The 72,089-nt window shown below is 47.2% G+C and overlaps 5 protein-coding genes across 5 annotated transcripts in view; 2 read left to right on the top strand and 3 right to left on the bottom strand.

The window, feature by feature from the left end:
* The first annotated feature begins 9,155 nt into the window (after positions 1-9,155).
* On the top strand, positions 9,156-10,206 carry LOC120928451 (olfactory receptor 52E8-like). Its single transcript, XM_040339551.1, has one exon. The coding sequence runs from the start codon at positions 9,189-9,191 to the stop codon at positions 10,137-10,139; it is 951 nt and encodes a 316-aa protein (XP_040195485.1). The 5' UTR covers positions 9,156-9,188; the 3' UTR covers positions 10,140-10,206.
* Positions 10,207-29,738: 19,532 nt separating this feature from the next.
* On the bottom strand, positions 29,739-34,953 carry LOC120929019 (olfactory receptor 51E1-like). The gene is made up of 2 exons (XM_040340192.1): positions 34,014-34,953; positions 29,739-30,463 (listed from the first exon to the last, which is right to left on the bottom strand). The coding sequence occupies exons 1-2, from the start codon at positions 34,951-34,953 to the stop codon at positions 29,739-29,741; spliced, it is 1,665 nt and encodes a 554-aa protein (XP_040196126.1).
* A 20,519-nt stretch (positions 34,954-55,472) lies between these two features.
* LOC120928980 (olfactory receptor 52Z1-like) lies at positions 55,473-56,432 on the bottom strand. The gene has a single exon (XM_040340138.1). It carries the CDS (start codon positions 56,421-56,423, stop codon positions 55,473-55,475), a length of 951 nt encoding a protein of 316 aa, XP_040196072.1. The 5' UTR covers positions 56,424-56,432.
* Positions 56,433-63,828: 7,396 nt separating this feature from the next.
* LOC120928927 (NADH-ubiquinone oxidoreductase chain 4-like) lies at positions 63,829-65,421 on the top strand. Its single transcript, XM_040340025.1, has one exon. It carries the CDS (start codon positions 63,829-63,831, stop codon positions 65,419-65,421), a length of 1,593 nt encoding a protein of 530 aa, XP_040195959.1.
* A 6,315-nt stretch (positions 65,422-71,736) lies between these two features.
* Positions 71,737-72,089, bottom strand: part of LOC120928901 (olfactory receptor 52D1-like) — a 984-nt gene continuing 631 nt past the window's right edge. The window contains exon 1 of the mRNA XM_040339967.1: positions 71,737-72,089. This exon is cut by the window's right edge and continues 631 nt beyond it. Coding sequence (XP_040195901.1) covers positions 71,737-72,089 — 353 coding nt within the window.

Here is a 72,089-nt window from a genome sequence, read left to right as displayed (position 1 = left end):
TCTGTCCACCTGTCCTCCTGTCCTTCTGTCCTTCTGTCCCTCTGTCCCCCTGTCCACCTGCCCTTCTGTCCCCCTGTCCCTCTGTCCCCCTGTCCTTCTGTCCCTCTGTCCACCTGTCCTCCTGCCCTTCTGTCCTTCTGTCCCTCTGTCCCCCTGTCCACCTGCCCTTCTGTCCCCCTGTCCTTCTGTCCCTCTGTCCCCCTGTCCTCCTGTCCACCTGTCCTTCTGTCCTTCTGTCCTTCTGTCCCTCTGCCCCCTGTCCTTCTGTCCTTCTGTCCCTCTGCCCCCTGTCCTCTTGTCCTCCTGCCCCTCTGTTCTGTCCTTCAATCCAGTCCATATGTCCTGTCGCTCTGTTCTGTCATTCTGTCCTGTCCCTCTGTCCTGTCCCTCTGTCCTGTCCCTCTGTCCTGTTCCTCTGTCCTGTTCCTCTGTCCTGTCCCTCTGTCCTGTCCCTCTGTCCTGTCCCTCTGTCCTGTCCCTCTGTCCTGTCCCTCTGTCCTGTCCCTCTGTTCTGCCCCTTTGTTCTGCACCTCTGTCCTGTTCCTATGTCCTACTCCTCTGTCCTGTCCCTCTGTCCTGTTCCTCTGTCCTGTCCCTCTGTCCTGTTCCTCTGTCCTGTTCCTCTGTCCTGTTCCTCTGTCCTGTTCCTCTGTCCTGTCCCTCTGTCCTGTCCCTCTGTTCTGCCCCTTTGTTCTGCACCTCTGTCCTGTTCCTATGTCCTACTCCTCTGTCCTGTCCCTCTGTCCTGTTCCTCTGTCCTGTCCCTCTGTCCTGTTCCTCTGTCCTGTTCCTCTGTCCTGTTCCTCTGTCCTGTTCCTCTGTCCTGTCCCTCTGTCCTGTTCCTCTGTTCTGTCCCTCTGTCCTGTTCCTCTGTTCTGTCCCTCTGTCCTGTCCCTCTGTCCTGTCCCTCTGTCCTGTTCCTCTGTTCTGTCCCTCTGTCCTGTTCCTCTGTTCTGTCCCTCTGTCCTGTTCCTCTGTTCTGTCCCTCTGTCCTGTTCCTCTGTCCTGTCCCTCTGTCCTGTTCCTCTGTTCTGTCCCTCTGTCCTGTCCCTCTGTCCTGGCCCTCTGTCCTGTCCTCCTGTCCTGTCCCTCTGTCCACCTGTCCTGTCCCTCTGTTCTGTCCTCCTGTCCTGTCCCTCTGTTCTGTCCTCCTGTCCTTTCCATATGTCCGGCTCTCCTGTTCTTTCCATATGTACGGTCCTCCTGTCCTCTCCATATGTCCGGTCCTCCTGTCCTCTCCATATGTCCGGTCCTCATGTCCTCTCCATATGTACGGTCCTCCTGTCCTCTCCATATGTCCTGTCCTCCTGTCCTCTCCATATGTCCGGTCCTCCTGTCCTATCCATATGTCCGGTCCTCCTGTCCTCTCCATATGTCCGGTCCTCCTGTCCTCTCCATATGTCCGGTCCTCCTGTCCTCTCCATATGTCCTGTCCTCCTGTCCTCTCCATATGTCCGGTCCTCCTGTCCTCTCCATATGTCCGGTCCTTCTGTCCTCTCCATATGTCCGGTCCTCCTGTCCTCTCCATATGTCCGGTCCTCCTGTCCTCTCCATATGTCCTGTCCTCCTGTCCTCTCCATATGTCCGGTCCTCCTGTCCTCTCCATATGTCCGGTCCTCCTGTCCTCTCCATATGTCCGGTCCCCCTGCCATCTCCATATGTCCGGTCCTCCTGTCCTCTCCATATGTCCGGTCCTCCTGCCCTCTCCATATGTCCGGTCCTCCTGTCCTCTCCATATGTCCTCCTGTCCTCTCCATATGTCCGGTCCTCTTGTCCTCTCCATATGTCCGGTCCTCCTGTCCCCTCCATATGTCCGGTCCTCCTGTCCCCTCCATATGTCCGGTCCTCCTGTCCCCTCCATATGTCCGGTCCTCCTGTCCCCTCCATATGTCCGGTCCTCCTGTCCCCTCCATATGTCCGGTCCTCCTGTCCCCTCCATATGTCCGGTCCTCCTGTCCCCTCCATATGTCCTGTCCTCCTGTCCTCTCCATATGTCCGGTCCCCCTGCCCTCTCCATATGTCCGGTCCCCCTGCCCTCTCCATATGTCCTGTCCTCCTGTCCTCTCCATATGTCCGGTCCTCCTGTCCTCTCCATATGTCCGGTCCTCCTGTCCTCTCCATATGTCCGGTCCTCCTGTCCTCTCCATATGTCCTGTCCTCCTGTCCTCTCCATATGTCCGGTCCTCCTGTCCTCTCCATATGTCCGGTCCTCCTGTCCTCTCCATATGTCCGGTCCTCCTGTCCTCTCCATATGTCCGGTCCTCCTGTCCTCTCCATATGTCCTGTCCTCCTGTCCTCTCCATATGTCCGGTCCTCCTGTCCTCTCCATATGTCCGGTCCTCCTGTCCTCTCCATATGTCCGGTCCCCCTGCCCTCTCCATATGTCCGGTCCTCCTGTCCTCTCCATATGTCCGGTCCTCCTGCCCTCTCCATATGTCCGGTCCTCCTGTCCTCTCCATATGTCCTCCTGTCCTCTCCATATGTCCGGTCCTCTTGTCCTCTCCATATGTCCGGTCCTCCTGTCCCCTCCATATGTCCGGTCCTCCTGTCCCCTCCATATGTCCGGTCCTCCTGTCCCCTCCATATGTCCAGTCCTCCTGTCCCCTCCATATGTCCAGTCCTCCTGTCCTCTCCATATGTCCTCCTGTCCTCTCCATATGTCCGGTCCTCTTGTCCTTCTGTCCCCCTGTCCCCCTGTTCTGTCTCGTTGTCCTGTCCATATGCTGGCAATCTCCATTGTCTCCATCTTATGGCCTACAAAAAAAAAACTTGTTCCTGGCTTTTGGCCCTTTTAGGAGACACGGGTGACATTACCAAACCTCACCAGTGCCTCCTGGGTTAGCTGGCCACTGGCCAATCCTACAAGAATGCCCCATGCAATGGACTGGAGTAAATTCTTATGGGATTTTCAGCACCTAGATTTTCCAGCCATGAAGATGTCACCCGTACCTCCTAGGTCCACCAGAAACTGCCCGTACCTCCTGGGTGCTCCAGAAGCTGCCCATACCTCCTAGGTGCACCAGAAGCTGCCCATACCTCCTGGCTACTCCAGAAGCTGCCCATACCTCCTGGGTGCACCAGAAGCTGCCCATACCTCCTAGGTGCACCAGAAGCTGCCCGTACCTCCTGGATGCTCCAGAAGCTGCCCGTACCTCCTAGGTGCACCAGAAGCTGCCCATACCTCCTGGCTACTCCAGAAGCTGCCCATACCTCCTGGGTGCACCAGAAGCTGCCCATACCTCCTAGGTGCACCAGAAGCTGCCCATACCTCCTAGGTGCACCAGAAGCTGCCAGTACCCCCTGGGTGCTCCAGAAGCTGCCCGTACCTCCTGGGTGCTCCAGAAGCTGCCTGTACCTCCTGGGTGCTCCAGAAGCTGCCCGTACCTCCTGGGTGCTCCACGTCGCCATGTACTCTACTCCATTCAGGTCACCCCTCTGAATCACCAGAGGAAGTCAGAAAAAAATCCTCTATGGTTTTCTGGGTCCTTTACCCATACCTCCTGGGTGCACCAGAAGCTGCCCATATCTCCTGTGTGCACCAGAAGCTGCCTGTACCTCCTGGATACTCCAGAAGCTGCCAGTACCCCCTGGGTGCTCCAGAAGCTGCCCGTACCTCCTGGGTGCTCCAGAAGCTGCCCATACCTACTGGGTGCTCCAGAAGCTGCCTGTACCTCCTGGGTGCTCCAGAAGCTGCCCGTACCTCCTGGGTGCTCCCAGGGCCGTCTTTAATATGGTTTGGGCCCTGGGCAAACATTTTTTTTGGGCCCCCCTCCAGCTTATTTTGGGCCTGGCTGGTTCACATGTATGTTTTGGCGGTCCTCATTTGTGCAGGTACAGCAGCCCATTGATTTGAATGGGCTGCCATGCCTTTGATTCCTACAGAAAAAAGGTGCATTCAGCATTTTAAAAATACAGTTGCCTTGAAATCCATTCTGCTTTTGCACCATGCTACTTACCTGCAGTTCCTGGACCATGCTACTTACCTGCAGTTCTTGCACCATGCTACTTACCTGCAGTTCCTGGACCATGCTACTTACCTGCAGTTCTTGCACCATGCTACTTACCTGCAGTTATTGCACCATGCTACTTACCTGCAGTTCTTGCACCATGCTACTTACCTGCAGTTCTTGCACACACAAACGCACTGTGTTTTTAAAAGCGTGACCTAAACATCTAAAAATGCAGCAAGTTTGACAGTGCGGGAACTGCAGATAAGTCACAGCAGACAGCAGAATGGACAGACAGTGCTGTATTTCAGTGCTTGATGGGCATAGGCGTGCCGTGTGCGCAGCCTTTTACATGAGGCATGCGCTTTTCTTTGCAGGAAACGCAGGCATGGCGGCCCATTCAAATGAATGGGCTGCTGTGCCTGCGCAAATGTGGGCCGCCAAAACACATACATGTGAACCAGCCAGGCCCAAAAAAAGCCCATCAAGCAGTTAAATACAGACAGTAATGTCATGTGCTCTGAGGCTTTACTCAGCCTGGACTGCAGGTCTGGTCTGTGATTTAAAGAGTTCCTCTATTTTACACATGGCATGGCATCCCATGGTGCTAAAGCAGAATGGACAGACAGTGCTGTGACCCCCATGCCATGCCATGTGTAAAATAGAGGAACTTTTTAAAACACTGACCAGACCTGCAGTGAATCATCAAATATTATAAAGACTTTGGGCACACTCTACAGAAAACTTCTATTTACAATATAGATTAGCAAACAGTGACATACCTTGAGGAGCAGGACATGAAGAAGTCAGCCTCAGGAAGAGCAAACTGGGGATGTTATAAAATCACATTCTAATTCACTTTAATATACAAGCAGCACCCAGTGGCAGGAAGGGAGAAGTGCACGTCTAAAGGGAAGCCAGGGGTGCTGTACATTTTAAAACACTGGGAAGGTAAGCAGTACTGTCACTGGCTGCGTGCCGCTGATGATTTTCAGCCTGATTTGTGGGCAGCACAGGGGATTAACGGGAGGCAGGGCCGCCATCAGGAATTATGAGGCCACTTACACAGCTTCAGGCATGGGCCCCCTGGAGCAGAGAACCGGGATGGGGGGTGCTGCCGCCTGAAATTGAGAAGCAGGGGGGGGGGGCTGCCGCAAATTTAGAAGCGGGGGGCCATTTACAAAAAAAGAAAGAAATAAAGAAAAATATATATAAAAAAGGGGTGTAGCCATCCGGGGCCCTGGGGACCTCTGGGCCCTTTAATAAAAAGAAAAAAAGAAATAAAAAATATATATAAAAAATATATTTTAAAAAGGGGGTTGCCATCTGGGGCCCTGGGGACCTCTGGGCCCTTTAATATTTTTTTTTTAATAAAAATAAATTACAAAAAAAAGGGGGTTGCCATCCAGGACCTCTGGGCCCTTTAATAAAAAATATATATAAAGAAACATTTATAAAAAAAAGGGGGGTTGCCATCCAGGGCCCTGGGGACCTCTGGGCCCTTAAATAAAAAATAAATAAAAAAAATATATAAACAAAAATAAAAAAATAAACATTTATAAAAAAAGATAAAGGGTGTTTGCCACATGGGGACCTCTGAGCCCTTTAATAAAAAAAATTGTATATATATATATATATATATATATATATATATATATATATATATATATAGAAAAAAAAGAAATAAAATATATTAAAAAAAATGTTTTTTATAAAAAAAGAGGGGAGTTGCCACCCGGGGCCCTGGGGACCTCTGGGTCCTATAATAATAATAATAATAATAATAATAATAATAATAATAATAATAATAATAATAATAATAACAATAATAATAAACATTTTTATATATATATAAATATTATAATTATAAATATATAAATAAAAAGATATTTTTTTTTATAAAAAAAGGGGGGTTGTCATCCGGGGCCCTGGGGAACTATGGGCCCCTGGGGACCCCCAGACCTCTAAAAAAAAATTGGCCCTTTAATAAAAAATAAAATAAAAATATATTAAAAAATTGTCCCTTTAATAAAAATATATATATTTTTTTATTATTTAAAAATAAATAAAAAAAAGGGGGGGTTGCCATCTGGGGCCCTGGGGTCCTCCGCGCCCCTGGGGGCCTCCGGACCCCTAAAAAAAAAAAAAATATATATATATATATTTTTTTTTTTTTTCAAAGGGGGTTGCTTTGGGCCCCCAACAGTGACAGGGCCCAGGGCACCTTCCCCATTTGCCCTGCGGTAAAGACGGCCCTGGGTGCTCCACGTCGCCATGTACTCTACTCCATTCAGGTCACCCCTCTGAATCACCAGAGGAAGTCAGAAAAAAATCCTCTATGGTTTTCTGGGTCACTGGGGAAGCGATCCAGTTGGATGCTGTTGCCCCATGTGACTCTGGCAGCCATGCAGAGGTTTTTCTGCCACAAAGCAAACAAGACTTTTCCCTTGGGTGGCATTCTTCAGGGGTGGCGGCACCGTCCACCAGGCAGAAGGGACACTATCAACAGTGGCGTCACTACGGGGGTGTAGTGACACAGCTGAAGCTGCCGATACTCCGGTGACGGAACCCGTGGTCTCCTCTTCACCTGGACTCTGCCCCTTCTAGATGCCACACCTGAGATCGCCCCGCCCAGCAGTGAGGTGAAGGAGAGCGGAGGGGACATTACATCGCTCAGGACTTTCAATGCAACTGACAGGGAAGAAGAGGGACTGCCGGGGGTCGGCTCTGCTCTGCCTCCTGCTGTAGGTGAGTGGTGACCTCCAATGTCCAATCCCAGGCCTGGAGAATGGAGACCGACCAGCTGGTGTGCCTTCAGTCCTAGGGACACCTACCTGCAGTCCCTGGACAACTATATACTCTACTGCCTTATCAGCCCCGAAACACTGCTCTATGGACACCTACCCTTCTCTATGCTACCTACTGCACTATGGACACCTTCCCTTCCCTATGCTACCTACTGCTCTATGGACACATACCCTTCTCTATACTACCTACTGCTCTATGGACACCTACCATTCTCTATACTACCCACTGCTCTATGGACACCTACCCTTCTCTATGCTACCTACAGCACTATGGACACCTACCCTTCTCTATACTACCCACTGCTCTATGGACACCTACCCTTTTCTATACTACCTACTGCTCTATGGACACCTACCCTTCTCTATACTACCTACTGCACTATTGATATTTACCCTTCTCTATACTACCCACTGCTCTATGGACACCTACCCTTCCCTATACTACCTACTGCTCTATGGACACCTACCCTTCCCTATACTACCTACTGCTCTATGGACACCTACCCTTCCCTATACTACCTACTGCTCTATGGACACCTACCCTTCTCTATACTACCTACTGCACTATTGATATTTACCCTTCTCTATACTACCTACTGCTCTATGGACACATACCCTTCTCTATACTACCTACTGCTCTATGGACACCTACCCTTCTCTATACTATCTACTGCTCTATGGACACCTACCCTCCTCTATACTATCTACTGCTCTATGGACACCTACCCTTCTCTATACTACCTACTGCTCTATGGACACCTACCCTCCTCTATACTATCTACTGCTCTATGGACACCTACCCTTCTCTATTCTAACTATTGACCTATGGACACCTACCTTTATATAGTTTACTTCCTGCTTTATTGGAAACTACCCTGCCATTAGCTTCTCATCTTTGAACACCTACTACCCATGTCTTCATTAGCTACTGCCTTTTGGATACCCTCCTTACTAAATATTATCTTCTGTCCTATGGACACCTACCCAACTCTGTATTAGGCATTGACTTATGGGACTTGAGCTGTGGGAATGTGAGTGTCCGATGTTGTTTTCTTTTTGGGGGGGGGGAGAGAACTTCCTGTGTAGTATGGGGGGTATAGGAGACCCCCTCTCTCACCCCCTCTCTTTCTCTCAACCCCCTCTGCCTCTTCCCCCCTCTCAACCCCCTCTCTCTCACCGCCTCTCTTACCCTACTTCATCACCCCCCCTCTCTCTCTCCCACCAACTCTGAAGAGGTGGGGCTCTAATAGGAGGAGGTGGAGCCTTAAGAGGAAGGGATGGAGTTTATTCAATGTAGGGATGGATCATAAACAGGAAGGGGTGGGGCAAATTTAGATGGGGATGCCCGATTTTAGTCTTGCCTGGGGCAGCACAAAACTAAAATAAACCGCTGTATGAGTGGGTAGTGTAGGGAAAGGCACCCCGTCTGTTAGGGGACAGTACTAGCGGTAGGGAAAGGCACCCCGCCTGTTAGGGGACAGTACTAGCGGTAGGGAAAGGCACCCCGCCTGTTAGGGGACAGTACTAGCGGTAGGGAAAGGCACCCCGCCTGTTAGGGGACAGTACTAGCGGTAGGGAAAGGCATCCCGCCTGTTAGGGGACAGTACTAGCGGTAGGGAAAGGCACCCCGCCTGTTAGGGGACAGTACTAGCGGTAGGGAAAGGCATCCCGCCTGTTAGGGGACAGTACTAGCGGTAGGGAAAGGCATCCCGCCTGTTAGGGGACAGTACTAGCGGTAGGGAAAGGCACCCCGCCTGTTAGGGGACAGTACTAGCGGTAGGGAAAGGCTCCCCGCCTGTTAGGGGACAGTACTAGCGGTAGGGAAAGGCACCCCGCCTGTTAGGGGACAGTACTAGCGGTAGGGAAAGGCTCCCCCGCCTGTTAGGGGACAGTACTAGCGGTAGGGAAAGGTTCCCCGCCTGTTAGGGGACAGTACTAGCGGTAGGGAAAGGCACCCCGCCTGTTAGGGGACAGTACTAGTGGTAGGGAAAGGCACCCCGCCTGTTAGGGGACAGTACTAGTGGTAGGGAAAGGCACCCCGCCTGTTAGGGGACAGTACTAGCGGTAGGGAAAGGCACCCCGCCTGTTAGGGGACAGTACTAGCGGTAGGGAAAGGCACCCCGCCTGTTAGGGGACAGTACTAGCGGTAGGGAAAGGTTCCCGATGAGCAGGAAAAGTGTAGGGTCACATCTCTTCTAGACATCTTCCTGATTGGGCAGGAAATAGCCAGGCCACAGATGTCATCTCTCTGGCTGGAGCCCACTCTGTTCAAATAAATGTTTTTGGTTTGGGGTACACTTTTGGGTTTGCGGGGTTACTGTCACTCTAAATCACATGCCGGGTCCAAATTGTAGGTCATTGGTGGACCTTTACCATCACCGAGGATGCTCATTCTTGACTTCTTTTCAATGCAGGCAACCGGATTACCCAGGAAATGTGGAACTCCACCAGTTTCCACCCCGATTATTTCCTCCTGATTGGAATTCCTGGCCTGGAGGACTCACATCTCCTGATTTCCATCCCGTTCTCCATCATGTATGTTTTGGCACTTTTGGGAAACTCTATGCTGATATTGGTCATCTCAACCAATGAGATTCTTCACCAGCCAATGTATATCTTCCTGATGATGTTGGCATTCTGTGACACCCTCTTGAGCTCTTCTACCGTCCCGAAGACCCTCAGCATCTTCTGGTTTGATTCTCATGAGATCTCCTTCAATGGATGCCTCACTGAGGTGTTCTTCATCCATTTCACTTTCGGCATTGAATCATCCATTCTGCTCCTTATGGCCTATGACCGTTACTGCGCCATCTGCCACCCTTTAACATACGCTACCACCCTCACCAACTCCTTCATAGCCAAGGCAACCACGTTAGCTGTTTTCAGAGTTTTCAGCATGGCGGTGCCGTTTGTCTTTCTACTTAAGAGATTACCTTTCAAGCAAAGCAATGTGATAGAGCACACCTACTGTGAGCACATGTCCGTGGCCAAGCTGGCTACCGCCGACATATTAATCAATACGGTGTACGGGCTGATGACAATTTTTACTTCCCCCGGTGCAGACATGATCCTTATTGTACTGTCCTATGCTGCAATAATCTCAGCAGTTCTGAGGCTCCCATCCTCCGAGGATCGGTTCAAGGCCTTCAATACATGTGTGTCTCACATCTGTGTCATCGTTCTCTTCTACATCCCGGCCTTCTTTTCTTTTATAGCTCACAGAGTCGGCCACAAGTACATTTCTCTGCAGTTCCACATCATTTTCGCTAACCTCTATGTCCTCATTCCACCAATGATGAACCCGATCATCTACGGAGTAAGAACAAAAGAAATACGGGAGAGGACTCTTGTTATATTTTCCAGACTGACTAGTAATAGACAATGAGTGGTGACCTTCCTCCAAGATTGCCGGGGACAAAGAGGTGATTCTTATCTCAAGCTTATTGTATACATGGGAGAGAGAAAATTCCTCAATATTACATCTTTAGCACTAATCCCCCCCTAAGGAGCCGCTGGTCAGGGGAGGGCTGGCAACCTTAGGCCTGGGGGGCAGGTTCAGTCAATTGGCCCATTGAACTGCTGAATCAGCTCACCATCCATGGCCCATCTGGTTTTTCAATGCAGCCTTACCAGTGCAGTCAACTCCAGTGCCCATCAATGCAGCCTGATAACTGGGGTAGGTTACATGTGGTGTATGGGGGTGGTGGGGGGTCAGCTATGGTGTCAGGGTCTCTCACCGCAGTGGTCTCAGCAGGTCCTTGCCAACTTCCTAGACCAGAATAAAAAAAATGGTAGCAGACAGCGGCTGCCGGCCATAAGTCAGGGTGGCCTGGGAGGCAATTGCCACCCTTCCCCCTGGCCCAGCCCTCCCCTGCCGCTGGTTAAGATGGGTCCTCTGTTCATGGACTTGACCTTCTCAAAGACCTCAGCACCTCTGACCACCAGGCTTTGTATACAAACACCCAGCATCACTGAGGAGTTCCTGACAGCAATACTGTACCCACTAATAATGCTAAGGAAAGCAAACACCAATGCAATTTGAAAAAATAACAAATTTAATACAGTGCATTGTCATAAAATGTATTTGGTGAAGGCAGGTAGACATAAAATGTGAATTAATAATAGTGATAATATTACACTTAGTATTTCGAAAATGTAGCAATAAAGACAAGGTATAAGGTGACACTTGCCGCCCAGATTAAAATAAACAGTAACAACGCCACCCGAAGTTCAACAGCGAGCAGTAACAGACTTGAACTACTGTATAAACCACCGGAGCCATACTGCACTAACAGGGGCTATGCTAGGCCTAAAACCGTCTGGTAAGCACTTTCAGGAGTCGGGAGGTCAAGGAAAGGGTATAGGGAGATAGCAGTGGTTTGCATGCAGCTTACATGAGAGGGGCATTCCTTGACATGTTTTCTTCTGCCGGCTATAGGTTGGGGCCCTTTAAGAAGCTTTGGTGCACTTAACGACTGTCATGATGATCGTGCATGCAGTTAAGTCCTATAAGGCTGGTATAGTCCACACTGTTGCACTCGACTCAAAACGACCAGAGCAGCCTGTGTAAAATCTTCTTCTCATGCTGGCTGTGCTGCGGCTTTGTGTGAAACTTTCCCGCCCACTCACCCCTGGCTTCCTGGCAGCAGAGTAGAGGAGCTAAGCAGGAAGCAGGAGAGCTCCCTGATTGGTCCTCTACTCGGTCCAATAGTCCAATCCAATCCTCTTTTGAGAAGGCATAATGCTCTTTTTTGCACTTTAGCGCAATACATTTACTTCATATGGTGGATTTACAACCAGGGATATTTCTTGGGGGGGGGGGGTTATTTCAAACGTTTATGCCTCTTTATATCACGGTTGCAAGTTCTTTTTTTCTGTGAATTAGTAGGGGTGCTCTATACTTCAAAGTCATTCGCATAGGGAGGTGTGTTATCTGGGGGCCCCCTTATTATTAAGGAGGGGCTTCCAGATTCCTATAACCCCCCCCCACCAACAGACCCCTACAACCACTGGCCAGGGTTGTGGGGATGAGGCCCTTCTTTGGCTCCTATTGGTTTCAATTAGCTTACAAACTTCTTTGAATCCCCTCTGTTTACTACCATATGTGTCAATAAACATTCTTTTTGAGAAAAATTAAAAAAAACTTCTTTGAAGTTCTTCGAACCCCTGCCAAACCGAACCCAGGGCAGCTTGGCTCATTTACAAAAAAATACAACTTCACTGGGGGGTGATTTGGGGGGTATTTGTACTGGAGGGTGATTTAGGGGGTATTTGTACTGGGGGGTTTCCTCGAACCTCCCATCTCAGGGTTCCTCCATAGTAGGAAGGGATTCCTCGAACCTCCCATCTCATGGTACCTCCCATCTCAGGGTTCCTCCATAGTAGGAAGGGTTTCCTCAAACCTTTCATCTCAGGGTTCCTCCATAGGTAGGGAGGGCTTCCTCAAACCTGTCATCTGATGGTGCCTCCCATCTCAGGGTTCCTCCATAGGTAGGGAGGGCTTACTCGAGCCTCCCATCTCATGGTGCCTCCCATCTCATGGTGCCTCCCATCTCAGGGTTCCTCCATAGGTAGGGATGGCTTACTCGAACCTCCTATCTCATGGTACCCCCCATCTCAGGGTTCCTCCCATCTCAGGGTTCCTCCCATCTCAGGGTTCCTCCATAGGTAGGGAGGGCTTACTCAAGCCTCCCATCTCATTGTTCCTCCCATCTCATGGTACCTCCCATCTCAGGGTTCCTCCATAGGTAAGGAGGACTTACTCAAGCCTCCCATCTCATGGTGCCTGCATAGTTCCAGGTTCAACGCAATTTGTCATGACTGCAAAATTGGCATTCTGGCCACCACTGTATGGGGGGGGCTGATTTTTCCAAAAGGATTGTCCCATGACCTCCTGATGGACTAATCTTAATAGGGGTTCCTTGGGACCTGAAAAAAAGTTCATGGGTTCCTTTGGGGTAAAAAGGTTGAGAAAAGCTGACGTAGGCCTTAAAATTATAAATGTACTTTGACGTTTCATGACCACAGTTGACGTATCTACAGTACAAATGCTGGGTAAGGGCATTAAAAAAATAAAGGGTTCGCTAACCCCAAAACCTTCAAGTTTGGTTGCAGGGTCAGATGTGCAAGTAGTCAAGTTTGAAGAGATATCCAGCTTGGTTTACAAATGGTGGTTATGGCGCTGGAGAGGAAGGGAAGAAGAAGAGTTTGAGGTTGGAGGAGTCGAGAGAGGGTTCAAAGAGAGGGTGTGGGGCAGGGATTAGGGATGAGCCCTTCAGATCTGGTATGGATTTTAAGGGGAACCCCATGCCAAATTAAGAAAAAAATGGCGTGAGGGTCCCCTCCAAAATCCATACCAGACCCTTATCCGAGCACGCAACCTGGCAGGCTGCAGGAAAAGGACAAGAGAGTCCCCCCTGAACCAAACCAGGCCAAATGCCCTCAACGTGGAAAGGGTGCTTTGGGGTCTCCCCAAAGCACCTTGTCCCCATATTGATGGGGGGGATGGGCCTCATCCCCACAACCCTTGCCTGGTGGTTGTAGGGAACACTTTCTTTTGTGAAATGGTAGGGGTACAATGTACCCCACTACCAATTCCAGATTCCAATAAGCCCCCCACCCGCAGACCCCCACAACCACCGGGCAAGGGTTGTGGGGATAATGCCCTTGTCCCCATCAACATGGGGACAAGGTGCTTTGGGGGGTCACATCCCCATGTTGAGAGCATGTGGCCTGGTACGGTTCAGGAGGGGGGGTGCTCTCTCGTCCCCCTCTCTTATCCTGTAGCCTGCCAGGTTGCGTGCGCGGATAAGGGTCTGGTATGGCTTTTTGGGGGGAACCCCTCACCATTTAAAAAAAATTTTAATATGCGGGGTTCCCCTTAATATCCATACCAGACCTGAAGGGCCTGGTAATGGAATTTTGGGGGGACCCCCACGCATTTTTATTTTTTCATTTTGGTCCCCTGCGCAAAATGTAATTTTTGAAGGAAAAAAAGTAATTGAAAACTAATCACGGCTGTAAAGAATTGTCGGGTCCCGGCAATACAGATAAAAGTCATTGAAAAAAACGGCAGGGGCTGGGGGGGAACCCCTGCCGTAATGGACTGGGGGGGTACCCATGCCATTTTTTTCAATGACTTTTATCTGTATTGCCGGGACCCGACAATTCATTAATAGCCGCAAGTAGTTTTAAATGACTTTTTTTTCCTTTAGAAATAACATTTTGTGCAGGGACTGTTCTAAACACTGGAAACATGCGCTACTTTACAGGCATACTATAGACACCACCCAGGTACAAAATTTAAAGGAATATTTCGTTTTTATCGTTTTACTTTAAGCATTATTAAAATCACTGCTCCCGAAAAAAACGTTTTTTAAAAAAAAATTGCATTGATACATGTCCCCTGGGGCAGGACCCGGGTCCCCAAACACTCCCCTGGGGAAGGACCCATGTGCCCAAACACTCCCCTGGGGCAGGACCCAGGTCCCCAAACACTCCCCTGGGGCAGGACCCGGGTCCCCAAACACTCCCCTGGGGCAGGACCCAGGTGCCCAAACACTCCCCTGGGGCAGGACCTAGGTCCCCAAACACTCCCCTGGGGCAGGATCCGGGTCCCCAAACACTCCCCTGGGGCAGGATCCGGGTCCCCAAACACTCCCCTGGGGCAGGACCCGGGTCCCCAAACACTCCCCCTGGGGCGGGACCCGGGTCCCCAAACACTCCCCTGGGGCAGGACCCGGGTCCCCAAACACTCCCCTGAGGTAGGAACCGGGTCCCCAAACACTCCCCTGGGGCAGGACCCGGGTCCCCAAACACTTTTTAGGACAATAACTTGCACATTAGCCTTTAAAATTTGCACTTTTTTAATTTCTCACGTTCAAGTCCCATAGGCTTTAACGGGGTTCGAATGTTCACGTGAACTTTTGGTCTGTTTGCATGTTCTGGATGCGAACGGAACCGGGGGTGCTCGGCTCATCCCTACTCCTGGACTAATGACAAGAGTGTTTTGTACAATGAATGACGAGACTCCGTCTGCCCGTCTGGCTGGTCTACGTCTAACCGACGTACGAGGCTTCTTAGATATAGAAGTGGGTGGTCCATTCCATGTACGCTTAGGCACGACTTAAGAATAAGTTGTTCAGGGCGTGTCTCGACCTACAAATGTCTCATGGTTGCAATACCATGCGCCACCACGTACTCCCTTATGGGAGCGCGGCGAGTGTGCCTAGTAATATTAAGGCACACTCGAAGGCGTGGACACAGGAATGTGAACCACACCTAAGTATGGAATGTGCCTCCGGCACTATGAAGATTACTTCTTCTGTGCTGTAGTGAAGTCTGACGAAGGGAAAAAACCTTTGTCCTCAGTCAATGAAGAAACATATACATAACTCAATTTCCCCAAACTGGAGTTCAGACCATTAATGCCACAAATTTTAGACTTGGTGTCATTGGCCAGAAGTTCTTGCAATGACCCAATGGTTAGGGTATCATGGTCATTAATGGAAAGACCCCATAGGTCATTGGTCCTCAATGTGGTATTGCTTTCCTGCACTTGCTGTACATTCACAACGGCATATCCAAGCCGTATTTCTTTAGAAAGTGACAGCATGCTCGACACGCCAGCCGGCAAATAGCTTCTTGGATTGAGTTGAGATGTCCAAACCGCTGTAGCTCCTGGACTAATGACAAGAGTACTTCGTACAATGACTGACGAGACACCGTCTGTCTGTCTAGCTGGTCTACGTCTAACCGATGTACGAGGCTTCTTAGATATAGAAGGGGCGGGTCCATTCCATGTACTCTTAGGCATGACTTGTCTCGACAAAGTCTCGGCAAAGAATAAGTTGTACAGGGCGTGTCTCGACCTACAAATGTCTCATGGTTGCAATACCATGCGCCACCACGCACTCCCTTATGGGAGCGCGGCGAGTGTGCCAAGTAATATTAAGGCACACTCGAAGGCGTGGACACAGGAATGTGAACCACACCTAAGTATGGAACGTGCCTCCGGCACTAAGGGCCTTGGGATTTAAAAAAACAAGTCAAGACAAGTTTTACAACTTTTCTGCTTATAATATATCTTCATTATAATGTCTCCAACAATTGCCGACGTAGCTGTGAAAGCCAAATTACTGGCCAGGACCATGGTTCCATACTTCTTCTGTGCTGTACTAAAGTCTGATGCCCTGTACACGCGATCGGTTCACCTGATGAAAACGAACCGATGGATTTTTTCATCAGATATCCGATGAAGCTGACTTTCATCAGTCTTGCCTACACACCATCAGTTAAAAATCCGATCGTGTCATAGTGCATGCTTAGCCAATCATCAGCCAGCAATGCACTGCGATACCGCAGTGAATTATGGGCCGTGACGAATTTGGCGCGAACGGCCCATAATGTTTGAAATTCGGCGAATGGCCGAACAGACGATGTTCGAGTCGAACATGGGTCCGACTCAAACTCAAAGCTCATCCCTAGCCACCTCGCATTCCCTTATTGAGCGCGGCGAGTGTGCCTAGTAATATTAACGCACACTCGAAGGTGAAGCCATGCACCCAAAAAAGTGTCAAAAAGTAAAAACGGCAGCAGACAGTTTTTGACAATTCCTTTATTAAAGAAATCCATCGACAATCATGGCACCGACGGTCCAGAGAAAAAAAAACTGAAAAACTCTGCTTCAATGGGAGGGGTCCCGCCAACTGCTGTCTTTTTGCGGTAATAGCTGTTATATAGCCAAGGGCGGGGCCACCCAGGACTGTTCTAAACACTGGAAACATGCGCTACTTTACAGGCATACTATAGACACCCCCCAGGTACGAAATTTAAAGGAATATTTCACTTTTATTGTTTCACTTTAAGCATAATTAAAATCACTGCTCCCGAAAAAATGGCCATTTTTAAAACTTTTTTACATTTATACATGTCCCCTGGGGCAGGACCTAGGGGCCCCAAACATTGCCCTGGGGCAGGACCCAGGTCCCCAAACACTCCCCTGGGGCAGGACCCGGGTCCCCAAACACTCCCCTGGGGCAGGACCCGGGTCCCCAAACACTCCCCTGGGGCAGGACCCGGGTCCCCAAACACTCCCCTGGGGCAGGACCCAGGTTCCCAAACACTCCCCTGGGGCAGGACCCGGGTCCCCAAACACTCCCCTGGGACAGGACCCGGGTCCCCAAACACTCCCCTGGGGCAGGACCCAGGTTCCCAAACACTCCCCTGGGGCAGGACCCGGGTCCCCAAACACTCCCCTGGGGCAGGACCCGGGTCCCCAAACACTCCCCTGGGACAGGACCCGGGTCCCCAAACACTCCCCTGGGACAGGACCTGGGTCCCCAAACAATCCCCTGCGGCAGGACCCAGGTCCCCAAACACTTTTTATGACAATAACTTGCATATTATTAACCTTTAAAATTAACACTTTTGATTTTTCACGTCAAACTTTAACGACAATTTTTTTGTCTTTGACGGCGTGCCATAGGCTGTATCATCTCAGTTCCAATGGCCTGCAGTCAAAGTTAGAGAAATCTAGGGAGTCCCAGTCCCAGACTCGCCGGACTTTAGGCAAAGTGTTCTGTAGTTGAATGAATGAGTAACTTGTATAGCGCTACAAATGCGAACTGTTGGCGAAAAGTTGGCTCGGTCCAGTGAAAGGTCCAGTGTACTCTAGTCAGGGGAGGGCTGGCAGCTTTAGGCCTGGGGGGCAAGTCCAGTCAAGTGGCCCATAGAGCGTGGAAAAGTGATGGATCAAGGAAAACAGTCTAAGATTTTTCATGATCACAAGAGTCCGCACAGAGCCTCCCCTTACATCAGAGTCTGCACAGAGGCCCCCCTTGCATCAGAGTCCCCTTAGAGGCCCCCCTTACATCAGAGTCTGCACAGATGCCCCCCCCCCCACATCAGAGTCCGCACAGAGGCCCCCCTTACCTCAAAGTCCGCACAGAGGCCCCTCTTACCTCAAAGTCTGCACAGAGGCCCCTCTTACATCAGAGTCCGCACAGAGCCTCCCCTTACATCAGAGTCCGCACAGAGCCTCCCCTTACATCAGAGTCCGCACAGAGCCTCCCCTTACATCAGAGTCCGCACAGAGCCTCCCCTTACATCAGAGTCCGCACAGACCCCATATACATCAGATCTGATGTAAGGGGTGTTCTGGGAAACTTGATTTAAGGGTGCATGCTGTGGACTATTGTGTAAAGAGGGTCTCTGCTCACCAAAGCCTTCCCCCCTCCCCCTTTAACAAAGTCCACAGAGCACCCCTTTTTATACACTAGGAGGCAGGAGAGACTAGAGAGGGTGAGCGTACCAGGATGGAGGCTGAGGCGCAGGCAGGCTGTCTGATGCTTTTTTGGGTTCAAACTTCCTGTCCAGTGCCCACACATGCCCGGGGAGTGTGGGCAGGGCAGACTCAGAAGGAGGAGGAGCAGATGAGCTCTCTCTCTCTCCTCGTGTCTGTGCAGAGACAGAAGGGGATGTCAGCGCTGGTGTGCGCTGAGGCTAAGCTATGTGGGAGACGAGACATAGCTCAGCTCTGCAGCCATCTACCTCGGAGCTGACAAAGGCATGGCTGCACAGTGGGGGGTGAGCAGCGGCTGTGACTTGTGTTAACAGAGCTCCAGCAGGCATAAAACAGCATTTAGTAGTGGCTGTGCATAGTGTCACCAGCCCAGGGGGAGATTTCCACCCTGCCCCCCCTGCCAGTCCTCCCCTGACTCTAGTTTCGATGAACATTATATTTAAAAAAAAAATTGGTGGTGCCCAGCTACCCGTAAATCCAAATCTGGCAAGTTGGCTTTAAAAGGGTCAAATAGAACATTACGAGGTGCGATGGATGTCAGTTGGGTTCAGGTACAATTCTTGCGGTTGGTGGATTTTTTTAATTGTTCGGAGAACGTCCAGAGAACTGAACTGAGATCGATTACTATTAATGAGACACAAACATTCCATTTGGCATCTATTTCTAATAAAACAATCGATACGGCCTCCATCTCCGGCTCCATCATCACCGTAATATTGACCGGACGATTAAAGGGGAGTTCCACCCACAATTTCACTTTTTAAATATAAATACCCCTGTAATACACAAGCTTAATGTATTCTAGTAAAGTCAGTCTGTAAACTAAGGTCCGTTTTGTTAGGTTGTTACAGCATTTAGATAGTTTATAATCTAGAAATAGACCGTGGCCATCTTAAGTGTGGGCATCATGAAGCCAGACTGTATGCCTTCTTGGATTTCAGCTTTGCATATCTCGAACATGCTCAGTGCACAAGCAATGTAATAGGTTTTAGTCAGGTTTGCAAGGACTACTGGGAAACATGATGCCTATCCCAGAAACCCTTGCAAATAGCCTAGGCAAATAAGGAGGAGGAAGTAATGAAGGACTACAAAATAAAGGTATTTACAAGCAACAAATGAAATACAAATTGTCCATTCTGAACACTATGAGATTAGAGCATGCAGCACAGACAAACATAAAAAAATGGGTGGAACTCCACTTTAATCCTGGAGGATATTTGGACTTTTTCAGGTGGAGAACAAAGTGTTACTGGGGATAGGACTGCTGAGGATTATCGGGAAGGGACACAATTATTATTATTATCAGAAGAGAAGTGTGAGGAGACCTCCTCTCCCCCGGGGGGCGTTCTATCCTGAGACCGGCAGAATCTGCTTTATATAGAAGATGATTTTTAGTTCTGAATTCACACCAACCTCTTCTCTGCTTCGTCCTTCACACCGACGTCTGACCTCTTCTCTGCCTCGTCCCTCACACCGATTCCCGACCTCTTCTCTGCCTCTTCCCTCACACCGACCTCTTCTTTACCTCGTCCCTCACACCGACCTCTTCTCTGCCTCGTCCCTCACACCGACGTCTGACCTCTTCTCTGCCTCGTCCCTCACACCAATTCCCGACCTCTTCTCTGCCTCATCCCTCACACCGACCTCTTCTCTGCCTTGTCCCTCACACCAACCTCTTCTCTGCCTCTTCCCTCACACCGACCTCTTCTCTTCCTCGTCCCTCACACCAAACTCTTCTCTGCCTCGTTCCTCACACCGACCTCTTCTCTGGCTCGTCCCTCACACCGACCTCTTCTCTACCTAGTCCCTCACACCGACCTCTTCTCTGCCTCGTCCCTCACACCAACCTCTTCTCTGCCTCGTCCCTCACACCGACCTCTTCTCTGCCTCGGCCCTCACACCGACCTCTTCTCTGCCTCGTCCCTCACACCGACCTCTTCTCTGCCTTGTCCCTCACACCAACCTCTTCTCTGCCTCTTCCCTCACACCGACCTCTTCTCTTCCTCGTCCCTCACACCAAACTCTTCTCTGCCTCGTTCCTCACACCGACCTTTTCTCTGGCTCGTCCCTCACACCGACCTCTTCTCTACCTAGTCCCTCACACCGACCTCTTCTCTGCCTCGTCCCTCACACCAACCTCTTCTCTGCCTCGTCCCTCACACCAACCTCTTCTCTGCCTCGGCCCTCACACCGACCTCTTCTCTGGCTCGTCCCTCACACCGACCTCTTCTCTACCTAGTCCCTCACACCGACCTCTTCTCTGCCTCGTCCCTCACACCGACCTCTTCTCTGCCTCGGCCCTCACACCAACCTCTTCTCTGCCTCGTCCCTCACACCGACCTCTTCTCTGCCTCTTCCCTCACACTGACCTCTTTTCTGCCTCGTCCCTCACACCGACCTCTTCTCTGCCTCTTCCCTCACACCAACCTCTTCTCTGCCTCGTCCCTCACACCGACCTCTTCTCTGCCTCGTCCCTCACACCGGCTCCTGGTAAGAGAGAACGTGGACCCCTCCATCAACCAATCAGAACTTGCTCCCCGATCACATTGTAGCCAGATTTATGTCTGCTCCATGTATAGTATTTGGAGTTTATGGCCCATTCACACATACACTACATTACCAAAAGTACTGGGACGCCTGCCTTTACACGCACATGAACTTTGGTTCACACAAGGTTTAGGAGGGTGTCTATGGGAATGTTTGACCATCCTTGCAAAAGACTATTTGTGAGGTCAGGCACTGATGTTGGACAAGAAGGCCTGGCTCGCAGTCTCCGCTCTAATTCATCGTCCAAATATCCAGTTGGCCAGGAGGAGAAGATGGAGGGGGGACAGGGAGGCTTGGACACAGAGGAGACGGGGGGGAGCTGCCAATGGATTTAAACACAATGGAGAGCCTGACCTGCACAGGGTAAGTGAGCCGGAAACCAGAGGGGGGTATGGTGCATGGCGGAGGCCTGTAGCGAGGAAGGAGAGGGGTGTGGGGTCCATGGTCAGGTCCGTCTGTCACCCCTCCCCTTTGACCGATGAAGCACCAGCCGCCACTGGATTTTAATAATTGTGGAAGACAATAGAACAAAAATAAAACTTCACCTCTCCAAAAACAGCTTAAATGTGAAGATTGATGAGGTCCATTAGAGATACACTATATTACCAAAAGTATTGGGACACCTGCCTTTACATGCACAGGAACTTTATTGGCTTCCCAGTCTTATGTCTTTATGGACCTGGCTTTGTGCACTGGTCCAAACCATTTGGTGGAGGGGGGATTATGGTGGGGGGTTGTTTTTCAGGGGTTGGGTTGGCCCCTTAGTTCCAGTGAAGGAAACTCTTAAGGCGTCGGCATACCAAGACATTTTGGACAACTTCATGTTCCCAAATTTGTGGGAACAGTTTGAGGACGTCCCCTTCCTGTTCCAACATGACTGCCCTCCAGTGCACAAAGCAAGGTCCATAAAGACACGGATGAGGGAGTTTGGGGCGGAGGAACTTGACTGACCTGCACAGAGTCCTGACCTCAACCCCATAGGACGCCTTAGAGAGGAGACTGTGAGCCAGGCCTTCTCGCCCAACCTCACAAACGCTCTTCTGGAAGAATGGTCAAACATTCCCATAGACACCGTCCTAAACCTTGTGGACGGCCTTCCCAGAAGAGTTGAAGGTGTTATAGCTGCAAAGGGCGGGGCCACCTAAATATTGAGCCCTCCGGACTAAGGGCCGGTGCACACCCCAAAAATGCACTCCGGATACATTCCGGGTGAGTTTGCAATTACAGTTCACACCACACGCAGTCCCGGTGCATTTTAGATACGTTTCGCTGTGTTCTGGAACCGATCAGCCAACACCCCCCCCCCCCCCGGTATGAACTGGGGCCATTGGAATACATAGGCCTGCCCAATACTCTGTGCCTTATGAATTGGGCTATCCGAATCAACCCATATTGCATTCCCAGTCCAACTGGGGTTTTCCACGGGCCGGACAGGGAACCAAAAGGCTTGCAGAGCTAAAAGAGGGACTAGGGGAGGACAGCGTTCTCAGTCCAAAAAGGTCAAAAACCTAACAGGGACTGGTATTTTTAACCTTAGTTCACATCAACTAACCCACCCTGAGCTGTGTGTACTTGACAAAGGCCTGAAATATGCCCCACCCAAGAACATCAGCAAATTCACAACATACAGGGATGTGCATAAGTTTATCAGAAAAATCAACATCCAACGGTATATCTCCGCTAACCCGTTTAACCCCTCCAATACCTCATCTTCCAACTTTACGCACTCTGACCTGAGGAATGCTTCCACTTACAATCCCCCTGGTCAACTGCCTGCCTCTTTGAGAGTCTTTAGGGACTTGGTCCTTAAGGACCTGGAAAATCTCAAAGTTAAAAAAGTGAGATGCAAAGAGCAATTAGAGGAGGGCATTAAATCTTTGACTGACAATAAAAATTTGGTGATACGCCCTGCTGATAAGGGCGGTGGCATTGTGGTCTTGAATAAAGCAGACTACCTGGCAGAAATGCACCGTATTCTCAGCGACGAGGATACCTATACTCGTCTCCCTCTTGATCCGGGGGCCAAGTATAAAAAATCTTTAGTTAAACTAGTTAATAAGGGCTTTAATTTAAAAGTTTTGAACAAAAAGGAAAAGGCGTTTTTGGTTCCGAGGGCTCCTCGGGTCCCAATCATGTATTACTTGCCAAAAGTCCACAAGGACCCGATTTGCCCCCCGGGTCGACCGATAGTCAGCGGCATCGACTCCGTGACGTCCCGGGTGGGCAAATATATTGACTTTTTCTTGCAGCCCTTGGTTCAAAAGATGCCTTCCTTTTTGAAAGACACCAGACAAGTCATCAACATTCTGGCAGACTTACAACCCTCCCCAGGTCTGTGGCTTGTGACAGCTGACGTCACATCCCTTTATACCGTGATTCCTCACGATTTAGGCCTAGAGGCAGTAGGTTATTTCTTGGATAGGGACTCAGGGCTTCCTGCTGTTCAGATTGCATATATTATGGAATTACTGCAGTTTGCGGCGACTCATAATTTTTTCTGGCATAATGGACAATTCTATCGTCAAGATAGAGGCGTTGCCATGGGGGCTAAATACGCCCCCAGCCTGGCAAATTTGTTCATGGCCAAGTGGGAGGAGGATGTCGTCGATGTAGTCTCTAGGCCCCAGATTATGCTGTGGGCCAGATACATTGATGACATCCTCCTCCTATGGAGGGGGTCTGAGGAGGAACTTTCCACCTTCATGGCTTTCCTCAATTGTAACACCAGAGGTATATTTCTGAAATATGAAGCCAGCAGAGAGAGTATCAACTTTCTTGACCTCACTATTTCCATTGAAGGGGGTATGTTTGCCACCTCCACTTTTTTCAAAACCACAGACAGGAATTCGTTTATACCTAATGACAGTTGCCACCATACCACGTGGCTCCGGGCTGTACCTAAAGGCCAATTCCTTCGTCTTAAGAGGAATTGCACCAAACATGACACCTTTGTTGAACAGGCAGGGGTCTTAACCAGAAGATTTCTAGACAAGGGTTATAGTCATAATTCCCTTGAAAATACACTGGGTCTGGTGTGCCAGACCAGACGTGAGGATTTGCTTCGGACCAAACCTAAGGCAGACCAGCTGGCCAACTTTACAGCTCCGTTCATAACAGATTACTCCTGTCAACATGCCAATGTCAGACACATTGTGTCTAGACATTGGCATGTTTTGAAAAGTGACAGAACCCTTAGTGCCATTCTCCCTGATAAACCAAGGGTGGTCTTTAGGGGTTCCACATCACTAAAAGACAAACTGGCCCCCAATGTTCTTGACCCTCCGAAGATTGCTTCAATGTTCCTGTCAGGTCTTGTCGGCTTTTTCAAGTGTGGTAAATGTCAAGTTTGTGCCTTTAACACGGCTATTCCTAAGAAAACCTTGACTTTCCACTCCAGACACTCACCCAAAATACACACTATAGAGACCTTCATTACATGCTCGAGTGTTGGGGTGGTGTATCTGTTAGAATGCCCTTGTGGTCTTCAATACGTAGGGAGGACCAAGCGAGCTCTGCATATTCGCCTTAATGAACATTTAACCAACATTCTGAGTGGTTTCCCCAACCATTCAGTGTCAAAGCACTTTTTGTTGTGTCACAAACAAGATCCTACTGGCATTAAGTGTATAGGCATAGATAAATTTCAGGCACACTGGAGAGGGAGTGACCTTGTCAGAAACATCTCGAGGTCTGAAATGCAGTGGGTACATACCCTTAAGTGTTATGAGCCTCATGGCCTAAACATAGAGGTCGACGTTAATTGTTTTATCGATAATTCCTAATTTTTCAGTTCATATTTTTATTATGTATGCCCTTGATTAGGGTTGAATATACGATAATGATTTAAATGTTCGTTACGCCCTACCTTTGTCATCGTATTATGGTTTTTATATCTTTGTATATATGGTGGACACGCGTCTCTGACTCAACTGTTGTCATTTCTGATGCTGGTTTTGGTAAATTGGTGGGGTCTAGATAGGGCACTCCAGTAAATCGCACAAGATTTTACATATAGATTGAGTCCTGTCCATCATTTGATGGTTTGACCAAAATTTGTTTATTGCAAATGCAAAGATATTTTTTATCTGGCGTTTATCAGTCGCCATTTTTTAGCCATTTTTATTATGGTGTACTAAATACGTCATGTTTGGCGGTTATTTTAATTTTAGTATTTTCATTAATAACTATTTTTTTCTGTGGTTACACATGTATGTATATATATATGTTTTTCCATATGTCGTCTGGTGGGGCATCCCTTTAATTAGGTTTCTGCACTATACTACGATATACATATATATATGCATCCATGTTTCTCATTGTATTTTTCATTTATTTTTTATTTTTTATTTTTTCATTATGAATATGCATACCACATTGACATTTGGTTATGCGCTCTTTTTTATGCTGTTTTTACATGAGATCTAATGCTTTTTTTGGGTTCTATTGGACCTATTATATTTTTTTCAAAGGCATTACTGATCTCATGATTTGCACTATTTATACCTACTTGCCCTTGTTTTGTCTCCAATTAACACGGCTGATAGGTAACTGTCTGGGATGAGTTGCCCATTTTGTGCTTTGTCTGCTATCATGTAAGCAGGCGCTGACAGCTGAGACGAGCGTCCTCGTTGGCTCCGTCTACTATTTTTAATATTTTTACGATTATGTACTATATATATAATTTTTTTTCATGATTTGTTCCTTGAGTCTGGTCGCCCCTGGGCTCTGGACTGTACATGATTTTTACTTTTGGCATATGGTTCATGCGGTGACCACCAATTATTTTTCTGGTCATCTTATATGGACATTTGTTTTTCCCTTAGTTGTTTTCCCTCAATCAAAATGGCCGACGGCCGTTGTGTCCGGGACGCGTGTCTACCTTGGCTCCACCCACCATTCTCTGATTGGACAGCGTAGCTGGCTGCTGGGATGTGGCCCATGCCTGCTCCGCCTATGTCTGTGTTATTTAAGCGGTGATGCAAGACGCCTCCTCACGTCCTATTGGATCAAGTCCTATTGGATGAAACGTTGGGAGGAGGCGCGCTTGACGTCACCGCTTGTGAGGAACAGTTCCGTACCGGTCGGAACTTTGTTTGTCTGCTGATTTTTGTCTACCTACCTGTAAGTGAGCTATTTTTATTTTATTAAATTTGCCAAACGATGTTACACCATTGTGGCCCCTTTCTTTCTCTGATGGTGGGACCATTGCCCTGAGTGCCTCTTTAAGGATTGCTGGATGTGAGTTCTCCCTACCACAGCTGCATAACCATCTTCCAGGATTTCACTGCTCTTATTCACTTGAATCTGGTAAGGACCAGTGTGTTCTGAGGTGGAGGTTTTTGTCACACTGTCCGTTTGCCAGTCACTTGGGGGTTTTATTTTACTTTATTTTATTGTACAATATCACACTATTGGAGTTTTGTTCCTTTTTTGGTTGCTCACCATTGCTGGATCATCGGGTGTCTGCGTCTGGCTGTGGATTCGTTCCCCTGTTTAGCCCAGGTGTATGGCTATCCGCTCGTTTTGATCCTGTGGATCATTAACTCCGGTAAGGGTCAGCAATACCAGGCATCCTGGATTAATTCTGGTTTCTTTACACTTCTTTGCTTGAACACGTTTTCAACAGCTGTTTTCACAATGAACTGTTTCTATCAACTTTTTTTACATTTTTTGCATATCTGAAGAAATCTTCCAGATTGTTTATTGGACTTTTTTTTTTTGTTGTTTTTTACTGGGGATCTGCACAAGACACAGTTTGCTGTTTTTTAAGCGCAACTCCACCTTTTACCCATATCATTATTTGTTTGTATAAACATTTTGAGTTTGCAGCTACCACCTACTTTATTAGACAAGTGCACTTTTTTCCCTTTTACCATATCTCACATGTGTGGGATGATGGCTGTGTCTGCGTACGTGCAGGACCAACACATGTGTTCACCTTTGTGTCCTAGCATGGGGGGGGCGCTATGGGAGAAATCAAAAGTGCTCATTTTAAAAGTTAATATGCAAGTTATTGTCATAAAAAGTGTTTGGGGACCCGGGTCCTGTCCCATGGGGGGACCCCCACACATTTATTTTTTTTTTTTAATTTTGGTTCCCTGCACAAAGTGTAATTTCTAAAGGAAAAAAAGTCATTTAAAACTACTCGCGGCTATATTGAATTGTCGGGTACCGGCAATACAGATTAAAGTCATTGAAAAAAATGGCAGGGGCCCCTCCCCCCAGTTCATTAGCAGCCCCTTTGGCTCTGGTATGAATATTAAGGGGAACCCATGCCAATTTTTTCAATGACTTTGATCTGTATTGCCGGTACCCGACAATTCAATATAGCCGCGAGTAGTTTTAAATGACTTTTTTTCCTTTAGAAATTACACTTTGTGCAGGGAACCAAAATTAAAAAAATAAATAAATGTGTGGGGGTCCCCCCAAATTCCATATCAGGCCCTTCAGGTCCGGTATGGATTTTAAGGGGAACTCTGTGCCAAAAAAAAAAAAAAATGGTGTGGGGTCCCCACAAAAATCCATACCAGACCCTTATCCGAGTACGCAACCTGGCAGGCCACAGGAAAAGGAGGGCCCCCCTTCTGTACTGTATCAGGCCACATACCCTCAACATGAGGGGGGGTGCTTCAGAGTCACCCCCAAAGCACCATGTCCGAATGTTGATGGGGACAAGGGCCTCATCCCCACAACCCTTGCCCAGTGGTTGTGGGGGTCTGCGGGTGGGGGGCTTATAGGAATCTGGAAGCCCCCTTTAACAAGGGGACCACCAGATGCCACCCCCACCCTATATGAATTGGTAACGGAACAGTTCCGCCTCCATGGGGGTGTGGCTGCTGAGTGACAGTACCACCGCCGCGCAAGCTGTTATATAGCTGTGGGCAGGGCCACCTGATGACGTGTATGGGCCCCGCCCCCTCTGAAACCACTGGAAATATGTGCCAATTTACAGGCATACTATAGACATCCCCCAGGTATGAAATTTAAAGGAATATTTCACTTGTATTGTTTCACTTTAAGCATTATTACAATCACTGCTTCCCGAAAAAAGTCGTTTTTAAAACTTGTTTTTGCATTGATACATGTCCCCTGGGGCAGGACCCGGGTCCCAAAACACTCCCCCTGGGGCAGGACCCGGGTCCCAAAACACTCCCCCTGGGGCAGGACCTGGGTCCCCAAACACTCCCCCTGGGGCAGGACCCGGGTCCCCAAACACTCCCCCTGGGGCAGGACCCGGGTCCCCAAACACTCCCCTGGGGCAGGACCCGGGTCCCCAAACACTCCCCTGGGGCAGGACCCAGGTCCCCAAACACTCCCCTGGGGCAGGACCCGGGTCCCCAAACACTCCCCTGGGGCAGGACCCAGGTCCCCAAACACTCCCCCTAGGGCAGGACCCGGGTCCCCAAACACTCCCCCTAGGGCAGGACCCGGGTCCCCAAACACTCCCCTGGGGCAGGACCCAGGTCCCCAAACACTCCCCTGGGGCAGGACCCGGGTCCCCAAACACTCCCCTGGGGCAGGACCCGGGTCCCCAAACACTCCCCTGGGGCAGGACCCGGGTCCCCAAACACTCCCCCTGGGGCAGGACCCGAGTCCCCAAACACTCCCCCTGGGGCAGGACCTGGGTCCCCAAACACTTTTTATGACAATAACTTGCATATAAGCCTTTAAAATGAGCACCTTTGATTTTTCATGTTCGTGTCCCATAGACTTTAACAGTGTTCACGTGTTTGAACCAATTTTTTGCCTTTTCGCAAGTTCTGGTGCCGACCAAACTGGGGGGGGTGTTTGGCTCATCCTTAGTGTACACCTGTGATGTTAACTTCTGTGATTGGTCGAAGCAATCACATGATACTGACAGCAGGCAAGTAAAGTGATCAGTCATTGGCTGTGTCTGGTGGACACATCCTGTGACAGATTGCAGCGCTACAGTCATTCAAGCGGCGCCTTCTGAGAGGAAGTCATATGATGTCCACTCAGAAAGATGAAAGGCCCGCCCAACTGTCAATCTGTCATGGGAAAGTGTTTAAAAAAAGAAAACGGTTAATCAAAAACTCCATGCAGTCCAGAGATGTGAGGAGTTTGTAATTGCCAGCAAATGACATTTCCCTCCCGGCTTCTTTTTTTAAAAGGCAAATTGGCACATAGCCCCCAGAGGTCCCCTAAAATATACAGTCTGTTGTGGAGGACCTTTACATCACAGACCTTTGGAGGTCCCTTTATAATCCTTCTCTGGCACACACAGTCCTCGGAGTCGTCCATTTCTCATCTCCGTGTTTGTCTTTGAAGGGAAGATCTGAAATGACTTCAAATAAAATTCTGTGTTTATTTATAACAGACAGAGAATATTTCTCTCAGATCCGGGAGACGTCGCTGCCAAAGTCTGATCGTTCCTCAAAGTGTTACCCAGGGGGGGGGGGGGGATGGTGGAAAGCAAACCGCAAAATCTGCTTTAACTTTGTTTCTGGTGGATCCTGAACATTCCCGGCACTTCACCGATTCCTGGCACTTCTCCACCGATTTCCGGCACTTCTCCACCGATTCCCGGCACTTCTCCACTGATTCCCGGCACTTCTCCACCGATTCCCGGCACTTCTCCACCGATTCCCGGCACTTCTCAACCGATTCCCGGCACTTCTCCACCGATTCCCGGCACTTTTCCACTGATTCCCGGCACTTCTCCACTGATTCCCGGCACTTCTCCACCGATTCCCGGCACTTCTCAACCGATTCCCAGCACTTCTTCAGTGATTTCTGGCACTTCTCCACCGATTCCTGTCATTTCTCCACCGATTCCTGTCATTTCTCCACCGATTCCGGGCACTTCTCCACCGATTCCGGGCACTTCTCCACCAATTCCCGGCACTTCTCCACCAATTCCCGGCACTTCTCCACCGATTCCCGGCACTTCTCCGCTGATTCCCGTCACTTCTCCACTGATTCCCGACACTTCTCCACCAATTCCCGACACTTCTCCACCAATTCCCGCCACTTCTCCACCAATTCCCGGCACTTCTCCACTGATTCCCGACACTTCTCCACCAATTCCCGGCACTTCTCCACCAATTCCCGGCACTTCTCCACCAATTCCCGGCACTTCTCCACCGATTCCCGGCACTTCTCCGCTGATTCCCGTCACTTCTCCACTGATTCCCGACACTTCTCCACCAATTCCCGACACTTCTCCACCAATTCCCGCCACTTCTCCACCAATTCCCGGCACTTCTCCACTGATTCCCGACACTTCTCCACCAATTCCCGACACTTCTCCACCAATTCCAAGCACTTCTCCACCGATTCCCGGCACTTCTCCACCAATTCCCGACACTTCTCCACCAATTCCCGGCACTTCTCCACTGATTCCCGACACTTCTCCACCAATTCCCGACACTTCTCCACCAATTCCCGACACTTCTCCACCAATTCCAAGCACTTCTCCACCGATTCCCGGCACTTCTCCACCAATTCCCGACACTTCTCCACCAATTCCAAGCACTTCTCCACCGATTCCCGGCACTTCTCCACCAATTCCCGACACTTCTCCACCAATTCCAAGCACTTCTCCACCGATTCCGGGCACTTCTCCACCAATTCCCGGCACTTCTCCACCAATTCCCGACACTTCTCCACCAATTCCCGGCACTTCTCCACTGATTCCCGACACTTCTCCACCAATTCCCGACACTTCTCCACCAATTCCCGCCACTTCTCCACCAATTCCCGGCACTTCTCCACTGATTCCCGACACTTCTCCACCAATTCCCGACACTTCTCCACCAATTCCAAGCACTTCTCCACCGATTCCCGGCACTTCTCCACCAATTCCCGGCACTTCTCCACTGATTCTCGGCACTTCTCCACTGATTCCCGGCACTTCTAACTGATTCCCGGCACTTTTCCACCAATTCCCGGCACTTCTCCACTGATTCTCGGCACTTCTCCACTGATTCCCGGCACTTCTCCACTGATTCCCGGCACTTCTCCACCAATTCCCGGCACTTCTCCACCAATTCCCGGCACTTCTCCACCGATTCCCGGCACTTCTCCACCGATTCCGGACTCCCGACTTCCTGTTTGCCAGATTATTGTGCTCTCTCCAGGTAATATCTTGCTCCTTTCCTGTACCTGCAGCTGTTCTTATCTCCACTACCACTCATAACCAATCTTTGGCTTGTTCCTTGACTATGCTTCCGCTTGATCGCAACCTGTGACCTCTTGTTGCTGATCTTTGGCTTGTTCATCGGTTAACAAAAGAAAATGTATAATAAAAACGTTTAAAAAAAAAAAAGAAAAATACAAAACAAAACATGCTTGAATAAAACAGTTTTTTTAAAATAAATAAAAAAAAATGCTTGAATAAAGCTTTGTTTAAAAAAAAAAAAAAAAGATTGAATAAAACAGTTTAAAACAATTCTTGAATAAAACTAGGGTTTAAAAAAAATGCTTGAATAAGGCTGGGTAAGCAAAGCAAGAAATGCTTGAATAAAACAGTTTTGTTTAAATATATAAATAAAAATAAAAATGCTTGAATAAAACAGTTTTATTTTAAATAAATAAATTAAAAAAAATGCTTAAAATAAAACTAGGGGTTTAAAAAAATGCTGGAATAAGGCTGTTGTTTTTCTCCAAAAAACTAATTAATGCTTAAAAAAATGTATTAAAAAATAAATAAAAAAATAAATGGTTAAATTAAACTGGGAATAACAAAAACAAAATGCTTGATTAAAAAGGGTTTCCAAAAAACAAAAAAAAAAAAAAACACAGAAAGCAGAGCAAGAAATGCTTGAATAAAACAGTTTTGTTTAAATATATAAATAAAATAAAAAATGCTTGAATAAGACTAGGGGTTTAAAAAAAATGCTGGAATAAGGCAGGGTTTTTCAAAAAACGAATTAATGCTTAAAAAATTGATAAAAATAAATAAATAAATGGTTAAATAAAACTGGGAATAACAAAAACAAAATGCTTGATTAAAAAGGGTTTCCAAAAACATAAAAAAAAAACAGAAAGCAAAGCAAGAAATGCTTTGAATAAAACAGTTTTGTTTAAATATATAAATAAAAATAAAAAATGCTTGAATAAAACTGTTTTATTTTAAATAAATACATTTAAAAAAATGCTTAAAATAAAACTAGGGGTTTAAAAAAATGCTGGAATAAGGCTGTTGTTTTTCTCCAAAAAACTAATTAATGCTTAAAAAAATGTATTAAAAAATAAATAAAAAAATAAATGGTTAAATTAAACTGGGAATAACAAAAACAAAATGCTTGATTAAAAAGGGTTTCCAAAAAACAAAAAAAACAAAAAACACAGAAAGCAGAGCAAGAAATGCTTGAATAAAACAGTTTTGTTTAAATATATAAATAAAATAAAAAATGCTTGAATAAGACTAGGGGTTTAAAAAAAATGCTGGAATAAGGCAGGGTTTTTCAAAAAACGAATTAATGCTTAAAAAATTGATAAAAATAAATAAATGGTTAAATAAAACTGGGAATAACAAAAACAAAATGCTTGATTAAAAAGGGTTTCCAAAAACATAAAAAAAAAACAGAAAGCAAAGCAAGAAATGCTTTGAATAAAACAGTTTTGTTTAAATATATAAATAAAAATAAAAAATGCTTGAATAAAACTGTTTTATTTTAAATAAATAAATTAATTAATTTAAAAAATGCTTGAATAAAACAGTTTTATTTTAAATAAATAATTACAAATAAAACATGCTTGAATAAGAACAGGCACTTTAAAAAAAAAAAGATTGAATAAAACAGATTAAAACAATTTTTGAATAAAACTAGGGTTTTTAAAAAAATGCTTGAATAAGGCTGGGTAAGCAAAGCAAGAAATGCTTGAATAAAACAGTTTTGTTTAAATATATAATTAAAAATAAAAAATGCTTGAATAAAACAGTTTTTTTAAATAATAAAAAAAATGCTTGAATAAAACAGTTTTATTTTAAATAAATAAATAAAAATGCTTAAAATAAAACTAGGGGTTTAAAAAAATGCTGGAATAAGGCTGTTGTTTTTCTCCAAAAAACTAATTAATGCTTAAAAAAATGTATTAAAAAATAAATAAAAAAATAAATGGTTAAATTAAACTGGGAATAACAAAAACAAAATGCTTGATTAAAAAGGGTTTCCAAAAAACAAAAACAAAAAAAAAACACAGAAAGCAGAGCAAGAAATGCTTGAATAAAACAGTTTTGTTTAAATATATAAATAAAATAAAAAATGCTTGAATAAGACTAGGGGTTTAAAAAAAATGCTGGAATAAGGCAGGGTTTTTCAAAAAACGAATTAATGCTTAAAAAATTTATAAAAATAAATAAATGGTTAAATAAAACTGGGAATAACAAAAACAAAATGCTTGATTAAAAAGGGTTTCCAAAAACATAAAAAAAAAAACAGAAAACAAAGCAAGAAATGCTTTGAATAAAACAGTTGTGTTTAAATATATAAATAAAAATAAAAAATGCTTGAATAAAACTGTTTTATTTTAAATAAATTAATTAATTAATTTAAAAAATGCTTGAATAAAACAGTTTTATTTTAAATAAATAATTACAAATAAAACATGCTTGAATAAGAACAGGCACTTAAAAAAAAAAAAGATTGAATAAAACAGATTAAAACAATTCTTGAATAAAACTAGGGTTTAAAAAAATGCTTGAATAAGGCTGGGTAAGCAAAGCCAGAAATGCGTGAATAAAACAGTTTTGTTTAAATATATAAATAAAAATAAAAATGCTTGAATAAAACAGTTTTATTTTAAATAAATAAAAATGCTTGAATAAAACAGTTTTATTTTAAATAAATAAATTAAAAAAATGCTTAAAATAAAACTAGGGGTTTAAAAAAATGCTGGAATAAGGCTGTTGTTTTTCTCCAAAAAAATAATTAATGCTTAAAAAAGGTATTAAAAAATAAATAAAAATAAATGGTTAAATAAAACTGGGAATAACAAAAACAAAATGCTTGATTAAAAAGGGTTTCCAAAAAAAAAAACAAAAAAAAAAAACAGAAAACAAAACAGAAAGCAAAGCAAGAAATGCTTGAATAAAACAGTTTTGTTTAAATATATAAATAAAAATAAAAAAATGCTTGAATAAAACTGTTTTATTTTAAATAAAATAAAAAAATGTTTGAATAAAACAGTTTTATTTTAAATACATAAATTAATCAATTAAAAAAATGCTTGAATAAAACAGTTTTATTTTAATAAATAAAAAAATGCTTGAATAAAACAGTTTTATTTTAATAAATAAAAAAATGCTTGAATAAAACAGTTTTATTTTAATAAATAAAAAAATGCTTGAATAAAACAGTTTTATTTTAAATAAATAATTACAAATAAAACACGCTTGAATAAGAACAGGCACTACACTTGATTTTAGAAGGTTCTCTCTCTAACAATCCATTGGTCCTCTGTGGAATGTCTGAAGTAAGGCCTCACGGATTTGTGTGCTCTTGGCGCTGTAGATGACGGGGTTCAGCATGGATGGAAGGAAGAGGTAGGAATTGGCCATGAGGCTCAGAAATAAGGGTGAGACCTCTTTTCCGAAGCGATGTACCAAGGACAGCGCCACCATCGGGGCATAGAACAGAACCACAGCACAGAGGTGGGACACGCAGGTGTTAAATAACTTACAACGGTCCAGTTTGGTGACGTGAAGGACGGATCGAATTATCAGAATGTAGGACAATACAATGAGGACGACATCCAGTGTCACAGTACAAAGGATAACCACAAGACCAAACATGATGTTGAAGGCATTGGTTCCATGACAAGCCAACTTCATCACATCCTGGTGCAAGCAGTACGGATGGGACAAGGCGTTACCCTCGCAGTAGGGCAGAAACATCAGGCTGGACACTGGTGGGATATGGAGTAGGGTTCCTCGGAGGGCGGAGACAAGACCAATCTTGGCCACGGCAGAGCCGGTAAGAATGGACGTGTATCTTAAAGGATGACAAATGGCGACATATCGATCAAAGGCCATGGCCACCAGGAGTGAAGACTCGACGATGGAGAGCGAATGGATGAAGAACATTTGCAGGAGGCACAGTTGAGATTGGATGACCTTGTGGTCAAACAGGAAAATGGCGAGGACCGAGGGGCTGGTGACCGCGGTGAAGAGAAGGTCGGTGCCGGCCAGCATGGAGAGAAGGAAGAACGCGGGTTGGTGGAGTTTGTAATCTTTGATGATCACGAGAAGGATAAGACCGTTCCCAACGATGGACGTGAAGAACATGAAGCAGAACGGAAGTGAGATCCAGCCGTAGAGGGACTCCAGCCCCGGCATGCCGGTCAGGCGGAACGTGGCGGGGATATGGCTCTTGTTTGGCAACATCGAGAAAATCTGTCAGGAAAGTAAATGTAATAAAACACATTTAAAATGGTGACATCTATGGAGACAAAAAAAATCTTTAACCCAATCACCAAAATCTTATAGCAGTCCTCTCCAAAGGCCTTATATTCTGCCCAAACACCGAACCGGACCCTTCAACCACTTTCCATCCCGACATTTACTGCAGGCAGGCGGCAGTTGCAGTCTAAAGCCCAATGCCGGGCGACATCGGCCGGTTCAGTAAAAACCGTCTGACATTTGGCCCGTGTGTAATTTGGTTCCATCAGAAGCCGGCTGATTGGTTGGCTTCTGATTGGACAAGCGTGGTGGAAAACCAGGATAATGTTCTAAGGGGCCTGTCCTCCTGTCAGAACACATAAGAACAGCGCTGGGGGGAGGGGTCGCTATACTAACGTCAGATCGCCCCACCCCTTTGTCCTGGCCCTGCCAAACACAGCACCCTGTACCATGTGATTAGCTGTAACCAATCACAGCATCACAATAGTAAACAAGCTATCAGGAATAAAAGTCATTCATGGTAGTTAAAACTATTTCTTATAACAATGATCATTAAAAATGGGGATAACTATGGGGACCAAAAAAAATCTTTTGGGTCCCATCACCGTCACTATCACCATCATCACCATTCGCATCATCATCATTACCACCGTATCATCAGCTGCATCTTCAGGATCAGCATCACCTCGTCATCCTCAATCGTCGCTTCATCAGTATTACCATCGCATCGTTTCGTCACCATTAACTTTTTCCCACCAGTCTAAGGAATGCCGCCTCAACGCTACCAAACTCCACCCATAAAATACTGCGGAAGGAACAACTTCTAAGGATCAATCGACAATCGACCACCAAAAACAGGATGGCACCACTTCAGCTACAACACCTATCATGCGCCCTGATCAACACCAGATCGGCAGTCAAGCACAGACAGGAAATCCATGACTTCATCACCCAAAACAACGCAGATTGCCTCTTTATCACGGAAAGCTGGCTAACACCCGACTGCAACACCATCCTAGCAGAATTGGTGCCGGAGAACTACTCCATTAAACGGAGCATAGGATAGGACAAAGAGGAGGAGACCTAGCAGTGATCTTCAAATCCTACCTCTCTATCATCAAACCAACACTACAGAACTCATTGCCGTTCATGGAGACACTCATGACTATAGTAAGTCAGATAAACCTCCAATTACCATATTACCTAAAATTCTACCTTAACCTATAAATAACCAGACGGCATCCATTTTGGAGTAAAATTGTACGCTTGCCCATTTTATTAACAAATTAATCCAACATCTTTATTTCACTAAACAATCCTTCACAGATACAATTGCCACCCTTTTAGGAGATGATTGAAGGCATTGACCAAATTTCCCTCGTACCAGCGTGGCCATCCAAGATCCCAGTCGCAATACGCCGACTCAAGGACCATAGCACTCTGAACCTTCCCCACGCTGATACCCATCAACCGATGCCAGCTAAACCACGGTTAGCTGGCATCAACCGAGGATCCCAAACCTTGATGGTTCCCCACTAATGCCAAATTGGTTAAAATGTCTACTGCCTCCAAACATCCTCAACCGCCAAAACCAACCCAACACAACACATTACATACAATCCCAACATAATAGGGCGGGAGGGTGGGAGCTTCCTCTTCCTGTGCTGCCCACAACTGAACTGCAGACCTTCCCCCAAGCCCCTCCTACCTCGGGAAATATTAACTCCGGCCACCCCCTCCAAGCTGAAAATGTCCTACTTTTTTGGTTCCCTGCTACTTAGTCATGCCAACCCTCTGCCTATACTCTGTATTTAGCTTCGGGCTTCTCTTTCTGCATCTTCAAACAACACCTCAAGACACTAGGGGTGCAACGGATCAGAAAACTCACGGTTCGGATCGTTCCTCGGATCAGGAGTCACGGATCGGATCATTTTTCGGATCGGCAAAAAAAAAAAAATCTCCCCCACTGTAATATCCCCACCCCCCCCCCACCAACTATAGTACCCCCTCGGTGCAGACACCCCCCCTCTTAGTACAGAGACCCCCCCTCCTCTCAGTACAGTGACCCCCCCTCCTCTCAGTACAGTGACCCCCCTCCTCTCAGTACAGTGACCCCCCTTCTCAGAGTACATTGACCCCCCTTCTCAGAGAACAGTGACCCCCCTTCTCAGAGTACAGTGACCCCCCCTTCTCAGAGTACAGTGACCCCCCTTCATAGAGTACAGTGACCCCCCTTCTCAGAATACAGTGACCCCCCTCCTCTCAGTACAGTGACCCCCCCCCAGCTAGTACCGACAGACGAGCGGTGTGTCCCACGAGTGCGGGCTCCTCCTCTGTGGTTGTAAACAGAGGAAGGCCTGCCGCCGGGTGTACCAAGATGGCCACGGCTCCGGAGCTAGGCCGAAGCCGCGGCCTTTCCTAATGTTACGGCGGCGGCTCCGGAGCTAGGCCGAAGCCGCGGCCTTTCCTAGCGTTATGGTCGCGGCTCCGGAGGTAGGCCGAAGCCGCGGCCATAACATTAGGAAAGGCTGCGGCTTCGGCCTAGCTCCGGAGCCGTCGCCGTAACGTTAGGAAAGGCCGTGGCTTCGGCCTAGCTCCGGAGCCGTGGCAATCCGCGGATCACAGTGTGTTCCGATCCGAAGGGGGTGACCCGTTCAGATCACGGATCAACTGTGATCCGTTGCACCCCTACAAGACACCATCCCCATATTGCTATGCTATTGACCACCAGGACCAAAGACAAACCTCCTCACACCTTTAACTGAATTCATCTTGACATACACTTTGAAAACCAAAAACTTTTTGTTACTCAGGGACTTCAACCTCTGGGGTAACTCCGCCCAGGACCCCATCGCTACCTCCTGCATCAACAAACTGGAAGAACTAGGTCTGCAGCAACGGATAAAAGCCCCCACACATGGGTCAGGTCCCATTCTTGATGTCATCTTCAAACAAAAGATGGACATCAACATCCTGGACAACATGCCTTTACCATGGACGGACCACCACGCTATAAAATTTAAAATGAGGAAGGAGAGATGGTCGCTCCAGGTGGAGACCTTGGTAGTAATCCACCCCACAGAGATCCCAGGTGCAGACAATGCAATCTGCAAGGCAGGAATAGCAAGGATGTATTTCTGGACAACTGCACTCTCGAACAAAAGTTTCAAGATCATGGAGAAAGCAGTAGTACAACAGCTACAACTCCATTTGGACACACGCAAACTCTTGGACCCACTACAATCAGGCTTCCGCCCAGGCCATGGCACAGAAACAGCACTTCTTTAAATATGGGATGACACCTCGAAGCAGCAAATGACGGAGAATCGTGTATCCTGGTGCTGCTGGATCTCGGCGCAGCGTTCAACACTGTAGACCACAAAACTCTACTCATTCTCCTGAAAGAAGTAGCAGGAGTCACAGATGCCAATTTACCTTGGTTCGCATCCTTCCTAGAAAATCTTTCCCAGACAATGAAACTAGGAGCCTTCACCTCTGAAATTTGCGCAATTTCTTACAGAGTCCCTCAAGGATCACCCCTGTCGCCCGTACTCTTCAACATCTACCTCTGCCCGCTCCTCAAAATTATCAGCAAACAGGACCTGCTCTATCACTCCTATGCTGATGACACCCAACTCTACTTTCGCATCACCGGAAAAAAGACCAATATCACCAATATCACGGTCTAGGAAAATGCCTCACATTGGTCGATGAGTGGATGACTGAGAGCTCCCTCAAACTCAATGGATCCAAAACAGAACTTCTTCTTCTCAACGCAAACTGAAAGACAAAAGACTTCATGGACACCACCCACCATCCTTGGACAGACCATTTCCCCGAGCACCAAAGCCAAAAGAGTCATCTTTGACTCAGACATGACCATGGATGCACAAATAGGATCAATAGTGAGCGGATCTCACCATCTCCTCTGCCTGCTCCGTAGACTCCTCCCCTTCATCCCAGAAGAGGACACAGCAGCAGTAGTTGGAACAATCATCAGTTTCCGACTCGACTATGCAAACTCCCTCTACATAGGACTACCTAAATACCAGAATTCATGCCTACAAGTCGTCCAAAATACAGCAGCCAGACTGGTAATGGGGAAAAAAACAATGGAACCCATCACCCCTTCCCTGAGGACCCTTCATTGTCTAACCATAAAGGATCAGGTCACATTCAAGACCCTCTTCCTCACCCACAAATGCGCACAAGGAAAGGCTCCTTAATACTTGTGTGAGAAAATAAAACACTACACCCCCAATCGCGTTCTCCGATCAACCAACCAAAACCTCCTCCACATCCTCAAGTCCCGCTATAAATCGAAGGGAGAATGAAGATTCGCAGTCCAAGGACCGCGGCTCCGGAACGCTCTACCCACAAACATCCCCATGGAGGAAAACCATCGGGCCTTCAGGAAAAAACTTAAGAATCATCTCTTCTGAAGGATCAGGATGACACTGGATGGAAATAAGCGCCTTGAGGCGATTTAGTTCGCATTTGCAGCGATATACAAGTTATTCACTCACTCAATGATCATCATTGTTGTAACCAATAACGATGTAAAAAAAAAAATCTCTGATCACCCCTCTGATGACAGTATGTAAAAAAAATGGTAAAAAAAAAGAAAACAAAATTGTGGTCTTTATAACTTTGTTGTTATGTTTGTTATAACTTTGCTGTGGACATTTTTATTAATGTTTGTTGTCAGATGTCCCCCCAGTGTCGGTTTTTCTGTAATGCGCTCATGTGAGAGTATTCGCACATACAGACGTTGGTGGAAGGCCATTTGGCTGTAGACAGCTGTACACATGGCACACAAGGAGGTAAAAGTATCATAGGCTATTTCATTGTTTCTTCTTTTTCCTGCACCACTCCCTGCATTTCTTCCTTCAGTCTGTAATGAGGAAGAAAATGGGGGGATAAATGTAAGAATGACAGTTTTTCAAACTAATAATACTAACCTTTCTAATTCTAACCAAGTTTGTGCCACGACTGTCTTTCTTTTATGGAATTTGAATCAGCAAGCAGCAGTCTGGTGAAGGACGCTCCCGTTAGAACCTTTTTGTCAAATGTTCCAGGTATTACAGCCCAGATCAGGGCTGGACTGGGACAGAAATTTGGCCCTGGACTTCATCCAGACTGGCCCACTTTGACAGGTCTCTCCCACAGCGGCCGGACAACTCCTGCACCCCCCTAGCCACCCAAGCCCCCTCTCCCCCTTCACTAGCCACTAGCCGTTCTATTTATTAGAGTAGAGCGACTGGTACTGGTACTCTTATAGGCAGTACCAGTGGGGAAGCTAGACATTATTTCACCCGGGACAAAGAATCAGTTCAGTGCCTGTGATGCATTTGCCTATATGTCTCAGTTTAACTCTCCCTGCTAGCCATGTGTGTTAGAGGTAGAAAGGGATTTCATGTGTGATTCTGTCCTGGCTAACAGGTTATTAAAGTGCTAATGTCCCCTCACTATTCTAAAGGTTAATTGATCTATTGTGTTGTGTGAAGAAGATCTGTGTTTACCCTTAAAAGATGTGTATTGTATCATCAGGCTAAATGATTAGATAAGTGGTATGTTAATTATTCTGATTACTTCAGTGTAGTAATTAACTCCACTGATGTCATTATCTAAAGAAATGTGTCTGCATGGTCGGCTCCGACTTGTCTCCTATAATCTGTATGGGAAACCCCACTGTGTGAGGGGGGGCGGAGATTTCATTGTTCCTAACAGGTTGTAACCACATATAAGCTGAGTGTTGTGTGATTAAAGTGTCTTGTTCTAGCAGTAAGCCTGGACTCATGTGTGGCTTATTGGGCGATTCCATGGACTCCTACTTGTGGAATATTGGGTGATTTTCGTTATATGAAGAAGGGACTGTTTGACGGGGATATCATACCAATACCGTCACAGTGCCCCCTTATGGGACAAGATTAAGTAGAAGTGAGAAACTCCCAGGCCATAGCTGTTGAGTCAGCTGTCATGCTCCTCTGTCGTCCCCCCTGCTCCTCTGCTCCTCCCCCTGCTTCTTTTTTTTATTTTTTTTGAGAAAAGAAAAATAATAAAAATAAAACCAAAAAAGTGGAAAATAAACGAAAACTTGCAATAGCTAAAAAAAAAAATATATAAAATATATACAGTGGAAACTCTGATTATGTGCATAATCCGTTCCAGGAGAACGCTCGTAATCCAAAGTGCTTGCATATCAAAGCGAGTTTTCCCCATCAAAGTCAATGAAAACGAAAATAATTTGTTCTGCCTTGACTTCAATGGCATGCAATACCGCATGTGGCCAGAGGTGCGGAGGCGCCGGAGAGCCTCGGAAACGGACGGAAAGGCCAGAGGACACTTGGCCGACCTTGGAAGACTCCGTTCCCGAGGTCTGCCAAGGTCAGCCGAGCCGTCCTCTGGCCTCTCTGAATCGGCTCTGGCGCCCCTCAGACCAAACGCGGTACTGCACACCGCTTTGGCCTGAATACTGCTCGTTTCGCGAGACAACACTCGCAAACCGAGTTAGGATTTTTTTTTTTAAATACACAGCGCTCGTATTGCGAAACGCTTGTTAACCGCAATCCGAGGTTCCACTGTATGTGCAAAAGGGAGTATAAATCTGTGGAGAGATGGAGGATGTTCTCAATTTGTAAGATTGGCGATATTTGCGATCCGTCTACATGAGAAATCCACACATCTGAAATCGCCATCTGTCTATGTGCCTCCGGTTCTTACGCACCTGTAAACGGGTACAACAGGTGCGCCTTTGTGGGAGGGACCCCCTGCTTCTTTGTTCCCCCCAGGTGAGTGCTGTGGGGAGGGAGAGGAGGTGAGTGCTGCGGGGAGGGAGAGACAGAGGAGCGGAGGGGGGAGGCGGTCCGCTGTCACTGAAGCCGGCCCACTGAGCCATCAGCCCACCGGTAAACTCCCTGTAGTCCCAATGGCCAGTCCATCCCTGCCCCAGATGGTAAGATACGCACAGGTTATGCAGTCACCACAGTCTCGATGTCTTAGATATTGACATATGAGGTCTGTTTGGAGGTCAACCAAAACCAGAGTTGTCCTTTCCTCATTAGCTGTTACCTACATTTTCAGCTGATGGGGTAGGTGCAGTCACTATAAAATTAACTTCAAAAGGTCCACCACAGGTTTCACGAGTCCCTCCTGGACCCTGACACAATAACCAGTTTACATTCTTTCCATCCAGGTGACTGGGTCGTTGTAAAGAAGCTTGAGGGACGAGACCACGCCAGCCACTGCAAGAAGCGGCTCAACCACATCAAAAAATTCAGGAGTATCTTTGTTTATTTATATTTTTTGGTTTAGTATATTCTAGCAAGGGTAACGATGAAAAGCATCCCAACTTATTGTTTAAAATGTATTCTCCGACTAACTAAGAAAGCAAACAGGACCGATTGCTGGATCTACTCTGAATCTCCACCAAGCTTTAGTCCGCAGTGATGACAGCGGTACTTGCTACATATGATGTTCATATTGGTAGGAGGAGTTTTGACAAACTAGTGAAGACTCCAAACAGAAACTTGTCAATAGAATTTAACGATACATTTCTGGAGGGTAAAATTGGTTATAGTTTTAATGGCTCTGCTTCTTGTCGGTTTGGGTATCGGGACAACTAGGTAGCCCACAGGTGTGCTTCAACTTTAGTTCAGTATTTATGCGGATCTGCAGCTTATCGGGTAATTGCCCCAATGCAAGAGGTTCATGCGTGATGGTGAAGCTTTCCCAACATCTTATGTCGCGGCCGATCGGGAGGATCTGATGGCGCAAGAGAAGGTAAGAATGGCAGGGACAGCTAGAAGGGAATCGTTCACCAACCCCGACCAGGTCTGGGCATGGTTTCCTGCATGTACAAGGTGGGGGGGGGCTTGAGCTTATGATACGATTGAACAATTTCTCATCCATTGTGGATGGGATGTTCATTTAAACTGTTGAAGCCACAAGGAAGATCCCACAGGAACAACGGCAGACCAGACCTTTCTATGAAAAGATGGCCCATATAGATACGTTTAGATCCCTGCAAAGCAAAGCCAGAGCTATAGCTAATGAAGGTTGGAATCCTTTTAAGGGTCTGGAAATCTTTGGGGAACGTTGGTTCTTGAGTGGACAGTGATTACCTTAGGTGTGCTCACCTGGAGCGGCAGCTTCCCTACCTGTTTGCAGCGGATCATGGTTGAAGGTAGTAGGGGGTACATATATACTTATGTTGTTTTTGTTTCTACTCCTTCTATACGCCGTGATGAGTTGCTCCTGTTACCTGATTGGATGAGTGAACAGAACCCGAGCAGGTGAACACATCTTCCTCGCCAAGATGGGGCGCCCCCACCGAAGCCCAACCCAAGTACAAGACACAGAGGATCCCAGACCGACCGGCCGTTGTGTCCTCCTCTAGGTAATCCCTCCTGAAGGACCGAGTCTACATGTCAAGCCGTGTTTTCCTTTTTATGGACTCATATGGACTGTAAGGACTGATTCATTTCCAGGTGTAAAAAGATCAAGATTCATCGAGGGACACATGGGAGCATATGACAAAGGGGAAGACTGTTGTGGAAATTTTTATTAATGTACCGTATATACTCGAGTATAAGCCAAGTTTTTCAGCACATTATTTTGTGCTGAAAATGCCCCCCTCGGCTTATACTTGAGTTACCTTTTTGCGCCTGAACTCCTGGAATTTGGGGACCCGAAACTGGTCCAAACTTGGCACACATGTAGCTCCACTCTTTCTCTACAAGTGTGCAAAGTTTTTTGTCCAGGAGACATATGGCCGGAGAGCACCGTTTTTTCAAACCTAGGCACCCCTATCATAGACTCCCATGTTAAATGGTCATTTCTCTGGTGAATTTGGGGACCCGGTACCGGCCGGTCGTAAGTCCCCTGGACTCGAAAATTGGCACACATGTAGCGCCATTTCTCCTCTACAAGTGTGCAAAGTTTGTTGTTTAAGGGATCTACGACTGGGGAGCACCTATTTTTCAAACCCGGGCACCCCTTCCATAGACTCCCATGTTAAATGTCGGTCTAGTCATGGACACAGCGATTCATGGGCACAGTGAGGCATGGGCACAGTGAGGAATGGGCACAGTGAGGTATGGGCACAGTGAGGCATGGGCACAGTGAGGCATGGGCACAGTGAGACATGGGCACAGTGAGGCATGGGCACAGTGAGGCATGCACATGGACACAGTGAGGCAAAGTGAGGCACAGTGAGGCATTCAGATGGACACCCTAGGCTTATACTCAAGTCAATAAGTTTTCCCAGTTTTTTGTGGTAAAATTAGGTGCCTCGGCTTATATTCGGGTCAGTTTATACTCGAGTATATACGGTATGTTGTCAGATGTCCCGCAGTGTCGGTTTTGCTGTAATGCACTTGTGTTAGCGTATTCACACATACAGACGTTGGTGGAAGACCATTGGCCGCGAAAACCTTCCCATGGACACGTCAGATGTTTGCTCTTTAGGAATGTTCGTTCATACCTCACCAAGAGACTGGCCATACAGACAATCGGAATTTCCCACAAGAACTTTTCTTGTCGGGAAAAATTGAGAACCAGCTCTAAAATTTTTGTTGTCGGAAATTTCCGACAGAAAAAAGTCCGATGGAGCGCCTACAACCGGGCGGAATTTCCGATCAAAAGCTCACATCGGACTTTTCTTGTCGGAATTTCCAATCGTGTGTACGCGGCATAAGAGACACCAGCGCGCTTTTCCCGGCGTGATACAAGAGAGCTATATCTGTGCTTTTAAGCGCAAGGAAATTATTTGCTTCTAGGAGAAGCTTAAAATTTCCCGGACAACTTTCCTACAGATAAATAACATGGATTTGGATTATTTTCACCAAAGAAATGGATCAGAATACATTTAGGCTGAAATTACAACAGAAACTAAGAAATAAAAATCAAGATTGTCTGTATTTTTCTGTTTATATAATAAATAAAAAACAAAAAAAAAACAAAGAGGTGATCAAATACCGTATATACTCGAGTATAAGCCGACCCGAATATAAGCCGAGGCACCTAATTTTACCACAAAAAATGGGAAAACTTATTGACTCAAGTATAAGCCTAGGGTGTCCATCTGCATGCCTCACTGTGCCTCACTGTTCCTCACTTTGCCTCACTGTGTCCATGCGCATGCCTCACTGTGCCCGTGCCTCACTATGCCCATGCCTCACTGTTCTCAAGCCTCACTGTGTCCATGTCTCACTGTGCCCATGCCTCACTGTTCCCATGCCTCACTGTTCCCATGCCTCACTGTGCCCATGCCTCACTGTGTCCATGCCTCACTGTGTCCAAGACTAGACTGACGTTTAACATTGGAGTCTAAGGAAGGGTTGCCCGGGTTTGAAAAATCAGTGCTCCGCAGCCGTAGGTTCCCCAGACAAAAGACTTTGCACACTTGTAGAGAAAAGATTTGGCTACATGTGTGCCAAGTTTCGGGTCCAGAGAACCTAGGAACGGCCAGTACCGGGTCCCCAAGTTCACCGGAGAAATGACCGTTTAACATGAGAGTCTATGGAAGGGGTGCCCAGGTTTGAAAAATCAGTGCTCCCCGGCCGTAGGTCCCCCGGGCAACATGCTTTGTATACTTGTAGAGGAAGAATGGGTCTACATGTGTGCCAAGTTAGGGGTCCAGGGGACCTACAGCCAGCTGGTACCATGTCCCCGAAGTCTGGGAGATCAGGCACAGAAAGGTGACTTAAAGCGGTTGTAAACCTTAATTTTTCACTTTTACCTACAGGTAAGCCTATAACAAGGCCTATAACAAGGCTTACCTGTAGGTAAAAAGAATATCTCCTAAACCTGTACGGTTTAGGAGATATTCCCCTCGCAATGCGGGCGGCGCATGCGCAGGGGGGATCCACGGCGAAAGATCCGGCAGCCGCCGGACCTTGCCGATTTTAAATCTTCCGCGCGCACGCGCGGGAGTGACGTCATCGCCGCTCCAGCCAATCACAGCGCTGGAGCGGCGATACCCGGAAGACACGCCGGAGCAAGATGACATCTCGCTCGGCGTGAACCAGGTAAGTGTTGTTCACCTCGTTTTGAGGTAAGTATTTCATAATCAGCTATTATGCAGTGCATACTAGCTGATTACGCATTTTGCCTTGCAGGTAAAAAAAAAATAAAAAATTATATATGCGGTTTACAACCGCTTTAAGTATAAGGCCGCGTACACACGATCAGTCCATCCGATGAGAACGGACTGAAGGACCGTTTCATCGGTTCACCGATGAAGCTGACTGATGGTCTGATGTGCCTACACACCATAGGTTAAAGAAGAGTTTGGTTCAGAACGCGGACACGTAAACCACATACGACGACACTATAAAGGGGAAGGCCAAAGCCTTTGGCGCTACTCTTGCCTCTGCTTTTGCTGTTTTCGCGTGTTAGTGAAAGTTTGATGAGAGACGATTCGTGCTTTTCAGTCCGTTACAGCGTGACGAATGTGCTATCTCCATTACGAACGCAAGTTTTACAAGAACGGGCGCTCCCGTCCCCTCATTTAGTCTGAGCATGCTTGGACTTTGAACCGATGGTCATGCGTACTAACCATCGGTTTTGACCGATCAGTTAGGCGTCCATCGGTTGAATTTTAAAGCAAGTTTTAAATTTTTCGACCGAAGGATAACGGACCGATGGGGCCCACACACGGTCGGTTTGGATCGATGAAAAGGTCCTTCAGACCCTTTCCATCAGTTTTGACCGACCGTGTGTACGCGGCCAAAGCCGAGGGGGGCATTTTCAGCACAAGAAAAATGTGCTGAAAAACTGGGCTTATACTCGAGTATATACGGTACCACTAAAAGAAAGCTCTACTTGTGTGATAAAATTATATAAATTACATTTGGGTACAGAGCCGCACGACCGCGCAATTACCATTTAAATTAGCGCAGTTCCGAATAGCAAGAAATAGCATGGCGGTCATGAAGGGGAGAAAACCTTCTGGAGGTCAGGTGGTTAAAGTTAGAGTACTGCCTGGACCTTAGAAGAAGGAGACACCCCGAAAGCTTGTCCTAAAAAGAGTATCCCGGACAGTACTCAGGATGTGACAAGGAGCCGCCATATTGGTTATGATATTCTTGTTAGAATGAGACCACCTTTTTACGGATATAAATAGTTTGGTCCTTATTTCTCACCTGATGCGTACGGAGGAGGTAAGAAGGGGTCAGGATGGACAGACGGAAGGGTCTGGTGATGTTCCGGTTCTGAGGGGACTTCCATCTATGACTTCCATCCAGGATCTCTTCTGATCTGCATGTTGTGCGGCTCCATTTATATCTCCTCTCGTCCTCCTCGGGGTGATTCTGAGTTCTCGTCTCTGAAGATCTTCGATGACTTCTGGTTTAATTATAAAAAAAACACAGAAAACATTATACTCCGAGGGCTCAGATCTCAGGGAATTCACTGCCAACTTTTATCATCCCAAAGTACCATGACTATAGTAAGTCAGATAAACCTCCCATTGCCATATTACCAAAATTATACTTTACCTTATAAACAACCAGGCGACATCCATTTTGGAGTAAAATTAGCCGCTTGCCCATTTTATTAACAAATTAACACAACATCTTTCTTTCACTAAACAATCCTTCAGATACAATTGCCACCCTGTTAGGAGATGATTGAAGGCATTGACCAAATTTCCCTCGTACCAGCGTGGCCATCCAAGATCCCAGTCGCAATACGCCGACTCAAGGACCATGGCACTCTGAACCTTCCCCACGCTGATACCCATCAACCGATGCCAACTAAACCACGGTTAGCTGGCATCAACCGAGAATCCCATACCTTGATGGTTCCCCACTTATGCCAAATTGGTGAAAATGTCTACTGCCTCCAAACATCCTCAACCGCTAAAACCAACCCAACACAACACATTACATACAATCCCAACATAATAGGGCGGGAGGGTGGGAGCTTCCTCTTCCTGTGCTGCCCCCACACTGAACTGCAGACCTTCCCCCAAGCCCCTCCTACCCCAGGAAATATTAACTCCGGCCACCCCCTCCAAGCTGAAATTGGCACTCCCCTACTTTGTAACCCTTTCTTCGGTTCCCTGCTACTTAGTCATGCCAGCCCTCTGCCTATACTCTGTATTTAGCTCCGGGCTTCTCTGGAGATCAGGAAAGAGAACTTCAATAACAACTTCTACTTTGTGCTGGACTGATGACAAGACCTGCAGATTGATGGACACGTCCAGATCGGGATGTTTGTAAACAGGGCCGCCATCAGGAATTATGGGGCCCCTTACACAGCTTCAGGCATGGGCCCCTGGAGCAGAGAACCGGGGGGGGGGGGGCTTCTGCCTGAAATTGAGAAGTGGGGGGGCTGCCGCAAATTGAGAAGCAGGGGGGGCCCCCTTTACAAAAAAAAAGAAATAAAGAAAAATATATATAAAAAAAGGGGGGTAGCCACCCGGGGCCTTGGGGACCTCTGGGCCCTTTTAATAAAAAGGGGGGGTTGCCATCTGGGGCCCTGGGGACCTCTGGGCCCTATATATATACGAAATATTATTATTTTTTATAAAAATAAATTACAAAAAAAGGGGGGTTGCCACCCGGGACCCCTGGGCCCTTTAATAATAATAAAAAAAAAACCTCTGGGCCCTTTAATAAAAAATAAATAAAAACAAATATATATAAAAAAATAAACATTTATAAAAAAAAAGGGGGGGAGTTTCCATCCAGGGCCCTGGGGACCTCTGGACACTTAAAATATATATATATATATAAACAAAAATAAATAAATAAACATTTATAAAAAAAGGGGGATTTGCCACTTAAAATATATATATATATATAAACAAAAATAAATAAATAAACATTTATAAAAAAAAGGGGGATTTGCCACATGGGGCCCTGGGGACCTCGGAGCCTGGGGACCTCCGGATCCCTAAAAAAAATGAATAAAAAAAATTGGCCCTTTAATAAAAAATAAAATAAAAATATATTTAAAAAAATATATTTTTTTTATAAAAAATTAATAAAAAAATGGGGGGTTGTCATCTGGGGCCCTGTGGGCCTCCAGGCCCCTGGGGACCTCTGGACCCCTAAAAAAATATATATTTTTTTTTTTAAAGGGGGTTGCGATCCGGGCCCCTTACAGGTGTACTGCCTGTACCCCCCTGATGGCGGCCCTGTTTGTAAATGAGAAGAATGGGAGGTGGACGGTCTATAAGCCACCATGATTTTGCAATGTGACAATCCACTATTACCGGGGTCTCCAAACTTTCTAATCAAAGGGCAAATTTATTGTCCTTCAGGTAGGGATGATTCGAACACCACGCAGTTCGGTTCGCATCCAGAACGGACCAAAAGTTAAATTCTGTGGGACTCGAACATGAGAAATCTAAAGTGCTAATTTTAAAGGCTAATATGCAAGTTTTTTCGGGAGCAGTGATATTAATAATGCTAAAAGTGAAACAATAAAAGTGAAATATTCCTTTAAATATTGTACCTGGGGGGTGTCTATAGTATGCCTGTGAAGTTGCGCGTGTTTCCCGTGTTTAGAACTTTCCCTACACAAAATGACTTTTCTATAGGAAAAAAAGTCATTTGAAGCTGCTTGCGTCTTTAATGTAATGTCTGGTCCCGGCAATATGGATGAAAATCATTGAGAAAAACAGCATGGGTCGTCCCCCCCCCAGGTCATTACAATCCCCTTTGGGTCTTGTATGGATGAGAAAAGCTTTTTGGATATCCTAGGGAAGGGTTATCATCACCCCGGTAACATTTGTTTTGCTGTCTGTTCAGAAGATTTCACCTCACTTCCTGTCGCAATGACAATTGGATTTTTTTTTTTTTTTGTGAAACAAGGATTGGTGATAAAGCATCAGTGGACAGGAGACACCTCTTACAGAAGAGAATTTCCCTTCCTAGGGGTAGATTTCCTCTCACTTCCTGTTGTCTCCTTCCGTTTGCAAGTAGGAGTCGTTTGTAAGTTGGATGTTTGAAAGTAGGGGCCTGACGTATATACTCTGCAGAAATTTGGGCCCTAGGTCTTGCCACAACACTGTAAGCCCTCACAGTTAGTCTTGGTGGGCGCTGGAACGCCCTGCTGTGTGAACTATTATATCAAGAATCATAGTTACATGCCATTGTTGAACAGGGGCAGAAGAATTGGGCCTTTGTTGGTGGTGGTGGTGGTGCTGGCGCAACAACTCTGAAAGCCCCCAGTTAGGCCCCGTACACACGACCGGATCTATCCGGTGGAACTGGTCCGTCGGACCAGTTCCAGCGGACAGATCCGGTCGTGTGTAGGCCCGAGCGGATAATTGTCCGGCGGATCGGACAGTTTCCCGCGGATAAAAATTTCTTAGCATGCTAAGAAATCTGTCCGCTGGAAAAATGTCCGTCGGACAAATCCGGTCGTCTGTACAGACTCACCGGACTTGTCCGACCGACCGCCATCCCTCGCATGCGTCGAAGTGATTCGACGCATGCGCGGAAGTATTTACCTTCCAGGGTCGCGCACGTCGCCGCGTCATCGTCGCGGCGATGGCGCGGCCACGTCGCAACACGTCACCGCGTATGTTTTCCGCTGGGATTTTGGTCTAATGGTGTGTACAACCATCAGACCAAAATCCGGCAGCGGATATGTCCGATGGAAACGGTCCGGCGGACTGTTTTCATTGGATAATCCGCCCGTGTGTACAGGGCCTAACTCTTGGTGGGCGCTGGAACGCCCTGCTGTGAAATATTAGATCAAGAATTGTAATTACACGCCCCTGTTGAACAAGTTTCAGAAAATTGGACCTTTTGTGGTGCTGGTGCCACAACACTGCAACCCCTCACAGATACTCTAGTTGGAGCGCAGGAATGAGCCCGCTGCAAAGTATTGCATCAAAAATTGTAATTACACGCCCCTGTTAAAAAGGGGCAGAAAAATTGGGCCTTAGCCACTGGTGGTGGTGACCAGAATCAAAAATGTTCTTACAAGCTATCGGCATGGTCATTGAGGAGGAAAAGGATATTCACTCAGCATCAGCATAGGCAGTCTTGAAGGGATCTTACATTCATAAAAAAGTTAATTGGTTACATCAACATCAGGTGCTTGGTAGCTGCTGGTGATCCAAGACTGATTCATTTTTATGAGGGCGAGTCGGTGGAGAGGCACACACTGTGATCGGTTACAAAGCCTCCAGCAGCATGTGGTGCCCAAGCAGCTGCTGTTTTGGCCACGGTGCGATCTGCTGCACACATCTCAAAAAGGCCCACACCAAAGAACTTTTGAAATAACAGAGACAGCAGCACATGTGGAGCTCTGCTGTGTGATGCAGTCGGTTGGCTGCCCTTAAGCTGGCCCCTGGAGGGCATCCTGCCTCGTTGGAGATGTGCCTCCTCCTCCTCCTCCTCTCTCCTATCAGGCACCCACGTAGAGTCAGTGACCTCATCACCCCTCCCTCCTCATCACTGTAGAAAACCTGGCAGTATGCTGCAGCTGGGGGAACTGCCAGATTGCTGTTCTTCTCAGCCACCCCCTCTCTCTGGGCTCACGTTACTGCCTTCCTCTAGCTGTGTACCATCATCGGAGCCTTCAAAACGCTGCGCATCTTCATGCAGCATGTACCCAACACTGTGTTCAAACAGTTCGGGGGACTCCTCAGGAGGACATGGTGGGGCTAGGGAAGGAGTGACTGATGCCATTGAGTCGATCGAATAGGCCGCTTTGGCAGCTGCATTGGCAGCCAAAGAGTTCTGAGCCTGGGTGAGAGAGGATGAGGAGGATGAGGACGACTTTGTCATCCACACTACCAAGTCTTCTGCATGTTGTGGCTCAACACGGCCAGCTGTCGAAAAAAAGGACAAGCATGCTCTCTTCGCTGACTGCGCTGCGATTGGCCAAAGCATGCAGGTCATAGTGCATGCTTGGCCAATCATCAGCCAGCAATGCACTGCAATGACGTTGTACATTATGGGCCGTGATGTGCCGCTCGAATTTGGCGCAAACGCCCCATAATGCTCAATCTTCGTCGAACTATCGAACAGCCAATGTTTGAGTCGAACTCATGTTTATATCGAACAGATAGCCAATCACTACGGCCGGGCACTAAGCACCATGATGCGTCACAGGATCGTGCCACTGCGCGTGCCACTAAGCGGCGTACCAGTATGCTACTTAGTAGTGGCGGCTGGTGCTCTAGTAGTGGCGGCAAACAATTCACCGACCCCCCCATTCCTTCAATTGGTCAGTCGGTTAAACCCCCCTACCCGTCGCTCGCCCATCTGTATGTCAGTCCATCAGCCCCACACTTACCCCACTCATGCCTCGGGCAGCATCAGCGGCTTCCCCCTGCGTCTTCTCCTAGGCACCTCCCCTCTGCTCCCGGCCAATACGGTTGCTTCTCCTCTTGGCCAATCAGGTCTTAAGACCCACTTCCTGATTATCCGGGAGGAGAAGCAGGATGAAAACAGATGGGCACAGGGTGGGCACAAGGTGCAGTGCTCTGCGCCCCACGCCCACCCTTTTTTGAAGCCAATTGAAGCCTTAGACTCTAATCATGTGCTTAAAAATAAATAAAAAACCCCATTGAAATCCATGCGTCCGGCGGCCTACATGTAGATTAGGGGGCGGGTGCATGGATTAAAGGGGCGGCGCCCCTGCGCCCCAATGGAGCGGCCGCCACTGCTGCATAGCCTGAAGCTGCCGCCCGCTTGCAGAAACTGTACTGTAGGTGAGTGTCAAGCAGTTAAAATGGTCCACGGGACTTGATTGGCTAAAGACTGTCAATCTCTAAAAAATAAATTCAGAACTCAAAGTTCCTTACAATAAATTTTTCTTGTGTCTCCTTCCTCCCCTAAATGCCAGAATTGCCGCGCCTCCATCAATGTCTTTAGTGTTGGAAGTCTGTGTCCCCTGCTGTGTGATGTGGCCCTTTCTTCCAACCCAACATCAGTACAGGACTCAGCAGTGGCGTGGGGGTTGGAGGATGAAAAGGGTTTCTGATAGAGAAAACTATTGAGGGTGATCCACATCCCAAATGTATCAATAAAGAGAGAGACCCCTGGAGTGAGACTTTAGGGGAATACCACACAGACAATGAAAAATAGTTAAGTATAGTTTAACATTTATTAAAAAAACATATATTACATATTCCTGTGGATACAAAATTTACAAAAAAAATGCAACGAAAGATACAACTTCCTGAGCTCGACATGTTTCGGAAATGATGTCTCCTTCATCAGGGGTTTGGCGGAAAATATAGTATATCATGGTCATTTGCAAGTACATACAAGTATCCACATTTATTTAAAAAGGGGAGAATGACACTGTCATGTGGAGTCCTCTCTGCATCTCATCCACAGAGGGGCAGCACAGTGGTGTAGTGGTTAGCACATTCACCTAGCAGCAAAAGGGTCTTTGGTTCGAATCCCCACCACGACACCATCTGCCTGGAGTTTGCATGTTCTCCCTGTGTCTGCGTGGGTTTCCTAAGGTTTCCTCTCACCCTCCAAAGACCCAGTATATATGTATATATGTGTATGACTGTGAGTCCCAAGCGTGTCGAGATCCTGCGGGGTAAATTACCGCACCAGCCAGGAATGACACTGGCTGCAAAAAGCGCCTAGAGGCGATTCAGTTTGCATGTGTAGCGCTATACAAGTCACTCATTCACATTGCTGTTACAGGGTGTCCCCGGGTTACAAACAAGAATGGGGACTGAAGGTTTTTTCTTAAGTCGAATTTGTTTGTAAGTCGGGGCAGCGGCACAGGAAAGAGAGTGGTGATCTGCAGGCTTCACTAGGCCATAGTCGCAACGGGCGGTTTTAGCGGCCCAGCAGGCCTCCGGACCGTACCAGGCTTGTGGATGGGCAGGCAGGATGACGAGGGGGGCAACTTACCTCGCAGCCAGGCAAGGAACTGCTCAATCCAGCAAGGCACAGGCCAGGGAAATGGCGGCGGCCACCGCAGGTGTGCGGGATCGATGTTTCCCTGAACGGTCATGGGCAGAATCTCCGCAATACAGGCACAGGACACAGCAGGGTATGGCGTTATATGCACGGATGGCTAAGGATGGAGTGCAGGATTCTTTGATAGGATGACCACGTGTCCTGGATTGCCTGGGACAGTCCCGTATTCTGCAGGTCTGTCCCGGGCACCTTCATTCCAGGACAATACACTGTCCCAGAATGAAACTAACACAGCCTCCCCCCAAGCCAAACTAATGCCCCCCAAAAAAGGCTGCCACATCCCCGCTTTACTCACTGAAAGTACTTGTCCTGCCTGGGAATGCCTGGAGGAGCACAGTCCCGCCCCCTGCTTGTGATTGGAAAAAAACATAAATCCCGCCTCTTGTGTCCAATCACTGTGCTGTGATTCGTTACAGCACAAGCTGATTTTTGGGAAGGGGGGTGTCCCTGAATGGTAGTTTGGAAATGGGGTCACCCTATTCTTGGAGCTCTCAATCGTCGGCCAGCAGTGACGTCACTCGGACCCCGTTCGTAAGTATGAGTCGTTCGCAACTCGGATGTTCGTAACTCAGGGACCCCCTGTACTCCAATCCAAGATGGAATTGGAAAGAGGGATCACCAAATGGTATTATAGGGATCAAGGCCCCAATCGCACCAGGGAAAGCTGAAATCTGGGTACCCAGATACAACCAGGATATATGTACCAAGGCCCAACAAGCGCAAAATCCAAGTGTGGCAGTGACATCAATTACCAGCAAACAGGTTGGTAGGGAGGTGAGGAGCAAGGAGTGCTATGAAGCAATTCAGTGAAATATTGGTGATATTGAATATGGTCCAGCATCAGCCTCTCCAAGAACGTCCCGACCGTAGCCAATGAGGGGTTGGAGGATGACCGCAGCATGCAGGGAGGGAAGAAAGGTGCGTCCGGCACTCCAGGGAACGGTCAAAGCGCCAAACACACCGAAGAAGCCTGCAGTGCTGCAATAGAGTGGAGACACGGGTCATAGGAGAGGCGAGTTGAATGTCTCTTCTGTTGCAGGGAACTTCTTTTGTGAGGGGGACAGACGTCTCTTTCATGACATTAGTGATAGTCAATGAATTTTCCAGTAAACATCTTGATGGCCTTCTGTTGAATCTCCTTTGTCCTAACTCCATAGATGATGGGGTTCAGCATAGGAGGGACAATGACATAGATGTTGGCCACCAGGATATGGGACGTTGTTGTGAGGGATCCTGTGGGCTATGAAGGAGATGAAGGCCCGGGACATACAGTAAGGTGATGACACAAAGGTGGGACTGTCTCCAGGGCGGTGTGTCCAGGCTGGAGGCCTGGTGTGGTAAAAGGTCGACAAGTGGAACAAGTTGGAATTCTGGGTGCCGTCATAAGACCAACAGGCCGATAAGTTGTTTTGGTTAATAAAAAGGCTGCTATGGCCATTTGTACTCCAATTCATGTGTGGTCACATTAAATTTCATTAATGGCAAGGGGGATGGTGAGTACTCATGGTCGGGCAGACACAGAACAAGGTGGGACATCTCATCTACAGGCAGAAAACTTTTTTTAAAGATAGACAGACATCGACATTAGCGATAGTCAATGAATTTTCCAGTAAACATCTTGATGGCCTTTTGTTGAATCTCCTTTGTCCTAACTCCATAGATGATGGGGTTCAGCATTGGGGGGGCAATCACATAGAGATTGGCCACCAGGATATGGACATAGGGTGGGATACTGTTGTGAGGGATCCTGTGGGCTATGAAGGAGAAGAAGGCCGGGACATACAGTAAGGTGATGACACAAAGGTGGGACACACAGGTGCTTGACGTCTTGTGCCGGGCCTCTGCAGTGGAGAGTCTCATGACGGCCTGAACGATGGAAACATAGGACAACCCAATAAGAAATAAATCTATCACAGAGGTCAGAATAATAATGACCATACCATAGATGATGTTGATCAGTATGCTTGTGGTGGCCAGTCTAGCCATGGCCATGTGTTCGCAGTAGGTGTGTTCTATGACGTTATTGCCTTGGTATGGTAACCTCCAGAGTAGAAGGATGACTGGGATCATTATAAACACACTTCTGGTCACTGAAACTGAAACAACAGTCCTAACAAAGGACACATTGAGTGTCGTCACGTAGGACAGAGGGTAACAGATGGCGATGTAGCGATCATACGCCATAGCAAGCAAAATGGCCGACTCCGTCATGCAGATAAAGTGAATGAAGAATATTTGCACCAAGCAGCCGTTGAATGAAATTTCATGAGAACCAAACCAAAAAATACAGAGGGTCTTCGGGACTGTGGTGGAGCTTAGAACGAGGTCTCCCACCGCCAACATGACAAGGAAGAAGTACATGGGCTGGTGAAGGCTTTCATGAACGGAGATCACCGCTATCAACATGGAGTTGGCTGCTACACCTAAAATATACATGAAACTAAATACGATGGCGAGCAGAAGGTGGGAATTCTCCAGACCAGGAATCCCTATTAAGAGGAAGAAGTCAGGGTGGAAAGTGGTGGAATTGGACATGTTCTGGAGAACGTCCTCTGATGATGCCGGATATTCTGGATAGTCAGTCGCTGTATAACTGGGCTTTCATTACCGATCAGCGGTCAATGTTCTGTAGGTCAACTGAAAAAGACAAAAGAAACATGAGGAGGAGGATAGGCAAAATAACAGCCGAGCTTTCCATTCATGGAATAGCCAAGATCCAAAACAGAGACTCCATACCTAATGTTTGTGGGGAAGAGGCTCCCATCGACATGGGGACAAAGTCCTTTGCAGGGGGGTCCTACCATCAATATATGCTTCCCATGGTAGGGGCATGTGGCCTTTTATGGGTCACGAAGGGTGGTGCATGCTTGTCCCTGCTCTTTCTTGGCTGCATGTTCAGATAAGGGTCTGGAATAGATTTTGGGGGGACCTCACATACTTTTTGTTTTGTTTATGCATGGGATCCCTTCCCCCTTATTATCCATATCAGATTCAAGGGACTTATCTCCCCTGATATCCATACCAGACCCTGGTCCCTCATCAAAGATAAGGGTCTGATATGTAGTTTATGTTCCTTTACTGATAACTAAAGATCTACAGTATATAGAGGAATCCTGATGAAGACCCCTCTAGTGATATAAAGATCTATATAGAGGAATCAGGACCTCCTTCCTCCTGCTGGTGACCGGCCTTTATTTTTTGAAATAAACTCAACAGAGGATGTCTCGGGAGCCATAGTCTGGGAGACTCACAAGGCGTTTATGCGTGGAGTATTAATCAAGATGGGGGCGGAAAAAAAAAGGAAGGATAAGGATATTAGAACAACACTCATAAAAGAAATTCATAAGCTAGAACAACAACATAAACATGATAGAAATAAAGAAATTTTATTAAATTTAAATATCAAAAGAGAGGAGTTAAGAGAGCAAATAGAACAAGAAACAAGAAGTACGTTTAATCAAGTGAAGAAAGAGAGGTATCTATGGGACAACAAACCAGGGAAACATTTAGCAAATTTATTAAAAAAAAAAAAAGTCTAAACTATATTGAGAAAATACAAACAAGTCGAGGGGAAGTAGTTCATAAAACTAGCGAAATACTAGAGAGTTTTAAAGAATATTATGAAAAACTATACTCAATCAAGAAACAGGAGACAATGGAAGAACTAGGATTAAGGGAAAAAAATATATATACATTTTTAAAGGAAATAGAGTGGGAGGTAATATCCGAGGATAATCTTAATAAGCTCGAAGCCCCGATCTCAGAAGATGAAATTAGAGAAACAATCAAAAATGCCCCAAACGGTAAAAGTCCAGGACCGGATGGCCTAACTGTTCTTTATTATAAAAAGTTTATAGATATTTTGGCCCCGAAAATGTGTTCGTATATGAATGGCCTAGGCGAGAAGTGGAACATGGGTAAAGAAGCCATTGAAGCTACTATTACTTTAATCTTGAAAGAGGGGAAGGATAGCACACTTTGTTCGAATTATAGACCGATCTCTCTTTTGAACTGCGATACCAAGATTTTTTCCAAATTAATAGCAGCGCGAATGAAGGGAATAATGAAGGATCTGATCCACCCCGACCAGGTTGGTTTTGTACCAGGACGGGAGGGGAGAGATAATGGGATCAGAACACTGCTAGCCATTCAGAAAATCAGCGATAGCGGAGCTCCAGGTCTACTCTTATCAGTAGATGCAGAAAAAGCGTTTGATAGAGTAGACTGGAGCTTCATATATAAGACTTTAGAGAGAATTGCATTAGGCAAAAAAATGTTGACCTGGATTAAGGTATTATATAATAAACCCAGGGCAAGAGTAAAAATTAATGGGACCCTTTCAGGGGACTTTGAACTACACAACGGTACAAGACAGGGATGCCCCCTTTCTCCATTATTATTCATCCTAGCATTAGAACAATTGTTAAGGAAAATAAGGAAGAATCCTGATATTAAGGGCATAGAAGTCGGACGGGAGGAACACAAACTTGCGGCATATGCGGATGATATCTTGTTCTACTTAACATCCCCGAGAACAACGTTACCAAATTTATTAAAACTATTGAAACAATATGGAGAGCTCTCCAACTATAAAATGAATCCATTCAAGTCCGAAACCTTATGTATTAACATAGTTAAGAAAGATCAAATAACTTACCAAAAGGAGTTCCCTTTTGTGTGGGGGAAAAAGGAAATAAAATATTTAGGGGTAAAAATAGCAATCTCTAAAGAGAGGATATATAAAGTAAATTTCGTTTCTATGTTGGAAGATATCAAAACAGAACTCAGTAGACTCACGACAGGACAGATATCCTGGGGTGGGAGAATGAATATTTTTAAGATGGTGATCCTGCCCAAAATCATGTATAAGATACAGATGCTGCCGATCGCTCTACCCCAGAAGTACTTTAAGACTTTACAAACGATTTTACTAAATTTTGTTTGGCAGGGTAAAAAAGCTTGTATTAGTTGGGCAACGCTGAAAAAAAATAAGACACAAGGGGGATGGGGAGCACCAGATATAAGAGGTTATTATGAAGCAGTAATTCTCACAAGAGTGATAGACTGGATTAGGGACACTAAGCAAAAAAGGTGGGTAAGCATGGAATTTCAGATGAGCAATGCCCTTTTAGGGAGCATTATCTGGATCCCAGATAAATATAGGGAGTTAGGTAGACAATCACATAGCATCACTCGTCATGCTATAAAAATATGGGATAAAGTTCATAAGAGGGAAAAATGGGATTTTAATTCACCACTAATGCCAATAAAAGACTCATATTATTTTACACCGGGGTTAGAAAATATATCCGGTAAATGGATAAAAAAAAAGAATGCTCAGCTGAAGTACGTCATGACGAGAGATAAATTAAATACCTATGAAGAATTGAAGGAAAAAGGAGAGATAATAGAGATAAACGAATGGCGGTATGCCCAGTTAAAACATTTTTTTGAGGCTCTCCCACAGCCGCATAGATCAGCAGAAAATTTACGCCCACTCGAGAGAATTAGTCAAGGACAAACAGGGAAAGGAGTTATCTCCAAGATCTATAAGAATTTCATAGAAGTTGATCGTTTGGACATTCCACCATGTATTAAAAAGTGGGAGGAGGAATTGGGATCCTCGTTAAATATTCAAGAATTAAAACAAATATGGAGAAGAGTGTACACTTCATCAGCAAATAGTAAAATAATTGAGTTAAACTATAAATGCCTAATCCGATGGTACATCACTCCAGACAAGGCTCATAAATATAAGAAAAAAGCCTCAGAGATGTGCTGGCGCGGATGTGGGCAGATCGGAAATATGGCCCATATATGGTGGCAGTGTCCAAAAATCAAAGTGTATTGGAGAAGAATTAGACAATTAATTACGGAAATAACGAACACAGAGATTCCAGATGACCCCTGGGGATGTTCGCATCAGAGGATAAGATTATCTACGAAACAATACCAGAAAAGTCTCTTACCCCACATGTTAACCGCAGCTAAAAGCCTGATAGCCAGTCATTGGCAAGAAAGGGAAAGTCCTCCCATTAAAGAATGGTGCAATAAAATGAATTATATTCAAAACTTAGAATTTCTAAGGTTAAGTGACTCAGATAGTTTAGAGGAATTTGAAAAGATATGGTCTAAATGGATGGAGTTCAAAAATTCCATGACATTCGCGGAGCTTATGGGTGCATAGGGTATATTACTTGATAAGATATTTTCGGACTTAAAAGGACGGACTCTATATAAGAAAGCCTCAAAATAAGAGAGGAAAAAAAAAAAAAGAGTCAGAAAGGCAACTGGAGTCCCAGGGGATGGGGTGGGGGGGAGGTGGAAAACGGGGGTATAAGGGTTACAAGAATTAAAGGTGAAATGTTTAAAGATATGTAAAAGTAGATAAAATACACACGATAGAAGTAAAAAAAAAAAAAAACACTTTTAAAAATTTCCACATATGATGCGAAACCAGGAAGGAGATATGGCGGGCAAATGAAAGGCGGGTAAAACTCGCGACCTTCCTTTGCAAATGGTTATGTCTGAGGTGGAAAAAAGAAAAAAAAAAAATGTATGCTAGAGAGGTAGCTTTCTGGATCGGTTCTCCTTTCTGACATACCACTTCAATGTCAGTCAATCTCCTTGTGAAAAGTCCCCTAAGCCTTGGATTATTGACATAGCTACGAATCTGAAAATAGGTCCATAGAGGGAGCCTCGGGCTGGGGATATCTGACTTAAGTGCGGTGAAGTCTTTCATCCGACCGTTCGAGAAGCATTGAGAGGTCAGCAGAGGATCGATTATCATCGGTGGTTGAAGAGGGCCGTGTCCTATACCCAGGGGGAAGTCAGGGTTACCTCTCAGTGGGGTAAGTGGGCCTAGTTGTGTGGAGAAGTTTGGGTTTTTGGTTAGTTTGCGAAAAACCTTTAAGGTGACACTGAACAGCGGGTGGTCCCTCAGTGCGGCCGAACTGCCGGACCAGGGGACCCAGGGCAGGAATCTGAGTGGAGTAGTGCTTAGGGTGGCTTCTAGGAAAACCCAATCCTTCATCGTCTCATGGCAGTGCCAGTCTATTATTTTGGATAAGTGGGCAGCATAGTAGTAGCGTCTGTAATCTGGTAGACCCATCCCTCCCTCTGCTTTACCTCGTGTGATAAGGTGGAATCTGATTCGTGGTCGTTTATGAGCCCATACAAAGTTAAGTTGGAGTGATTGTAGTTTTTTAAAGAAGCCATCGGGAATGCCTATGGGGATTGTCCTGAGTAGGTATAAGAGTCTAGGCAGGACAGACATCTTGCAGATGGCCGCCCTGCCAAACCACGAGAAGTGCTGTGGGTGCCATTTAGTCAGGTCATTTTCTATGGTCTTAAGTAAAGGTGGGAAATTCATCCCAAACATCTGAGAGATTTGTGGTGTTAGTTTGACTCCCAAGTATTTGAGAGCTGAAGAAACCCACTTAAAGGGGCTATGTTCTTGCGTCTTCTTCAGTATCGTTTGAGGGACCGAGACGTTTAACGCCTCAGATTTAGCATAATTAATTTTCATATTGGATAAATATCCAAAAAATGAGAATTCCATCATAAGTTTGGGAATGGATGTCGTCGGGTTAGTCAGAAAAAACAAAAGGTCATCGGCGTAGGCCGCTAGTTTGAATTCTCTGCCTCCTACCCCAAAACCAGTTATGGCTTGATCCATCATCACCCTCCTGATAAATGGCTCCAAAGTGAGGATGAATAAAATGGGTGAGAGTGGGCAACCCTGTCTCGTGCCATTTTTAATGTGGACTGTATCTGATAGTGAACCATTTATTTTGATTTGGGCTGATGGGTTATTGTATAAGGCGGAGATCCATGTCAGCATATGTTCCCCCATTCCAATATGTCCGCATGTCTCCATCATGAAGTCCCAAGCTACTCGATCGAAGGCCTTCTCCGCGTCGGTAGACAGGAGAAGACCCTCGATCTTTCGCTGGCCTGCTGCATGTATCAAGTTCAGGGATTTAATTACGTTATCTTTTGCCTCCCGACCCGGCATGAAGCCTGCCTGTTCGGGACCTATTAAGGTAGGGAGGAGGGGTCTTAGCCTGGATGCCATAATTTTCGCTAATATTTTGGTGTCAAGGTTGAGTAAGGAAATCGGTCTGTAACTCGTGCAGAGCGTGGGGTCTTTTTCGGGCTTGGGCAGGACTGTTATGTGTGCCAATAAAAAGGATCTTGGTATTTCCCTGGGTTTGGAGAGGGTATTTAGGGCTTTGGTCAGAGGGCTTAGAAGGATCTCCGAAAAGGTCTTATAGTATATGGAGGAAAACCTGTCTGGGCCTGGGCTTTTCCCCGATTTGAGGTCCTTCACAGCTGTCTCAACCTCTGTATGGCTAATAGGTTTTTCAAGTGCTTGTGTGTCTGCTTCAGCCAGTCTGGGCAACTTGGAGGCTGGCCTCCCCACCTTTCTAAACCCAAAAACCTGCAACTTTCATTTCATTTCGTTTTGAATGAATTTGTTAATTGAAGAATTTCATTTTGTCATAATTGTCATGTTGAACCCTCTAAACTTCATTCACATCCTACTTCTGACCTCTCTGAACCGTCTTTCACTCAGCCCGCACCCTTCCACCCTGAACCCCCATCTAGTAAACATGTTCCTTGACTTTCTGGACCCCCATTTACTCAGCCTGCTCCTACCTTCCTTGAACCCCCATCTATTCAGCCTGCTCCCCACCTTCCTGCACAATGATCTACTAAGCCTGTTACCTACCTGCCTGGACCCCCACTTATCCTTCTGCTCCACACCTCCCTGAACCCCCATCTAGTAAACCTGCTCCTGGCCTCTCTGGACCCTCAGTTATGCAGCCTGCTCATATCTTCCTTGAACCCCCATCTACTCAGTCTGCTCCCCACCTCCCTGAATCACCATCTATTCAGCTTGCTTCTTACCTCCCTGAACCCCCATCTACTCACCTTGCTCCACACATCCCTGAATGCCATCTTTATAGCCTGCTTCCCACTTCCATGAAACCCCATGTACTCAGTGTAAAAATAGTAAATTATGTATATAACTCTATTCTATTTTGTATGCTTCACCTATGTAATACACACCTTCCCCATCCCCCATCTACCCAACTAGCAGACCACCTCCATGGACCTCATCTACTTAGCCTGCTCCCAAACTCTCTGAATCCCCATTTACTCAACCTACAACCCATCTCCATGAAACCCATCTACTCTCAGTCTGTTCCCCAAGTCCCCATCTACTCCCTGGCTCCCCAGCTCTCTGAACCCCCAACTCCTCACTCTGCTCCCTATCTATCTAAATCTCCATCTACTCAGCCTTATCCCTACTACCCTTAACACATATCTGCTCATTCTGCTACCTACTCAGCTTTCTCCTCAATGCCTTGAACCGACATATATTCACCTTGTTCCCCACAATCCTTATCCCCCATTTACTCACTCTGCTCCTCACCTTCCTGAAACGTCATCTACTCAGCCTTCTCCTCACCTTCCTGAACCCCCATCTAGTCAGCCTTCTCCTCATCGCCCTGAACCCCCATCTACTCAGCTTTCTCCTCATCTCTCTGAACCGCCATCTACTCAGCCTTCTCCTCATCGCCCTGAACCCCCATCTACTCAGCCTTCTCCTCATCTCCCTGAACCCCCATCTACTCAGCCAGCTCCTCACCTTCCTGAAACGTCATCTCCCTGAACCCTCATCTACTCAGCCTTCCATGAATCTCCCTTAACCCCCATCTACTCAGCCTTCTCCTCATCGCCCTGAACCCCCATCTACTCAGCCTTCTCCTCATCTCCCTGAACCCCCATCTACTCAGCCAGCTCCTCACCTTCCTGAAACGTCATCTTCCTGAACCCCCATCTACTCAGCCTTCCATGAATCTCCCTTAACCCCCATCTACTCAGCCTTCTCCTCATCTCCCTAAACCCCCATCTACTCAGCCTTCTCCTCATGTCCCTGAACCCACATCTTCTCAGCCTTCTCCTCATATCCCTGAACCCCCATCTACTCAGCCTTCTCCTCATCTACCTAAACCCCCATCTACTCAGCCTTCTCCTTATCTCCCTGAACCCCCATCTACTCAGCCTGCTCCTCACCTTCCTGAAACATCATCTACTCAGCCTTCTTCTCATCTCCCTGAACCCCCATCTACTCAGCCTGCTCCTCACCTTCCTGAAACATCATCTACTCAGCCTTCTCCTCATCTCCCTGAACCCCCATCTACTCAGCCTTCTCCTCATCTCCCTGAACCCCCATCTACTCAGCTTTCTCCTCATCTCCCTGAACCCACATCTACTCAGCCTTCTCCTCATCTCCCTGAACCCCCATCTACTCAGCCTTCTCCTCTTCTCCCTGAACCCCAATCTACTCAGCTTTCTCCTCATCTCCCTGAACCCCCATCTACTCAGCTTTCTCCTCATCTCCCTGAACCCCCATCTACTCAGCTTTCTCCTCATCTCCCTGACCCCCCATCTACTCAGCTTGCTCCTCACCTTCCTGAGACATCATCTACTCAGCCTTCTCCTCATCTCCCTGAACCCCCATCTACTCAGCTTTCTCCTCATCTCCCTTAACCCCCATCTACTCAGCCTTCTCCTCATCTCCCTGAACCCATATCTACTCAGCCTTCTCCTCATCTCCCTGAACCCCCTTCTACTCAGCCTTCTCCTCATCTGCCTGAACCCCCATCTACTCAGCTTTCTCCTATTCTCCCTGAACCCACATCTACTCAGCCTTCTACTCATCTCCCTGAACCCCCATCTACTCAGCCTTCTCCTCATCTCCCTGAACCCCCATCTACTCAGCCTTCTCCTCATCTCCCTGAACCCCCATCTACTCAGCCTTGTCCTCATCTCTCTGAACCCACATCTACTCAGCCTTCTCCTCATCTCCCGGAAGCCCCATCTACTCAGCCTTCTCCTCATCTCCCTTAACCCCCATCTACTCAGCCTTCTCCTCAGGTCCCTGAACCCCCATCTACTCAGCCTTCTCCTCATCTCCCCGAAGCCCCATCTACTCAGCCTTCTCCTCATCTCCCTGAAGCCCCATCTACTCAGCCTTCACCTCATCTCCCTGAACCCCCATCTACTCAGCCTTCTCCTCACCCCCCTGAACCCCCTTCTACTCAGCCTTCTCCTCATCTCCCTGAACCCCCATCTACTCAGCCTTCTCCTCATCTCTCTGAACCCCCATCTACTCAGCCTTCTCCTCATCTCCCTGAACCCCCATCTACTCAGCCTTCTCCTCATCTCCCTGAACCCCCATCTACTCAGCTTTCTCCTCATCTCCCTGAACCCCCATCTACTCAGCCTTCTCCTCATCTCCCTGACCCCCCATCTACTCAGCTTGCTCCTCACCTTCCTGAGACATCATCTACTCAGCCTTCTCCTCATCTCCCTGAACCCATATCTACTCAGCCTTCTCCTCCTCTCCCTGAACCTACATCTACTCAGCCTTCTACTCATCTCCCTGAACCCCCATCTACTCAGCCTTCTCCTCACCTCCCTGAATCCCCATCTACTCAGCCTTCTCCGATCTCCCTGAACCCACATCTACTCAGCCTTCTCCTCATATGCCCTGTACCCCCATCTACTCATCCTTCTCCTCATCTCCCTGAACCCCCATCTACTCAGCCTTCTCCTCACCTCTCTGAACCCCCATCTACTCAGCCTTCTCCTCATCTCCCTGAACCCCCATCTACTCAGCCTTCTCCTCACCTCTCTGAACCCCCATCTATCCAGCCTTCTCCTCATCTCCCTGAACCCCCATCTACTCAGCCTTGTCCTCATCTCCCTGAAGCCCCATCTACTCGGCCTTCACCTTATCTCCCTGAACCCCCATCTACTCAGCCTTCTCCTCATCTCCCTGAACCCCCATCTACTCAGCCTTCTCCTCACCTCTCTGAACCCATATCTACTCAGCCTTCTCCTCACCTCTCTGAACCCCCATCTATTCAGCCTTCTCCTCATCTCCCTGAACTGCTATCTACTCACCTTGTTCCCCACCATCCTAAACCCCCATTTACTCACCCTGCTGATCACCTACCTGAACCCCCATCTACTCACCTTGTTCCCCAACTACTAGGGGGGTCAAATACTTATTTTCCTCCATTTATAACATTTGTACCATCAGTTTTTTCTGGATTTTTGGATGATATTCTGTCTCCATCATATAAAATACACCTATGAGAAAAATGATAGACCCTTCATTTCTATGTAAGTGGGAGAATTTACACCATCTGTAGAGGAGACAATCGTTATTTCCCCCCCCCCCCCCCTGTAGATGTATGGAAGCATGGAGACAGGAGAGATACAAGTATGGGGTGCTGAGACTTGTGGTTCTACACACAAGTACAGTTTTTAGGAGACCTAACCTAAAATTAAGTAGAAATGGTAAACAAATGTGTACAAATCCTTTGTGTTATTTGTGTTCTGATTGGAAGGTTGAAAACGTAATGTGAGGTCAGGAGAGATCTTCTCATATTTCCGGCAATGGTTTCCTCATAGAGATCACCAGATAGAGACAAGCCTCTTACCTTCTATTGTGGTCTCCTCTCCATATTGTCATCCTATAGACGATCATTACTTCTCAGCTCTCAGGATTGCATGTACAGGATCCAAACCTCCTTTATATAAAAATATTCTCTCCCCTCCCCCTTCCCAGAAGATACAGGACCTCTCAGGACTCCCATTACTCAGACTGGTCTCAGATGATACAAGACCGTCACCATCTCCCTGGACTCCCATTACTCAGACTGGTCCCAGATGATACAAGACCATCACCAGCTCCCTGGACTCCCATTACTCAGACTGGTCCCAGATGATACAAGAAGGTCACCAGCTCCCTGGACTCCCATCACTCAGACTGGTCTCGGATGATACAAGACCGTCACCATCTCCCTGGACTCCCATTACTCAGACTGGTCCCAGATGATACAAGAAGGTCACCAGCTCCCTGGACTCCCATTACTCAGACTGGTCCCGGATGATACAAGACCGTCACCATCTCCCTGGACTCCCATTACTCAGACTGGTCCCAGATGATACAAGAAGGTCACCATCTCCCTGGACTCCCATCACTCAGACTGGTCCCAGATAATACAAGACCGTCACCATCTTCCTGGACTCCCATCACTCAGACTGATCCCAGATGATACAAGACCGTCACCATCTCCCTGGACTCCCATCACTCAGACTGATCCCAGATGATACAAGACCGTCACCATCTCCCTGGACTCCCATCACTCAGACTGATCCCAGGTGATACAAGACCGTCACCATCTCCCTGGACTCCCATCACTCAGACTGATCCCAGATGATACAAGACCGTCACCACCTCCCTGGACTCCCATCACTCAGACTGGTCCCGGATGATACAAGACCGTCACCACCTCCCTGGACTCCCATCACTCAGACTGATCCCAGATGATACAAGACCATCACCATCTCCCTGGACTCCCATCACTCAGACTGGTCCCAGATGATACAAGACCGTCACCATCTCCCTGGACTCCCATCACTCAGACTGATCCCAGATGATACAAGACTGTCACCACCTCCCTGGACTCCCATCACTCAGACTGGTCCCAGGTGATACAAGACCGTCACCATCTCCCTGGACTCCTATCACTCAGACTGGTCCAGGATGATACAAGACCGTCACCATCTCCCTGGACTCCCATCACTCAGACTGGTCCCGGATGATACAAGACCATCACCATCTCCCTGGACTCTCATCACTCAGACTGGTCCCGGATGATACAAGACCATCACCATCTCCCTGGACTCCTATCACTCACACTGGTCCCGGATGATACAAGACCGTCACCATCTCCCTGGACTCCCATCACTCGGACTGGTCCCAGATGATACAAGACCGTCACCATCTCCCTGGACTCCCATCACTCAGACTGGTCCCGGATGATACAAGACTGCCACCATCTCCCTGGACTCCCATCACTCAGACTGGTCCCAGATGATACAAGACTGTCACCATCTCCCTGGACTCCCATCACTCAGACTGGTCCCGGATGATACAAGACTGCCACCATCTCCCTGGACTCCCATCACTCAGACTGGTCCCGGATGATACAAGACCATCACCATCTCCCTGGACTCCTATCACTCACACTGGTCCCGGATGATACAAGACCGTCACCATCTCCCTGGACTCCCATCACTCGGACTGGTCCCAGATGATACAAGACCGTCACCATCTCCCTGGACTCCCATCACTCAGATTGGTCCCGGATGATACAAGACTGCCACCATCTCCCTGGACTCCCATTACTCAGACTGGTCCCAGATGATACAAGAAGGTCACCATCTCCCTGGACTCCCATCACTCAGACTGGTCCCAGATGATACAAGACCGTCACCATCTTCCTGGACTCCCATCACTCAGACTGATCCCAGATGATACAAGACCGTCACCATCTCCCTGGACTCCCATCACTCAGACTGATCCCAGATGATACAAGACCGTCACCATCTCCCTGGACTCCCATCACTCAGACTGATCCCAGGTGATACAAGACCGTCACCATCTCCCTGGACTCCCATCACTCAGACTGATCCCAGATGATACAAGACCGTCACCACCTCCCTGGACTCCCATCACTCAGACTGGTCCCGGATGATACAAGACCGTCACCACCTCCCTGGACTCCCATCACTCAGACTGATCCCATATGATACAAGACCATCACCATCTCCCTGGACTCCCATCACTCAGACTGGTCCCAGATGATACAAGACCGTCACCATCTCCCTGGACTCCCATCACTCAGACTGGTCTCGGATGATACAAGACCGTCACCATCTCCCTGGACTCCCATTACTCAGACTGGTCCCAGGTGATACAAGACCGTCACCATCTCCCTGGACTCTCATCACTCAGACTGGTCTCGGATGATACAAGACCGTCACCATCTCCCTGGACTCCCATTACTCAGACTGGTCCCAGATGATACAAGAAGGTCACCAGCTCCCTGGACTCCCATTACTCAGACTGGTCCCGGATGATACAAGACCGTCACCATCTCCCTGGACTCCCATTACTCAGACTGGTCCCAGATGATACAAGAAGGTCACCATCTCCCTGGACTCCCATCACTCAGACTGGTCCCAGATGATACAAGACCGTCACCATCTTCCTGGACTCCCATCACTCAGACTGATCCCAGATGATACAAGACCGTCACCATCTCCCTGGACTCCCATCACTCAGACTGATCCCAGATGATACAAGACCGTCACTATCTCCCTGGACTCCCATCACTCAGACTGATCCCAGGTGATACAAGACCGTCACCATCTCCCTGGACTCCCATCACTCAGACTGATCCCAGATGATACAAGACCGTCACCACCTCCCTGGACTCCCATCACTCAGACTGGTCCCGGATGATACAAGACCGTCACCACCTCCCTGGACTCCCATCACTCAGACTGATCCCAGATGATACAAGACCATCACCATCTCCCTGGACTCCCATCACTCAGACTGGTCCCAGATGATACAAGACCGTCACCATCTCCCTGGACTCCCATCACTCAGACTGATCCCAGATGATACAAGACTGTCACCACCTCCCTGGACTCCCATCACTCAGACTGGTCCCAGGTGATACAAGACCGTCACCATCTCCCTGGACTCTCATCACTCAGACTGGTCCCGGATTATACAAGACCATCACCATCTCCCTGGACTCCTATCACTCAGACTGGTCCAGGATGATACAAGACCGTCACCATCTCCCTGGACTCCCATCACTCAGACTGGTCCCGGATGATACAAGACCATCACCATCTCCCTGGACTCCCATTACTCAGACTGGTCCCGGATGATACAAGACCGTCACCATCTCCCTGGACTCTCATCACTCAGACTGGTCCCGGATGATACAAGACCGTCACTGTCTCTCTGGACTCCCATCACTCAGACTGGTCCCGGATGATACAAGACCATCACCATCTCCCTGGACTCCCATCACTCAGACTGGTCCCAGATGATACAAGACCGTCACCATCTCCCTGGACTCCCATCACTCAGACTGGTCCCGGATGATACAAGACCGCCACCATCTCCCTGGACTCCCATCACTCAGACTGGTCCCAGATGATACAAGACCATCACCAGCTCCCTGGACTCCCATTACTCAGACTGGTCCCGGATGATACAAGACCGTCACCATCTCCCTGGACTCCCATTACTCAGACTGGTCCCAGATGATACAAGAAGGTCACCATCTCCCTGGACTCCCATCACTCAGACTGGTCCCAGATGATACAAGACCGTCACCATCTTCCTGGACTCCCATCACTCAGACTGATCCCAGATGATACAAGACCGTCACCATCTCCCTGGACTCCCATCACTCAGACTGATCCCAGATGATACAAGACCGTCACCATCTCCCTGGACTCCCATCACTCAGACTGATCCCAGGTGATACAAGACCGTCACCATCTCCCTGGACTCCCATCACTCAGACTGATCCCAGATGATACAAGACCGTCACCACCTCCCTGGACTCCCATCACTCAGACTGGTCCCGGATGATACAAGACCGTCACCACCTCCCTGGACTCCCATCACTCAGACTGATCCCAGATGATACAAGACCATCACCATCTCCCTGGACTCCCATCACTCAGACTGGTCCCAGATGATACAAGACCGTCACCATCTCCCTGGACTCCCATCACTCAGACTGATCCCAGATGATACAAGACTGTCACCACCTCCCTGGACTCCCATCACTCAGACTGGTCCCAGGTGATACAAGACCGTCACCATCTCCCTGGACTCCTATCACTCAGACTGGTCCAGGATGATACAAGACCGTCACCATCTCCCTGGACTCCCATCACTCAGACTGGTCCCAGATGATACAAGACCGTCACCATCTCCCTGGACTCTCATCACTCAGACTGGTCCCAGATGATACAAGACCATCACCATCTCCCTGGACTCTCATCACTCAGACTGGTCCCGGATGATACAAGACCATCACCATCTCCCTGGACTCCTATCACTCAGACTGGTCCCGGATAATACAAGACCGTCACCATCTCCCTGGACTCCCATCACTCGGACTGGTCCCAGATGATACAAGACCATCACCATCTCAAGACCTGGACTCCCATCACTTAGACCTGTACCAGGAAAGCAGCTGGTTGAGAACAGATTATCACATTAATGTTTTATTTCCTGACAACTTTACATTACAATTATTTATTTATTACAAATATATATATATACATACACTATATTACCAAAAGTATTGGGACACCTGCCTTTACACACATGAACTTTTATGGTATGCCAGAAGAGTTGAAGGTGTTATAGCTACAAAGGGCGGGGCCAACTCAATATTAAACCCTATGGAGTAAGACTGGGATGCCATTAAAGTTCATGTGTGTGTAAAGGCAGGCATCCCAATACTTTTGGCGATATAGCAGGGCTCAAGATTTCAAGTCCTGAGCTACTAGCCAGGCCTCAAGGGTTACTCACCACCAGTTGACCCACCCAACCTCTACCCTGCCCCTAATTCCGCCACTAAACACGCCCTCACAAAAGTCTCATTTGTGCAGTGGCGTTCTGCCCGCTCGGCTGAGGGTCAGGGGGGCTCTTCATGGTTTCTTGCACCAGGGCCCCGAAGGTTGTACTTATGACACTTGTACTTATGACACTGGTCCTAAAGTAAATCTTTTATTGAATTCCTATGAATATGTTCAGTAGTAGAAGACTTTGTTATTTGGTATAAGAATCCAGACAATTTTACAAGCAGTTCCAACAGACCAGAAGACAGCAGTTCCACACAAATCTCTAAGTCCATACAGAAGAACTAGGAAGTCATTGAAGAACGTGGGAGAAGAGGAAATCGGTCATCTTTGGTCTTCTCGCCCTCTTACTCATCATAATAACCAGCCTCTGTCTGATCTCTTTGGTCCTGGCTCCGTAGATGATGGGATTCATCATTGGGGGAACAATGACGTACAGGTTGGCCAGCAGTATGTGAACTTGTGGTGGTATTTTCCCTTGGCCCGCTCTATGAGCGATGAAGGAGAAGAAGGCCGGGATGTAGAAGAGGGAGAGGACACATATGTGGGACACGCATGTGTTGAAGGCCTTGGAGCGAGCCTCCGATGACTGGAGACTCCTAACCTCCTTGGAGATAAATCCATAAGACACAATGATGAGGATCA

The sequence above is a fragment of the Rana temporaria genome, chromosome 2 (assembly GCF_905171775.1).
Source record: "Rana temporaria chromosome 2, aRanTem1.1, whole genome shotgun sequence".
Taxonomy (NCBI): Eukaryota; Metazoa; Chordata; class Amphibia; order Anura; family Ranidae; genus Rana; species Rana temporaria.
This window is presented reverse-complemented; position numbering and strand designations above follow the sequence as displayed.

What these genes read in the sequence shown, in the direction of transcription:
- LOC120929019 (XM_040340192.1), bottom strand. Translation starts at nt 34,953, where the DNA reads ATGTTGCCAAACAAGAGCCATATCCCCGCCACGTTCCGCCTGACCGGC. An exon ending in CCACAGAGGACCAATGGATT is followed by an intron (nt 30,464 to 34,013) that starts GTTAGAGAGAGA and finishes GCCGGGAATCAG; the next exon opens with TGGAGAAGTGCCGAGAATCA.
- LOC120928451 (XM_040339551.1), top strand. Translation starts at nt 9,189, where the DNA reads ATGTGGAACTCCACCAGTTTCCACCCCGATTATTTCCTCCTGATTGGA.
- LOC120928980 (XM_040340138.1), bottom strand. Translation starts at nt 56,423, where the DNA reads ATGTCCAATTCCACCACTTTCCACCCTGACTTCTTCCTCTTAATAGGG.
- LOC120928927 (XM_040340025.1), top strand. Translation starts at nt 63,829, where the DNA reads ATGTCCCTGAACCCACATCTTCTCAGCCTTCTCCTCATATCCCTGAAC.